A 72089-nucleotide genomic window follows, 5' to 3' on the forward strand; every position below is an offset into this window, starting at 1 on the left:
TAGGGTTATAAAGGAAGTTTGTATGTGGTTACCGAATGTTGTTCGGAGTCCCGGATGAGATCCCGGACGTCACGAGGAGTTTCGGAATGGTCCGGAGGTAAAGATTTGTATATGGGAAGTCCTATTTTGGCCACCGGAAAATGTTCGGGATTTTTCGGTATTGTACCGGGAAGGTTCTAGAAGGTTCCGGAGTGGGGCCCACCTGCATGGGGGGACCCACATGAACGTGGGTAGTGGGGGCAAGGCCCCACACCCCTGGTCAAGGCGCACCAAGATCCCCCCTTAGAAGGAATAAGATCATATCCCGAAGGGATAAGATCAAGATCCCTAAAAAGGGGGATAACAATCGGTGGGGAAGGAAATAATGAGATTTCTTTCCTCCCACCTTGGCCAACGCCCCAATGGACTTGGAGGGCAAGAAACCAGCCCCTCCACCCCTATATATAGTGGGGAGGCGCATGGGAGCTATACATGAAGTTCTGGCGCAGCCCTCCCCCTCTCCCAAGTACTCCTCTTCTCCCGTGGTGCTTGGCGAAGCCCTGCAGGATTGCCACGCTCCTCCACCACCACCACGCCGTTGTGCTGCTGCTGGATGGAGTCTTCCTCAACCTCTCCCTCTCTCCTTGCTGGATCAAGGCGTGGGATACGTCACCGGGCTGTACGTGTGTTGAACGCGGAGGTGCCGTGCGTTCGGCACTTGATCATCGGTGATTTGAATCACGACGAGTACGACTTCATCAACCCCGTTCACTTGAACGCTTCCGCTTAGCGATCTACAAGGGTATGTAGATGCACTCTCCTTCTACTCGTAGCTGGTTTCTCCATAGATAGATCTTGGTGACACGTAGGAAAATTTTGAATTTCTGCTACGTTACCCAACAGTGGCATCATGAGCTAGGTCTATTGCGTAGATTCTTTGCACGAGTAGAACACAAAGTAGTTGTGGGCGTTGATGTTGTTCAATATGCTTACCGTTACTAGTCCAATCTTGTTTCGACGGTATTGTGGGATGAAGCGGCCCGGACCGACCTTACACGTACTCTTACGTGAGACAGGTTCCACCGATTGACATGCACTTGGTGCATAAGGTGGCTAGCGGGTGCCAGTCTCTCCCACTTTAGTCGGAACGGATTCGATGAAAAGGGTCCTTATGAAGGGTAAATAGCAATTGGCATATCACGTTGTGGTCTTGCGTAGGTAAGAAACGTTCTTGCTAGAAACCCATAGCAGCCACGTAAAACATGCAACAATAATTAGAGGACGTCTAACTTGTTTTTGCAGGGTATGCTATGTGATGTGATATGGCCAAGAAGAATGTGATGAATGATATGTGATGTATGAGATTGATCATGTTCTTGTAATAGGATTCACGACTTGCATGTCGATGAGTATGACAACCGGCAGGAGCCATAGGAGTTGTCTTTATTTATTGTATGACCTGCGTGTCATTGAAGAACGCCATGTAAACTACTTTACTTTATTGCTAAACGCGTTAGTCATAGAAGTAGAAGTAGTCGTTGGCGTGACAACTTCATGAAGACACGATGATGGAGATCATGATGATGGAGATCATGGTGTCGTGCCGGTGACGATGATGATCATGGAGCCCCGAAGATGAAGATCAAAAGGAGCAAAATGATATTGGCCATATCATGTCACTATTTGATTGCATGAGATGTTTATCATGTTTATGCATCTTGTTTGCTTAGGACGACGGTAGTAAATAAGATGATCCCTTACAAAATTTCAAGAAGTGTTCTCCCCTAACTGTGCACCGTTGCTACAGTTCGTCGCTTCTAAGCACCACGTGATGATCGGGTGTGATGGATTCTTACGTTCACATACAACGGGTGTAAGACAGTTTTACACAGCGAAAACACTTAGGGTTAACTTGACGAGCCTAGCATGTGCAGACATGGCCTCGGAACACGGAGACTGAAAGGTCGAGCATGAGTCGTATGGTAGATACGATCAACATGAAGATGTTCACCGATGATGACTAGTCCGTCTCACGTGATGATCGGACACGGCCTAGTTGACTCGGATCATGTGATCACTTAGATGACCAGAGGGATGTCTATCTAAGTGGGAGTTCATAAGATGAACTTAATTATCCTGAACATAGTCAAAAAAACCTTTTGCAAATTATGTCGTAAGCTCGCGCTTTAGTTCCACTGTTTAGATATGTTCCTAGAGAAAATATAGTTGAAAGTTGATAGTAGCGATTATGCGATCAGTAGAAAGCTTATGTCCTTAATGCACCGCTCAGTGTGCTGAACCCCAACGTCGTTTGTCGATGTTGCGAACATCGGACATACACGTTTTGATAACTACGTGATAGTTCAATTAAATGGTTTAAGTAGAGGCACCAAAGACGTTTTCGAAACTTCGCGGAACATATGAGATGTTTCAAGGGCTGAAATTGGGATTTCAGGCTCGTACCCACGTCAAGAGGTATAAGACCTCCGACGATTTTCTTAGCCTGCAAACTAAGGGAGAAAAGCTCAATCGTTGAGCTTGTGCTCAGATTGTCTGAGCACAACAATCACTTGAATCGAGTGGGAGTTGATCCTCCAGATGAGATAGTGATGTTTCCCCAAAGTCATTGCCACCAAGCTGCTAGAGCTTCGTGATTAACTATAACATATCAGGGATAGATATGATGATCCTTGAAATATTCATGATGTTTGACACCGCGAAAGTAGAAATCAAGAAGGAGCATCAATTGTTGATGGTTGGTGAAACCACTAGTTTCAAGAAGGGCAAGGGAACAAAGGGATACTTCATGAAACGGCAATTCAGCTGCTGCTCTAGTGAAGAAACCCAAGGTTGAACCCAAACCTGAGACTAAGTGCTTCTGTAATAAGGGGAACAACCACTGGAGCAGCATTACCCTAGATACTTGGTAGATGAGAAGGCTGGCAAGGTCGATAGAAGTATATTGGATATACATTATGTTAATGTGTACTTTACTAGTACTCCTAGTAGCACCAGGGTATTGGATACCGGTTCGGTTGCTAAGTGTTAGTAACTCGAAATAAAAGCTACGGAATAAACGGAGACTAGCTAAAGGTGAGCTGGCGATATATGTTGGAAGTGTTTCCAAGGTTGATATGATCAAGCATCGCACGCTCCCTCTACCACCGAGATTGGTGTTTGCGTTGAGCATAGACATGATTGGATTATGTCTATCGCAATACGGTTATTCATTTAAGGAGAATAATGGTTACTCTATTTTTGAATAATACCTTCAATGGTCTTGCACCTAAAGGAATGGTTTATTGAATCTCGGTCGTAGTGATACACATTTTCATGCCAAAAGATATAAGATAGTAATGATAGTACCACTTACTTGTGGCACTGCCATGTAAGTCATAATGGTATAAAACGCATGAAGAAGCTCCATGTTGATGGATCTTTGGACTCACTCGTTTTTGAAAAGTTTGAGACATGCGAACCATGTCTATTGGTGTATATGCATGAAGAAACTCCATGCAAATGGATCATTCGGACTCACTTGATTTTGAATCACTTGAGATATGCAAATCATACCACATGGGCAAGATGACTGAAAAGCCTCATTTTCAGTAAGATGGAACAAGATAGCAACTTGTTGGAAGTAACACATTTTGATGTGTGCAGTCGAATGAGTGCTGAGGCATGCAGTGAATATCATTATGTTCTTACTTCACAGATGATTCGAGTAAATGTTGAGAATATTTACTTGATGAAACACAAGTCTGAATTATTGAATGGTTCAAGTAATTTCAGAGTAAAGTTGAAGATCATCGTGACAAGAGGATAAAATGTCTATGATAAGATCATAGAGATGAGTATCTGAGTTACGAGTTTCGGCACACAATTAAGACATTGTGGAAATTGTTTCGCAATTAATACCGCCTGGAACACCATAGTGTGATGGTGTGTCCGAACATCATAACTGCACCCTATTGGATATGATGCATACCATGATGTCTCTTATCGTATTACCACTATCGTTCATGGGTTAGGCATTAGAGACAACCACATTCACTTTAAATAGGGCACCACGTAATTCCGTTGAGATGACACCGTATGAATTATGGTTTAGAGAAACCTAAGTTGTCGTTTCTTAAAAGTTTGGGGCTACGACGCTTATGTGAAAAAGTTTCAGGCTGATAAGCTAGAACCCAAAGCGGATAAATGCATCTTCATAGGACACCCAAAACAATTGGGTATACCTCCTGTCTTAGATCCAAAAGCAATAAAGGATTGTTTCTTGAATCAGGTCCTTTCTCGAGGAAAGGTTTCTCTCGAAAGAATTGAGTGGGAGGATGGTGGAGACTTGATGAGGTTATTGAACCATCACTTCAACCAGTGTGTAGCAGGGCACAGGAAGTTGTTCCCGTGGCACCTACACCAATTGAAGTGGAAGTTTATGATAGTGATCATGAAACTTCAGATCAAGTCACTCCCAAACCTCGTAGGATGACAAGGATGCGTACTACTTGAGAGTGGTACGTAATCCTATCTTGGAAGTCATGTTGCTAGACAACAATGAGCCTACGAGCTATGGAGAAGCGATGGTGGGCCCGGATTCTGATAAATGGCTTGAGGCCATAAAATCCGAGAGATGATCCATGAATGAAAACAAAGTGAAGACTTTGGCAGAACGGCTCGATGGTCGTAAGGCAAATGAGTACGGATGGATTTTAAAAGGAAGACAGACAATGATGGTAAGAATTACCATTAAGAAAGCTCGACTTGTCGTTAAGATGTTTTTCGACAAGTTCAAGGAGTTGACTACGATGAGATTTTCTCACTCGTAGCGATGCTAAGAGTCTATTGGAATTATATTAGCGATTACTGCATTATTTATGAAATCTTGCAGATAGGATGTCAAAACATTGTTTCCTCGACGATTTTCTTGAGGAAAGGTTGTATGTGATACAACCGGAAGGTTTTGTCAATCCCGAAAGATGCTAATAAGTATGCAAAGCTCCAGCAATCCTTCTAAGGACTGGAGTGAGCATCTCGGAGTTGGAATGTATGCTTTGATGATGATCAAAGATTTTGGGTTTGTACAAAGTTTATGAGAAACTTGTATTTCCAAAGAAGTGAGTGGGAGCACTATAGAATTTCTGATGAGTATATGTTGTTGACATATTGTTGATCAGAAATGACGTAGAATTTCTGGAAAGCATATAGGGTTATTTTGAAAGTGTTTTTCAATGGAAAGCCTGGATTAAGCTACTTGAACATTGAGCATCAAGATCTATAAGGATAGATCAAAATGCTTAATAATACTTTCAAATGAGCACATACCTTGACATGATCTTGAAGGTGTTCAAGATGGACTAGTTAAAGAAGGAGTTCTTGCCTGAGTTGTAAGGTACGAAGTTAAGACTTAAAGCTCGACCTCGGCAGAATAGAGAGAAAGGACGAAGGTCGTCCCCTATGCTTAAGACATAGGCTCTACAGTATGCCATGCTGAGTACCGCACCTGAAGTGTGCCTTGCCATGAGTCAGTCAAGGGGTACAAGAGTGATCCATGAATGGATCACAGACAACGGTCAAAGTTATCCTTGGTAACTAGTGGACTAAGGAATTTTCTCGATTATGGAGGTGGTAAAAGAGTTCGTCGTAAAGGTTACGTCGATGCAAGCTTAACACCTATCCGGATAGCTCTAAGAAGAGATACCGGATACGTATTATGGGGCAACAATTTAGAATAGCTCCAAGTAGAACAGTTATTTGGAATAGCTCCAAATAGAGCGTGGTAGCTACATCTAGGAGATGACATAGAGATTTGTAAAGCACACACGGATCTGAAAGGTTCGGACCCGTTGACTAAAACCGCTCTCACAAGCAACATGATCAAACCTAAAACTCTTGGGTATTAGTCACATGGCGATGTGACCTGTGAGTGTTAATCACATGGCGATGTGAACTAGATTATTGACTCTAGTGCAAGTGAGAGACTGTTGGAAATATGCCCTAGAGGCAATAATAAAAGTGTTATTATTATATTTCCTTGTTCATGATAATTGCCTTTTATTCATGCTATAACTGTATTATCCGGAAATCGTAATACACGTGTGAATACATAGACCACAATATGTCCCTAGTGAGCCTCTAGTTGACTAGCTCGTTGTGATCAACAGATAGTCATGGTTTCCTGGCTACGGACATTGGATGTCGTTGATAAGGGGATCACATCATTAGGAGAATGATGTGATGGACAAGACCCAATCCTAAGCCTAGCACAAAGATCGTGTAGTTCGTTTGCTAGAGCTTTGCCAATGTCAAGTATCTCTTCCTTTGACCATGAGAGCGTGTAACTCCTGGATACCGTAGGAGTGCTTTGGGTGTATCAAACGTCACAACGTAACTAGGTGACTATAAAGGTGCACTACAGGTATCTCCGAAAGTATCTATTGTTTTATGCGGATCGAGACTGGGATTTGTCACTCCGTGTAAACGGAGAGGTATCTCTGGGCCCACTCGGTAGGACATCATCATATGCGCAATGTGACCAAGGAGTTGATCACGGGATGATGTGTTACGGAACGAGTAAAGTGACTTGCCGGTAACGAGATTGAACAAGGTATTGGATACCGACGATCGAATCTCGGGCAAGTAACATACCGATAGACAAAGGGAATTGAATACGGGATTGATTAAGTCCTTGACATCGTGGATCATCCGATGAGATCATCGTGGAACATGTGGGAGCCATCATGGGTATCCAGATCCCGCTGTTGGTTATTGACCGGAGAACGTCTCGGTCATGTCTGCATGTCTCCCGAACCCGTAGGGTCTACACACTTAAGGTTCGATGACGCTAGGGTTATAAAGGAAGTTTGTATGTGGTTACCGAATGTTGTTCGGAGTCCCGGATGAGATCCCGGACGTCACGAGGAGTTCCGGAATGGTCCGGAGGTAAAGATTTATATATGGGAAGTCCTATTTTGGCCACCGGAAAATGTTCGGGATTTTTCGGTATTGTACCGGGAAGGTTCTAGAAGGTTCCGGAGTGGGGCCCACCTGCATGGGGGGACCCACATGAACGTGGGTAGTGGGGGCAAGGCCCCACACCCCTGGTCAAGGCGCACCAAGATTCCCCCTTAGAAGGAATAAGATCATATCCCGAAGGGATAAGATCAAGATCCCTAAAAAGGGGGGATAACAATCGGTGGGGAAGGAAATAATGAGATTTCTTTCCTCCCACCTTGGCCAACGCCCCAATGGACTTGGAGGGCAAGAAACCAGCCCCTCCACCCCTATATATAGTGGGGAGGCGCATGGGAGCTATACATGAAGTTCTGGCGCAGCCCTCCCCCTCTCCCAAGTACTCCTCTTCTCTCGTGGTGCTTGGCGAAGCCCTGCAGGATTGCCACGCTCCTCCACCACCACCACGCCGTTGTGTTGCTGCTGGATGGAGTCTTCCTCAACCTCTCCCTCTCTCCTTGCTGGATCAAGGCGTGGGATACGTCACCGGGCTGTACGTATGTTGAACGCGGAGGTGCCGTGCGTTCGGCACTTGATCATCGGTGATTTGAATCACGACGAGTACGACTTCATCAACCCCGTTCACTTGAACGCTTCCGCTTAGCGATCTACAAGGGTATGTAGATGCACTCTCCTTCTACTCGTAGCTGGTTTCTCCATAGATAGATCTTGGTGACACGTAGGAAAATTTTGAATTTCTGCTACGTTACCCAACACTTTACACCAATATGACCTAAATGGCAATGCCACAAATAAGTTGCACTATCATTATTAACTTTGCATCTTTTGGCTTCAATATTATGAATATGTGTATCACTACGATCAAGATTGAATAAACCATTCACCTTGGGTGTATGACCATTGAAGGTTTTATTCATGTAAATAGAACAACAATTATTCTCTGACTTTAAATGAATAACCGTATTGTAATAAACATGATCAAATCATATTCATGCTTAACACAAACACCAAATAACATTTATTTAGGTTCAACACTAATCCCGAAAGTATAGGGAGTGTGCAATGATGATCATATCAATCTTGGAACCACTTCCAACACACATCGTCACCTCACCCTTAACTAGTCTTTGTTCATTCTGCAACTCCCATTTCGAGTTACTAATCTCAGCAACTGAACTAGTATCAAATACTGAGGGGTTGCTATAAACACTAGTAAAGTACACATCAATAACATGTATATCAAATATACCTTTGTTCACTTTGCCATCCTTCTTATCTGCCAAATACTTGGGGCAGTTCTGCTTCCAGTGACCAGTCCCTTTGCAGTAGAAGCACTTAGTCTCAGGCTTAGGTCTAGACTTGGACTTCTTCACTTTGAGCAGCAACTTGCTTGCCATTCTTCTTGAAGTTCCCCTTCTTCCCTTTGCCCTTTTCTTGAAACTAGTGGTCTTGTCAACCATCAACACTTGATGCTTTTCTTTATTTCTACCTTCATTGATTTCAACATCACGAAGAGCTTGGGAATCGTTTCCATTATTCCTTGCATATTATAGTTCATCACGAAGTTCCAGTAACTTGGTGATAGTGACTAGAGAACTCTGTCAATCACTATCTTATCTGGAAGATTAGCTCCCACTTGATTCAAGTGATTGTAGTACTCAGACATTCTGAGCACATGCTCACCAGCTGAGCTATTCTCCTCCATCTTGTAGGCAAAGTGCTTGTCAAAGGTCTCATACCTTTCGACATGGGCATGAGTCTGAAATACTAATTTCAACTCTTGGAACATCTCATATTCTCCGTGGCGTTCAAAATGTCTTTGAAGCCCCGATTCTAAGCCGTAAAGCATGGTGCACTAAACTATCAAGTAGTCATCATATCGAGCTCGCCAAACGTTCATAATGTCTGCATCTGCTCCTGCAATTGGTCTATCACCTAGCGGTGCATCAAGGACATAATTCTTCTGTGCAGCAATGAGGATAATCCTCAGATCACGAATCCAATCCTCATCATTGCTACTAACATCTTTCAACTTAGTTTTTCTCTAGGAACATATCAAAATAAACGGGGAGCTACATCGCGAGCTATTGATCTACAACATAGTTATGCAAATACTATCAGGACTAAGTTCATGATAAATTAAAGTTCAATTAATCATATTACTTAAGAACTGCCACTTAGATAGACATCCCTCTAGTCATCTAAATGATCACGTGATCCAAATCAATTAAACCATGTCCGGTCATCACGTGAGATGGAGTACTTTTCAATGGTGAACATCTCTATGTTGATCATATCTACTATATGATTCACGCTCGACCTTTCGGTCTCCATTGTTCCGAGGCCATATCTGCATATGCTAGGCTCGTCAAGTTTAACCCGAGTATTCCGCGTGTGCAAAACTGGCTTGGAGCCGTTGTATGTGAACATAGAGCTTATCACACCCGATCATCACGTGGTGTCTCGGCATGACGAACTGTCGCAACGGTGCATACTCAGGGAGAACACTTATACCTTGAAATTAGTGAGAGATCATCTTATAATGCTACCGCCTAACTAAGCAAAATAAGATGCATAAAGGATAAACATCACATGCAATCAAAATATGTGACATGATATGGCCATGATCATCTTGCGCCCTTGATCTCCATCTCCAAATTACCGTCATGATCTCTATCGTCACTAGCATGACACCATGATCTCCATCATCTTGATCTCTATCAATGTGTCGTCACATGGTCGTCTCGCCAACTATTGCTTTTGCAACTATTGCTATCGCATAGCGATAAAGTAAAGCAATTACATGGCACTTGCATCTTATGCAATAAAGAGACAACCATAGGGCTTCTGCCAGTTGCCGATAACTTTAAAAAAACATGATCATCTCATACAACAATGTATATCTCATCACATCTTGACCATATCACATCACAACATGCCCTGCAAAAACAAGTTAGACGTCCTCTACTTTGTTGTTGCAAGTTTTACGTGGCTGCTACGGCTGAGCAAGAACCGTTCTTACCTACGCATCAAAAACCACAAGGCGGTATAGTGATTGCTTTTTGATCTTCAGAAAGAACCCTGTTCATTGAATCCGATTCAACTAAAGCTGGAGAAACAGACACCCACTAGCCACCTGTGTGCGAAGCACGTCGGTAGAACCAGTCTCACGTAAGCGTACGTGTAATGTCAGTCTGGGCCGCTTCATCTAACAATGCCGCTGAATCAAGAATCAACTAGTGACGGCAAGCAATATGTATATACCCACGCCCACAACTCCTTTGTGTTCTACTCGTGCATATAACATCTACGCATAAACCTGGCTCTGGTACCACTATTGGGGAACGCGGTAATTTCAAAAAAAATCCTACGCACATGCAAGATCATGGTGATGCATAACAACGAGAGGGGAGAGTATCATCTACGTACCCTCGTAGACCGTAAGCGGAAATGTTACGAGAACGCGGTTGATGTAGTCGTACGTCTTCACGATCCGACCGATCCAAGTACCGAACGTACGGCACCTCCGAGTTCAGCACACGTTCAGCCCGGCGACGTCCCACGAACTCCGATCCAGTAGAGCTTCGAAGGAGAGTTCCGTCAGCACGACGGTGTGATGACAGTGATGATGATGCTACCGACATAGGGCTTCGCCTAAGCACCGCTACGATATGACCGAGGTGGATTATGGTGGAGGAGGGCACCGCACACGGCTAAAAGATCAACTGATCAACTTGTGTGTCTTGGGGTGTCCCCCTGCCCCCGTATATAAAGGAGCAAGGGGGAGGCCGGACGGCCTCTCTAGGCACGCCAAAGGGGGGAGGAATCCTCCTCCTAGCAGGAGTAGTATTCCTCCTTTCCTAATCCTACTAGGAGGGGAAAGGAAGGAGAGGTGGAGGAGAAGGAAATATGGAGTGCAACCCCTCCCTAGTCCAATTCGGACTAGGCCCATGGGGGACACGCAGCCAGCCCTCGTGGCTTCTCCTCTTTTTCCCTTGAAGCCCACTAAGGCCCATATGTACTCCTGTATTCCCGTAAATCCCCCGGTACTCCAAAAAATACCCGAATCACTCGCAACCTTTCCGATTTCCAAATATAGTCTTCCAATGTATCGATATTTATGACTCGATCATTTCGAGACTTCTCGTCATGTCCCTAATCTCATCCAGGACTCCGAACAACCCTCGGTCATCAAATCACATAACTCATAATACAAATCATCAGAGAATGTTAAGCGTGCAGACCCTACAGGTTCGAGAACTATGTAGACATGACCGAGACACGTCTCCGGTCAATAACCAATAGCGGAACCTGGATGCTCATATTGGCTCCTACATATTCTACGAAGATCTTTATCGGTCAAACCGCATAACAACATACGTTGTTCCCTTTCTCATCGGTATGTTACTTGCCCGAGATTAGATCGTCGGTATCTCAATAACTAGTTCAATCTCGTTACCGGCAAGTCTCTTTACTCATTCTGTAATGCATCATCTCGCAACTAACTCATTAGTTGCATTGCTTACAAGGCTTATAGTGATGTGCATTACCGAGAGGGCCCAGAGATACCTCTCCGACAATCGGAGTGACAAATCCTAATCTCGATCTATGCCAACTCAACAAGTACCATCGGAGACACCTGTAGAGCACCTTTATAATCACCCAATTACGTTGTGACGTTTGGTAGAACACAAAGTGTTCCTCCGGTAATCGGGAGTTGCATAATTTCATAGTCATAGGAACATGTATAAGTCATGAAGAAAGCAATAGCAGTAAACTAAAATGATCAAGTGCTAAGCTAACGGAATGGGTCAAGTCAATCACATCATTCTCCTAATGATGTGATCCCATTTATCAAATGACAACTCATGTCTATGGTTAGGAAACATAACCATCTTTGATCAACGAGCTAGTCAAGTAAATGCATACTAGTGACACTTAGTTTGTCTATGTATTCACACATGTACTAAGTTTCCGGTTACAATTCTAGCATGAATAATAAACATTTATCATGATATAAGGAAATAAATAATAACTTTATTATTACCTCTAGGGCATATTTCCTTCACTTTTCATGTGCTTCTTGATGCTCACTTTGTGTTTCAATTCTTTACTTTTATGTGAGCATCATTGAAATCATCATGCCTAGCTGAAACAACATTAAAGAAAATCGCTTGTTGGGAGACAACCCAACACCTTTACCTACTGTTTTAGTGTGTTCACATGATTATTCTACTATAGTAATCATGGTTTTTAGCTTTTGTTTCAATAAAGTGCCAAGTAAGACCTTTGGGATGGCTTACGGTGATAGTTGATTTGATCTTTTTGAAAAACAGAAACTTTTGTGCTCAGGAAAACAATTCTCATTTTTAGCAAAAGTGTGATAAAATACTGATTATTTTTGCAGAATATTAATAAACAAATTTCTTAGGACCTCCTAATTTCTCAGGATTTTTGGAGTTACAGAAGTATTCGAGAGTTACAGATTACTACATACTGTTCTGTTTTTGACAGATTCTGTTTTCGATGCATAGTTTGCTTGTTTTCTAGTTTCTATGGCTTATATTGCTTAATATAAATTGTAGAAATGATATGGTACAGTATGCATCATGTGATTAAAATTATGAATCTTGTCTTGACAGTACCTAAGTGGTGATTTGCTTTCTTATACTAACGGAGCTCATGAGTTCTCTGTTAAGTTTTATGTTGTGAAGTTTTCAAGTTTTGGGTAAAGTTTTGATGGACTACGGAATAAAGTGTGGAAAGAGCCTAAGCTTTGGGATGCCCAAGACACCCCAAGATAATATTCAAGGACAACCAAGAGCCTAAGCTTGGGGATTCCCCCGAAGGCATCCCCTCTTTCGTCTTCGTTCATCAGTAACCTTACTTGAGGCTATATTTTTATTCACCACATGATATGAGTTTTGCTTGGAGTGTCATTTTATTTTATTAGGATTTGCTTGCTGTTTGAATAAGGTACTTGAGATCTGAATTTATTTATGAGAAGGAGTCTTCACATAGTTACATAATTATTCAACTACTCATTGATCTTCACTTATACCTTTTGGAGTAGTTTGTCATTTGCTCTAGTGCTTCACTTATATATTTTTAGAGCATGGTGGTAGTTTTATTTTGAAGAAATTGATGAACTCTCGTATTTCACTTATATTATTTTGAGAGTCTTTAGAGCAGCATGGTAATTTGCTTTGGTTATAAAATTAGTCCTAATACGATAGGCATCCAAGAGGGATATAATAAAAACTTTCATATAAAGTGCATTGAATACTATGAGAAGTTTGAATCCTTATGATTGTTTTGAGATATGAATGTGGTGATTTTAGAGTCATGCTAGTGAGTAGTTGTGAATTTTATAAATACTTGTGTTAAGGTTTGTGAGTCCCGTAGCATGCACGTATGGTGAACCTTTATGTAACGAAGTTGGAGGATGAGATGTTTTTTGATTGTCTTCCTTATGAGTGGCGGTCGGGGACGAGTGATGGTCTTTTCCTACCAATCTATCCCCCTAGGAGCATGCGTGTAGTACTTTGTTTCGATGACTAATAGATTTTTGCAATAAGTATGTGAGTTCTTTATGACTAATGTTGAGTGCATGGATTATACACACTCTCACCCTTCCACCATTGCTAGCCTCTCTAGTGCCGCGCAACTTTCGCCGGTACCATACATCCACCATATACCTTCCTCAAAACAGCCACCATACCTACCTATTATGGCATTTCCATTGCCATTCCGAGATATATTGCCATGCTACTTTCTAGTGTTCCATTTATTATGACACGCTTCATCATTGTCATATTGCTTTGCATGATCATGTAGTTGACAACATATTTGTGGCAAAGCCACCATCCATCATTTTTTATGCATGTCGCTCTTGATTCATTGCACATCCCGGTACACCGCCGGAGGCATTCACATAGAGTCATATTTTTGTTCTAGTATCGAGTTGTAATTCTTGAGTTGTAAGTAAATAGAAGTGTGATTATTTTTCATTATTAGAGTGTTGTCCCATGTGAGGAAAAAGAAGAGAAAGGCCAAAAAAGAGAAGGCCAAAAAAAAGCGAAAAAATGAGAGAAAAAGAGAGAAGGGACAATGTTACTATCCGTTTTGCCACACTTGTGCTTCAAAGTAGCACCATGATCTTCATGATAGAGAGTCTCCTATGTTATCACTTTCATATACTAGTGGGAACTTTTCATTATAGAACTTGGCCTGTATATTCCAACGATGGGCTTACTCAAATTGCCCTAGGTCTTCATGAGCAAGCGGGTTGGATGCACACCCACTTGGTTTATTTTTGAGCTTTCATACACTTATAGCTCTAGTGCATCCGTTGCATGGCAATCCCTACTCACTCACATTGATATCTATTGATGGGCATCTCCATAGCCAGTTGGGATGCCTAGTTTATGTGAGACTATCTCCTTCTTTTTGTCTTCTCCACAACCACCTTCTATTCCACCTATAGTGCTATGTCCATGGCTCACGCTCATGTATTGCGTGAAAGTTGAAAAGGTTTGAGAACATCAAAAGTATGAAACAATTGCTTGGCTTATCATCGGGATTGCGCATGATTTGAGTATTTTGTGTGATGAAGATGGAGCATAGCCAGACTATATGATTTTGTAGGGATAAGCTTTCTTTGGCCATGTTATTTTGAGAAGACATAATTGCCTTGTTAGTATGATTGAAGTATTATTGTTTTTATGTCAATATTAATTTTTTTTTGAATCTTATGGATCTGAACATTCATGCCGCAATAAAGAAAAATTACATGGATGAATATGTTAGGTAGCATTCCACATCAAAAATTCTGTTTTTATCATTTACCTACTCGAGGACGAGCATGAATTAGGCTTGGGGATGCTTGATACGTCTCCAGCGTATCTATAATTTTTTATTGTTCCATGCTATTATATTATCTATCTTGGATGTTTTATATGCTATTTTATATGATTTTTGGGACTAACCTATTAACCTAGAGCCCAGTGCTAGTTTATATTTTTTTTTCCTTTTTTGAATTTCGCAGGAAAGGAATATCAAACGGAGTCCAATTGAGCTGAAGCTTTTCGATGATTGTTTTTGGACCAAAAGAAGCCCACGGAGTACCGGATTTGGGCCAGAAGAGTCCCGAGTCCTCCACAAGGGTGGAGGGCGCCGCCACCCCCTTAGGGTGCGCCCTCCGACCTTGTCGTTGACTCGTGGACCCCCCTAACTGGTTCTCCACGCCAACACCTCTTATATATCCCAAACCTCCAGAACAGAACTGAGATCGGGAGTTCCGCCGCTGCCGCAAGCCTCTGTAGCCACCAAAAACCAATCAGGACCCTGTTCTGGCACCCTGCCGGAGGGGGGAATCATCACCAGTGGCCATCTTCATCATCCCGACGCTCTCCGTGACGAGGAGGGAGTAGTTCACCCTCGGGGCTGAGGGTATGTACTAGTAGCTATGTGTTTGATCTCGCTCTCTCGTGTTCTTGATTCGGCACGATCTTGATGTACCGCGAGCTTTGCTATTATAGTTGGATCTTATGATGCTTCTCCCCCTCTACCTTCTTGTAATGGATTGAGTTTTCCCTTTTGAAGTTATCTTATCGGATTGAGTCTTTAAGGATTTGAGAACACTTGATGTATGTCTTGCATGTGCTTATCTATGGTGACAATGGGATATTCACGTGATCCACTTGATGTATGTTTTCGTGATCAACTTGCGGGTTCTGTGACCTTGTGAACTTATGCATAGGGGTTGGCACATGTTTTCGTCTTGACTCTCCAGTAGAAACTTTGGGGCACTCTTTGAAGTTCTTTGTGTTGGTTCGAATAGATGAATCTGAGATTGTGTGATGCATATCGTATAATCAAACCCGCGGATACTTGTGGTGACATTGGAGTATCTAGGTGACATTAGGGTTTTGGTTGATGTGTGTCCTAAGGTGTTATTTTAGTACGAACTCTAGGGTTGTTTGTGACACTTATAGGAATAGCCCAATAGATCGATCGGAAAGAATAACTTTGACGTGGTTTCGTACCCTACAATAATCTCTTCATTTTTTCTCCGCTAATAGTGACTTTGGAGTGACTCTTTGTTGCACGTTGAGGGATTGTTATATGATCTAATTATGTTATCATTGTTGAGAGAACTTCCACTAGTGAAAGTATGAACCCTAGGCCTTGTTTCTAAGCATTGCAATACCATTTTCGCTCACTTTTGTTACTTGCTACCTTGCTATTTTTATATTTTAAGATTACAAAAACCTATATCTACCATCCATATTGCACTTGTATCACCATCTCTTCGCCGAACTAGTGCACCTATACAATTTACCATTGTATTGGGTGTGTTGGGGACACAAGAGACTCTTTGTTATTTGGTTGCAGGGTTGTTTGAGAGAGAACATCTTCATCCTACGCCTCACACAGATTGATAAACCTTAGGTCATCCACTTGAGGGAAATTTGCTACTGTCCTACAAAACTCTGCGCTTGGAGGCCCAACACGAGTCTACAAGAAGAAGGTTGCATAGTAGACATCACATCACATCATAAACAATCACATTCAATTTACCAAAAGTAACCCAAAAGATAAAGATAAAACATGCTGCCACATTCAGTTCATCACATCATCACACCATCACATCACACCGGAGTCAGGGCCTTCGCGAGGGCAGCATGCTGCCCCCTGATCATGTAGTCGTCCCCGTGAATCGCTACATCCTCTGCATGAGACACAAGGTGATCGAAGTGGCCATCCTTTGGCTTTGGCTTGGTGGTGCAGTAGGGGCAGTGCCACTTCTTGATCTTGCGGTTGTAGAAGGAAGCGGCTCCCTTGGCCTTGATCTTCTCCACCTCCTTCGCTATGAAGGACGTGATGTTGCCCTTGTACACATCTTGTCCAGAATCATACTGCACACATGAATGAATTACATTAATACTCCCCCCGTTCCCAAATATAAGTCTTTTTAGAAATTTCAATAAGTGACTACATACAGAGCAAAATGAGTGAATCCATACTTTAAAATATGTCTACATACATTCGTATGTTGTAATCCATTTGAAATGTCTAAAAAGACTTATATTTAGGAACAGAGGGAGTACATTATAGATTCATATACACCATGTCAAAGGAACTAAATGAACAATCTAAATTTCAAGTATGCTTACCTCATATTCTTCGTCGTCACTATACTCTGGATCGTATAGGTCGAACCTAGTAAGGGCCAGCTTCCTCTTTTTCCCCAACCATCATCCTCCTGAATATACAATTACATCCATGACTAGTAAATATAGAAGCCAATTGAAAATCTCGATATGCACACATGACACATTGGTCATAGGGCTAATATACTAGGGAAACCAATATACTATGATCCTATTTGCATTTTCCATTATCATGCACACACATTGAATAACAGAGCTAATATAACTACATATTGTGGACAAATTTATATACTAGTGAATCAAATAACTTCTTAATCAATGGATTCCATTTGGGCATATGACATTCAAAACCCCAATCTGCATAGCATTCAAAAACAAATCTAACAGGGACCCAATCTAATAAGCATGCATGTCTCTAGCATTAAAAACCCCAATCTATGTAGCATTAAAAACAAATCTAATAACCATACATCTGTGTAGCATTGAAGCACAGAGATCCCTATCTCTCATACAAATCTATCTAGCATTTTTGCAACGAATGTAATCCAAAAAACCCTAGTACAAAAACCCCCATCCCCCCATATAGAAAACCCCGGCCCATCCATCAAACCAACTACTCTAACCATCTGTACTACCGTATGAATCACAATCTAACCAATGCAACTAACTCTACAAGATAATATGCTAAATATTGCAACTAACAAGCAAGTGCAAATACCTCCTGCTCCTCGCCAGGCTGCGCATCGAGGTCTCGGGATGGACTGCGTCGCTCGACGCCGTCACCTTCTGCTCCGGCAGCGTTGAGGCGGAGCCCGCCACCTCCTTCTCCACATCCGCAGCGGTTGCGAGTTTCCCCGCACCGCCATGGACACCACCAATGTCCTTCATTTCATCTGTGGTCACCGCACCCTGCAGCTCCACTACATCTCCGGTTGCTACGACGGCGTCGCCACGAGCTTCCGTCATCGGACAGATGGAGGCGATGAAGGTGAGGAAGAGGATGCGGCGGGGGAGAGCGAGACAGTGCGGTGGAGGCAGTGGAGGAGAGCGAGACGATGCCGGTGGGGGAGAGGAAGACGATGCGATAGGAAGGGGATTTGGGGGGAAATGGTAGGGGCGATGGGCCGGGAGGTGGTTTCCCCTCTTTATACGATGGGACATTTCGGGCATGTCCCATGGACATGTGCTACCCCATGACCGCGGTCAGTTGCATGCGCCCACATATATGAATACCACTGTACGATCAGCATACGAGACCACTATACGGGTAAACGGTCAAAGGTGGACTGGGCCCTACACGGCCCCACTCGTCAGAGTTAACGATCAAAGGCATTGACCCAAGGGCAACATCCGTTGTAACCTGTTCTGAGGGTTTCGGGCAAGGGAGTGGGGAAAAGTGAGCAAAAGTTAAGAGCGTGGGGATGAATGAGTACAACTAACGAACCAGGGGCACAGAAATAAAAAAAAACCATCGTACAACCCAACAGGTGTTTACCCAGGTTCAAGCCCTCTCTAGAAGGTAAAATGCTACGTCATGCTTTTAATATATTGATTGTGATGGGGGTACAGAGTACAATATGATCTACGTCGAGATCGTATGAAAGAGTTCTAAGGTCTAAACCTCTAAAAAGCTTGTAATCGTGTCTCTGTAGGCTAAACCCCACGGCTTATACAGGCACCAGAGGTATCTAGGGTTTACACATGGTCGATTACAATCTAGGGATAAGCATGTCGATCATTCAAATATGTCTTGAAGTGTACGTTAAGTCTTCGGGGATCTTCATCTTGATTACATTGAGGACCAAGGCCTGCATGGTCCATTCATCGGTTATCGTGGGTCCTTGGCCCGACCCATAAGTGGCGAGCCGACATGGTAAGCACCCCTAGTCCAGGACACCGGCACGCGGTCCGGATGTATGCGGGCGTTTTGAGGGTCGGCGTTGGAGATGTACTAAAGAAGCATGATTCCACTTGGGCAGAAGCAACCCAATGACCAGATGCATTAGTTAAAGGCATTATCGCAACCATGAAGACCTAGCTTATATCAAGACACCTGTTACTACGAGTAGTGGGTGTGCATTATTGTTGAACTTTAATCACATGTAACATATAAAGCAAAGGAGATAACAGACTCTATATAAGCATTGATGTAGGGTGGAACCCTATGGGCCAATCTTTCATGATTTGGAGGGGATCCCATGAAGAACACGAGGAGTAACACGAGGGGAAACGAGAGGAGATACTCAAATCAACGAGAATCGATCACACATGTGCTAGATCCATGAACACAAAGAAGTCACAAAGATCCAAAGACAACAAAGAGAGGATACAAGTAGCTAGTTCTTCTCTAAGAGGAGGCCTTGAATCCACTAGGTGATCTTCTCCTAGATGGAGGTCTTGAGTCCACTTGGGGGATCTTCTCCTAGATGGAGGACTTGGCCTCCAACGAAGTAGGTATCAAGTGGATGAGCAAAGCTCTGTCTCTCATATGAGCTAAACCAATGCTAACCCTCAAATGGTGGAGGTGGAGGAGTATATATAGTCTAGGGTCACAAGGGGGGTAAGTGAGGGGCGAAGGGATACATGGGCCTTGGGCCCGATCTCTGTGCACAGACAGGTACCGGACGTCCGGTGGGTTCCGGTCGTCCGGTGGCTCACGGCCGTCCGGAAGTCTTCGGACATCCGTCATTTCCTCTCTGGACATGTGGCACCGGATATCCGGACGCTGTCGATCGTTCGGTGGCTGACGAGTGTCGGATGTCCGACGTCTGGCGGTCGTCCGAGCGCTGTAGGGTGCCTCGGCTATAGTTGTTCTGGCTGGTGGAATCTCCAAGCGTCGGACGTTCGGAGATTGTCAGTCGTCCGGAGGTCGTTGGATGTCCGAGAGCTCTAGCTTTCTGGTAGCTCTTCCTCTTGTTCCTCGCGCTTGGTGTCATCGCCGTCTTGTCTAATGCTCCTAGCTGTTTCATGGCCTTCCTCTTGGTTCCTGGTCATGCATAGCACATACGTTTGAGGTAGTAGCCATGTATCACATGTGGAAAGTGACGGTTCGGAGAGGAGCGAGTTCACATTGTGTCCAATGGCGTATGGTCGAGGTCTCATGGTATGTCCTCTTGGGGCTTGGGGAGTAGTCGTAGTGTACATGAGGATGATCGTAGGATGCTCCGCATCAGATAACAAATTCTATATAAGCATCCGTTCATCACTTGCTTACGGGTTTGAAACCTTGTAAACACAAATCTCAACACAAGAACATTCCCTCCAGAGAACATGATTAGGTTTTTTTACTTCATCATAATAAGGGGCCTGAACTTGTATACTTCATTGTGCTGCCCAAGACTACGTGGACGAGAGGACACAACCGAGTCAGCGAGCTAATCTCAACCGTAGACGGTGCGCGATCTGATAGTGCGGAAGACCACCGATAGAGACTTCCACCGATCGACCGACGCTTAGCGTTGGAAAAAAACCCGAACAACTTTGAACCTGAAGCGACTTTGAGTTAGTAGTCAGTCGCCAGTGAGTCAGTCCACCGCGGCCGACACGCCCACTCCAACCCCCACACCCACCGATTCCCTTCTACCTCCCGTGTCACACACTAAACCAAACCACCGATCATTTCCACCCGACGCTTCCACCGCCCGAATCCAGCTAGCCAGCCAGCCAGGCGAAGCTGCGAGGATGTACCGAGATCCCAATCCCTTCGACGAGGGCGCCGACGACAGCGCCTTCTCCGTAATCCCCCATTTCTCCCCCTCTAGCTTAGCATGGCCTGCTAGATAGATCTCGGGCGGGATCTCCCCGCCGAGCTCCGGCGTTTGAATTTTAGCGTGTTCTGACGAGCTGTGCATCTGGTGGTTCGTGCGCAGAATGGGGGAGGACGCGGTGGTGCCGCTGGTGGTGGTGGCGGCAAGTCGCAGTTCCAGTTTCGCCCGACGGAGCCCGTCGGATTCGGCGCCGGTGGCAACGGGGACGCCGCCGTCGACATCCCCCTTGACAACATGAACGTAAGAGGGGATCTCCCGTTTGCTGCTGCCGAGGGAGTGACTGAGCGTGCTCTCTGCTCTACGCTAATATGATTGCTTTGCAGGGTTCGAATGGCAAGCAAAGTGAGCTCTCGCAGTGGCAGGCAGATCTCAAGAGGCGAGAGGCGGTAAGCTTCTTATGCTGCTGCTGTCTTGGATTCATACTGTTGATTTGATACATTACTATGATGTTAAATTGTTGCCATTTTTTCTCTCCTGTTCGTTGTTCTCAATTTTGAATTTCTTTTGTGGGTGAAGGACATAAAGAGGAGGGAGGAAGCTCTCAAGAGTGGTACGCTTCTACATGCATTGGGTCTACATCAGTGGATAAATTATGCCTCATGAAACTGTGAATTGAATCTTGTGTTATCATGTAGCTGGGGTGCCCATGGAGGACAAGAACTGGCCGCCATTCTTCCCAATCATCCACCACGACATTGCCAATGAAATACCAGCCAACGCGCAGCGGTTGCAGTATCTTGCTTTTGCTAGCTGGCTCGGTAACTACGCACACACTCATGAGATACCAGTTTTAAGAGGCATCATTGTATGTACTTACTGACGATATTTGGGGTTGCAATAATCTACAGGCATCGTGCTTTGCCTCGTTTGGAATTTCATTGCTGTCACAGTCTGTTGGATCAGAGGGGGGGGTGAGCTAAGTACCTTCTTCTAGTTAGTTTTCATGTTCTAAGTACACCTGCCTGTACACCTGCACATATGTATTGCAGTTTGGGTACCAACGAGTGCTAGTCTTATTGTGCTATTATGTCTTGTAATGCAGCAGACCACTAAATCTTTGGATTTTCTTATGCTTGCAGACTCTAAACTGTTTTTCCTGGCTACTATCTACGGTATGCTTGGAGTACCTTTGTCCTACTTGATGTGGTATAGGCCTCTGTACCGTGCAATGAGGTATGCACCTAATAGTCAATGCTTTCTGGCTTCCTGTTATGTGTGTGATCTGCACCAGTTCATGCCATACTTCTGATTCAATTTTGTATCAGCCTAACATGCATAACATTCCTAATTAACAACAAAAGGAAATTTCTACTAGATGTTTGACTTAACTGAATTCCAATCTCTGCAATGTACTTCTCCTAGCACTAGTAGTGGCTTTATGTTTAATATTCGGTCAACTTGCTGAACAGAACTGACAGCGCATTCAGCTTTGGGTGGTTTTTCCTTTGTTACATGGTAAGGTCTTGATGAACTTGTGGTTTCTGCTTTCTTCATCTGATATGCTATTTATGTTAGCAACCTGATTGAATTATGTTTTCTTTGTTTTGTTGTAGCTCCACATTGGCTTTTGTATAATTGCTGCCATTGCTCCGCCGATCGTATTTCGTGGGAAGTCATTAACGTAAGATAACTTACCACACTATGTATTGCTTCATACAATTACTGCCTAGAGTTTTAATACGATAGATAGCCACTGTACAGTGTCTCAATGCGTGAGGCTGTTGATTTTTTTTATGTGGCTCTAAACAAAGTATGCTTTATCTGTCATCAGGGGTATACTGGCTGCAATCGATACCTTCTCTGATCATGCATTAGTTGGGGTGAGTTGTTTAGATGCTATTCATCCTTCTGCAGCTCATATACTTCCTATATGGAATGAACAGCTGGACAAGTTTCTATTTCTATAAAGTATGTCGATACAATTTTGTATGTTCAGTGTATATAACATTTAAGGCCAACGATCTTTCTTTCAGATACTTTACTTTGTTGGATTTGCCTTGTTTTCACTAGAGACAGTTGTGAGCATTTGGGTTCTTCAGGTCTGTGACTAATCTGCTATCTCCCTCTGCCCCTTGCCTCCTATTCTGCCTTTATTACGTTCCTCGTTCTTTGGTTTCGCACAACCCTCGCTCATCTTTGGGTACTATATCTAAATGGATAAGGAAGTAAATAGGTATTCATTTACTTGGATCACACAGTTTGAATTAGTAATTGGAGATGCTAGTAACTTATCTAAAACTAGAAGTACTCTGTATGTTATTTGTTTAATTACTCCTGCCCTCTAGCTATCTATAAGTATAACTCTATACATAAATTTCAACAACAGTGATCTCTTAAAATTAGGATAATATGGAATCCATCCAGTTGTGATACTAGTGTTTACTGCTGGAAGAAAGTTATACTAACCATCAGTCAAGCACAGTTTTTCAGTAAACTTACCTTTGTTTTTCTATGTTCATCGGTCTTCCTTATATTTGTTTCAACAGAAAAATATGTGTAATGTATAATTTAATTTACAAGTAAAGCAAATCCAGGAAGGTTGAGCGAGCATGTCACATTTTATGAATATTATTTTTCCTTTATGCTGTCACCTATGCATATAGAACTATTGTGTTTGCCAAGTTCCTTACAGCGCAAAATACCAGCAGCTTGGCACTTACTTGATCTTGCTCTAATTTTGGTGCATGCAGAGAGTATACATGTATTTCAGAGGGCACAAGTGAAGCGGGCAACGGAAGAAAATACAGAAGTCCACCGGTGTCATCGGAGCGTGCTGCGGTTCTGTGCATACATATGAGTACATGCCATTCTTTGTATGTTATGGTAGTTATGGGAATAATTTGCCTCAGAAATTCAGAAGTTTGTTTATTTGTTGCAAGAGAGTAGAAGTGTAACAAACGTTGTATTAGTGTTATCTCTTGAACTGTCTGTTGTTTAAAACCTTGGATCTTACCTATATAAACTGCATGTTGTTTGAAGCCTAGCATTTTTGTTTGCTAGTTTGTTTGCATATTTGATTCGTCTGCTGGTAAGCTGCTTTCTTCTGCGAGGGCCATGGTAGGTGGAACCTAAAGACAGCAAAACCATATGAGGTTCTCATCTGTGCCTTGTGAAGTGATGTCGAAGGAATCTTCTAGCCTTCATTGCAGATTCCAATTCTTATAAAGAAAAACGCAAGACTTGACATCCTTACATTTTTTTTTGAACCATGATGTCCTTCTAGCCTTCGCTGAATCCTACCATGTACTATGAAATGAAACATGAGAATGTATAACAGAAGTTTGGTTGCGCTTGCGCCATAACAAGAAGTTTTAAAAAATCACTTCATGGACAGAAAATATTGCATGTGGTTGGACTTCATAGATTTTATTTTCTAAAACTCTACAAAGTACTCATACGAATCAAATAAGATGCATGACAAAAGGTCCTAAGGAATGGACTGCTGAAATCTGAGATGGGCTCTAGGCCCATATTGCAATTTCTGAAAAATCTCTAAGGGCCCATGTGGGTTATATGGCACTAGGTGTGGTGGGAAGTTTAGTCCCACCCCGGAAGTGGAAGGAGAGTTGGAGTGGTTTATAAGGGTTTCTCTTCTACATGCTATTGGAGCTTGAGAAGAGAAGAGGCCCTCGCGCACTCCTCCTCCTCCGCCGCCCGTCGCGCCGCGCCGCGCCGCGCCGCGCCGCGCCGCGGGTTGCGGGATTGAGCCGAGCCGAGCTCACACCTACCCTTCTGGTTCCTGTACGGGGTACGGGGTGGGCAGCGATTACGCGACTGCTCGCTTCCGATCGTCTACTTCCTCTACGTCCGCGCCGCCTTCATCATCACCATGTCCACCGACGCCGACTGTGCCGCCGGCGAGAAAGCTGAAGCCGACAAGAAGGCCGCCGAGGATGCCGCTGCTGCCACCAAAGCCGCGGCCTCTGCGTGGCCTACTGGAGGGTATAACTCGTTTATCCCGCTCCTGATTATTTTCATATTAGCAGTACTAGCAGTATGTGTAGATTTGTCTACTGTTTGCTTAGTACGTGCATGTTTAGACCAGAGTCAGTACATCATCAACTTAGTCAATGCCACGCTAGTGATTTACTCATGGATTAATTTAATCGAGAAATTGCCTATTTACTCAACATGAACTCCTCCAAAGTTTAACGTAATTCCTTTAATCAAAGAACAGGTCCTTGATCTTCTCGTTTCCAGATATTTACGCTTGTTACGTTGCTTGATTCTGTACTAATATACAGTGGAAAATGATATAGATTCTGGTAATCCACAACGGTGCCCAGGGTCAGATGCTTTGAATGAACAGTAAATTCAGGAAAAATAGCAAAAAGTAATAATTAAAATTCTGTTTTTTTTTATCCATTCTTTTTTATGGTGTTGTCATCCATCCTAGGAGCGTGCAATTTTTTTTGCTAAAATGACATTTGAGGAGCTCGTGCAAAAAAACAAAATCAGGTTTAAACAATGCAGTTTTTCAAGTTTCTTCGAGGGTCAATTTTTGCTTCTTTTTTTCCATGACTTCCTCGAATATCCTAACACAATGAAAATTCGCACGTGCCTTGTGCACTCCAGCATCTTGAATGTAAAAAAAAAATCTAATTTCTTTTTGCTATTTTTCACAAATTCATTGTTCATGTGCTGGTGTAGATGAGCCTAGGCTCAGAATAGCCGCTCCCGATTCCTTCGTCTTACTCTGCCCATGGCTGTGTCTCTATTCTCCTCTGATCAACGATGAGTTATGATTCTGTAACGAGTCAAAAGGAATTCTACTTGGAGGGTGCATGTGAAAACTGTGTCTTCAATTTAATGCGTATATGCTATGGAATGTCTCGTACGGCCACTGGCCATCCAATGACTTGGGGATGCTGACATGGCACATACCCGTGGCCACACGCTGACACATGGACCGCCTTTGAAAAAAGATAAACGTACATATGGTTACAGCTTGGTGAAGTAGGCATCAGCCATATCCTCTCCAACTCTCGGCGATCAATTTCCAGCCTCCATTACCTCATCTGCATCCAGCCATCCTTGCGCTGCCACGTGGCAGAACCATATCTAGATCCATGGAACCACCACCAAGCTTTCCTCCAAGCGTCTCTGGCCATCATAATTCAAGCACCAACTGGTTAGGACAGACAAAACAGGCACAAGTATACCGCAGGACATTATATCGTAAATGGCGTATACGGAATTTCAAATGCTCTCCGCTCGTGTATTTGGCAGCGAACAGACAAGCAACAGACAGATTAATTTTCAGCAAAGATCACTAGTAAGTTGATTAACTAACCGATACAGGTTTAAAAAAAATAAATCACCGGGAAGTGGGCATGATCACAGAAAGGAATCACAAGCTTTTCGTAGTAAGAAAGCTCAGCGTCCAGGGAAAGAATACAGGCAAAACACGATTGTTTCATTTTCAGATCACTATAAGCTGGCCCTGATATCACCAGAATTCCAGAAAAGAAAAAGAGAAAAAAGGGGAAATAGGGACACCACATCATCACCATCTCATTTCCCTCCTTATGTTTTCTTAGCTCTTATCTCCACAGTTCTTTCATCAAGCTCTCTCTTCTCCCCAAGTCTCAGTTACAACTTACAAGGCTTGAAGGGGAGAAGAGCAGCTCCAAGAGGTCGGGCAGCAAACATGGCATTCTGCAGCCCACACAGCACCACATCCCTGCGCTCCCCATGCACCACCATCCCAAACTCTGGCTTCAGGCAGAACCAAGTCATCCTCTTCACGACCAGAAGCAGCAGGAGGAGTAACACGAGGCATGGGGCAAGGACCTTCCAGGTCTCATGCGCAGTTGAGCAGCCAATAGTGATTGGCCTGGCAGCAGACTCGGGATGTGGGAAATCCACCTTCATGCGCCGGCTCACAAGCGTGTTTGGAGGTGCTGCAGAGCCACCCAAGGGCGGCAACCCAGACTCCAACACGCTCATCAGCGACACGACGACGGTCATATGCCTTGATGACTACCATTCCTTGGACAGAACCGGGAGGAAGGAGAAAGGTGTGACCGCCCTGGACCCCAAGGCAAACGACTTTGATCTCATGTATGAGCAGGTGAAGGCAATCAAGGAAGGCAAGGCTATTGAGAAGCCAATCTACAACCACGTCACTGGCCTCCTCGACCCGGCGGAGCTCATCCAGCCCCCCAAGATCTTCGTCATCGAGGGTTTGCACCCAATGTGAGTTCACATTCTACCCCCATGCTTCTCCTGTCTGTTTCAGTATTTGGTGTCTGTTTTTTCTTTCTTTTTTCCTCATATTCCAGTAGCTGTTGGGTAAGTGGTCATCATAAAACCTTTTGAATCACAGCAGCAACTTCTGTTAAGTTTCCACAAAATATTCGATTCCCTGATGCTTAACAGTTAGCAGTATTTCCCTGACTAAAATAAACATGATCATTTTGCAAGCTGTAACAAACAGAAATTTTTAAACCAGGTACGATGAACGTGTGAGAGAGCTCCTTGATTTCAGCATCTACTTAGACATCAGCAATGAGGTTAAGTTCGCATGGAAAATTCAGGTGAGCTGAACAGCAAGGTTTAGATGTTTCAATGGATTTTGTTGCCGTTATCTAACTTTAAAAAAACAATCACTGGCACTTTTGCAGAGAGACATGGCAGAGCGTGGGCACAGTCTTGAAAGCATCAAGGCTAGCATCGAAGCCAGGAAACCTGATTTTGATGCCTTTATTGGTACTGCCTTTTTACCAACTAATCACAGCAAGTGTTTTCCATAAACCAAAAATAATAAAAGATGGTATGTAACCTGACCACTTGGTATGACAGATCCGCAGAAGCAATACGCTGATGCTGTGATTGAAGTTCTGCCAACCCAGCTGATTCCTGATGACAACGAAGGAAAGGTGCTGCGAGTTAAATTGATCATGAAAGAAGGCATTAAGTTCTTCAACCCGGTTTACCTCTTCGATGAAGGATCAACCATCAACTGGATCCCTTGTGGAAGAAAGCTTACATGCTCTTATCCTGGCATCAAATTTTCCTATGGCCCAGACACTTACTTTGGCCAAGAGGTACTCATCTTGGCTTATTTACCCTTTTGTGTCAAACGAGTAATGCTAACTGCTGTTACTTGGAAATAAATCAAAAGAAACCTAGCAAGTAGTCCAAAGTAGGACAAAGTAAGAGAGCTCCAAAACCATTCTTAGACTAGAGATCGACTATTCACTGAGTAGAACAATTCTAGCTGTCAAACAGGTCCTGCCTCAGACAATGCTGTACAATCTTAGTGTTTGCTTGTTTATTTCAGGTATCGGTGCTGGAGATGGATGGGCAATTTGACAGACTAGATGAACTCATCTATGTTGAGAGCCACCTAAGCAACCTCTCAACCAAGTTCTACGGGGAGGTGACACAGCAAATGCTAAAGCATGCAGACTTCCCAGGCAGCAACAATGGAACAGGTCTCTTCCAGACCATTGTAGGACTGAAGATTAGAGATCTCTATGAACAGATCATCGCTGAGAGGGCCAGCGTTCCTGCTGAAGCAGCAAAAGTTTGATGAGCCCCAAATTCAAGTTCACGAATCATTTCATCACCAACTCAATGAGAATGAGCATCCTCGCATTTCTTGTACCTAGTTTGAATATATTACAGCTAGAAGACGGTAGAAAGTTCACTGCAGAACTCATGAAAACCTGCATTTTGAACTTCTCGAAAATCCTCTCCATGATGAGGGTCTCTTATGTCTCTTCTTAACAAATTTCGATGTACATCTTCTCCCATGTTTCAATGCAGAAAATACATGTGCTTGCTAGAATCAAAAGCGGCTGCTTTTATCTAGTGTGTCCTTTTTTTGGCTGTTACTGCTGATCACGACTAACATTCATAAAAGGCCATTTAAGAAATTTGAAAAAATGGTGGTGGATTTGTAGACAGAATTGTGAAAAATTATGAGAACATGTGGACTATTCGGTACATTGTTCTAGCAAATCACCCTGTGTGTGGAACTGTATATCTGACGCTGATAACACAGTAGTCGTTAATCATCCACTAACAAACGTATCATCCATGATAACAGAAATGGTTATGAAATTAAGGCATAACAATCATGTCATTATTATGGAAAAGGCACATTGTGCTACTTTCAAGAAAGAATTCATAAACCCTACTGTGTGGAACTGCTGATGTGAAACTGAGAATAATTAGAAGTAGAGGATCATTAATCAATGTGTAATGACTAATGACAAGATAATGGTTAAGAACCTAAGCTATGTCAGTTATGATCTTATAAAAGGTACATGCTGCTACTCACTTTCTCAGCCAAAATTCATCGAAATAGACTTTCAGTCAAGTATATATAACTAACAAAAAACCATGAAGGGAGCTTCAGAACAGAAAATGGCCAGCTTCATGTAACTAGTAACTAGATTAAAGAGCAGTTTTCGATGCAAACCATATAAATTTTAGCGGTACAGTACAACAATTGGCAAGCTAAGGTAAATTTTCATCATATGATGCTCAGTGTGTAAGTGCGAGAAGTTACAGGCCACACAGTCTTAAGAGAGATGCACATAGATATCTCCAAACAACAGGAGAGCACAAGCACAAATATTCACATCAAATAGCATGATTAATCCGTACAATGCGAGCATTTCCATATGAGATGCTACAAAGTAACAATAGGCTCAGTATTGACATTACAATAAGCAACTGAATGTAGACATCTGTTCCAGGTAGAAACAGTGACTTATTTTGCTACGATCATCAAAAGAAAAGACGTGGATGAACCGATATCGGTGATGCCAATGGTCGGCACGCCATCGTCTCCCTCGAGTTCAGTCCAAGCCCTTCAACGTTGGGTGATGCCTCCCACCCTGGTGGTAGTGGCCTCCTCCAGGCACGGGAGTTGGGCACGCCAACATAAACTCGGTTCTCCTCCACTCCGCAGTTCCCCACGTCCACGCAAGCCACCGTGCTCCTCCCGGCAATGTCCACGAACAAGGTGTAAGCCCCAATGTTGTCCACTTCCTCCCACATCATGCGCGCCCAATCAAGCGCATACACACCGATCTTGTTCACCCTGGGCGCACGGAACACCAGGGGGGCCAAGTTTGCTTCAAACATGAAGAGCACCAGCAGCAGCCGATCCCCGGCAGCAACCAAATGCGGCCCGAATTGCAATCTGTCGAATCTGGTGGCGTCCGGAAGGCCGGTGGTTGGCAGCAGTCGGGCTGCCTGGTTCGAAGGGGCGCCACCAAGGTGGAACTCCAGTATCTGCGCGCGGTCGGTCAGACCCAGGACGCGCCCGCGGAATTCGATGACGGTCGTGACGATGGAGGCGGCGCGGGGGAGGGCGTGCTTGGTCCAGTCGGGGCGGGCGTTGATGTTGTTGGGGCTTGGATGCTCGGGGAAGGGGAGCGAGAAGAAGGCGTGCATGGAGTGGAAGAGCAGGAGGTGGGAGGGCGTGAGCGCTGCGTAGTGATAGGGGAAGTGCGGGGAAGGGAGCTGGAGCGCGCGGCGCTCGACGCCGGTGAGGGCGTCGACGAGGTGTAGGCTGTTGAAGGAGCCCCGGCGGAGGAGGATTAGGTGGCCGCGTGAGGCGGAGAGGAGCGTGGCGCCCTCCGCCAGGGCGGGGATGGGGTACGAGAGGGATTGGGGGACGACGAGCGGGGAGAAGGGCACCAGTCGGAAGTCGGGGCAGAGGAGGAGGAGCGGCGGGATGCGGGGGCGGATGAGATCGGCGGCGGAGGCGCGGAGCAGGTGTCGCCAGGGGCGGCACGTCCCCGCGAAGGCGTAGAGCGAGCGGATGCAGGGAAGGAGGCGGCGGAGCACCTCCGCCAGCGGCAGCTCCGGCAGGTCGGCCCAGTCGCGGTACGGGTCCGGGCTCGGCGCGGCTGGCGGCATCGGAAGTGTGGGGCGGTCGGCGGCGGGGGATGGGCAAGTTCGAGTGTTTCGCGGCGGCAGCGGGGGCAGCATGGTTGGTAGGCTCCGCCGTGCCGGTGAGCATCAACCAGACCTTAGCCCAACTCTAACCGATCCACTAAAATTTAGTGGAGTAAAAGGCTTTTAGTGGAGTATACTAAGTTTTGGCTGGACCTAGTTGATTCCTTAAATATAACAAAGTAATTTTTTGTTTTTCTAAACCTTGCAATTCTAGTATAAATTGCAACTAAACATAAATTTGAATGTTCAACCAAATTACGAATATAGTTTACAAACAGAATTTAAACACGCCGAATGGTTCAAATGTAGCAAATAGCATTTCATAGAACAATTAGGACTCGCTTAGACGTTGCCAATGATGGCCAACAAGATCTTGTTGGAGTTGGGTATGAACTTGATGGTTCTCGATCTTGCGATACTCCTCAAAGAATGTCAAAATCATGTTTGTATCATACTCTGACTCAACCAATATCGAAAATTCCCAGGCATCTCTCTCTTTCGTCTTCAATGATCATGTGATGAAATATGATGAACAAGTCATGATTTGTCATAGAACATGTAGCGACCCAATCTCAGACGGTCAAGTCTCTGTGTTCAGTGTCATCCCTGGATCGGTAATGCTGACACACATAATACTCGAAGGATTTGTAACAGAGTAGCAATCACACACTTATTACATCGAATGTCTCAAAGGATAACTTATTACAATAAATATGGCTTAAGACCATCTAAAAACGATAACAGTGGAAGGCTTGGAAGCAAAGTGAGTCCATCAACTCCAACGGCATAGCCGAGTGCATGACAAACGACCTACGGCATCTTACTCCTCGTCTGAAAAGTCTGCAATATGATACGTTGCAGCCCGAAAACGGGTCAGCACATGAAATATGCTGGCAAAATAACACAGTAGAGCAATGAACAGGTAAAGGCTATCACTACATGCATATTTGGCTGGTGGAGGCTCTATGATTATAATGTTTTGCGAAAAGCCAATTTTTTCCTACAACAAATGAATATATTTTATTTAACTATCATGATAGTTGAAACATCGAGAATGGTAACCCCATCTCAATCCCAATTAAAAGTAATTATCAACCCAACAAATTAATTTAGAGTGATGAGATCCATATGATAATCCAAGAACCAGATACTCAAGTTGTTCATGACCGGGGACACGGCTAATCATGATTAGTTTGTACACTCTGCATTGCGCACTTTTCCCCACAAGACTCGATCTCGTCCGTTGGATTTCTCGCACTACATGGTGTTTGAGAAACGGATGACCGAGACACAGTTTTTCAGAAGCATTAATTCTAACCCCGGGTAGACAGTACCAACCTACATCCCCTACATCTGCTAGCCTACCACTGGAAGAGGTCATGCAACTTACTCCACTATGCTAGAGCCCATAATAGCTTGTGGCTGCACACGGAAGTTTCTAGCATGAATAATCTTATGATCCTTTTGAGCCTGGGTGGTGGACCATAGGAGGATCACACGGTGTAACCCCAGGATCTCCTAGGAAAACACTGGTATAACCCCAGGTGCCCTAAACCAACAATTCACCCAGATGTATATTCAAGTTGCCACCTTAAGTTGAACCATTAATTAACAAACTCACATCTGTCATGGATACTCTCAAACCCAAACCGCGTCTACGAGCATAGCATAGCGATATAAGCAATAACGTAGAAGTAACTCCCAAGGGTTTGATAAAGAAACAGGTAATAGGTTCTACCTCATCAACTACTTCCCAATGCCCACATGTTAATCACATCCTAATCATGCAGTGTTTGAGGATTGCAACTAATGCATAAAAACTGGGTATATGATCAATGTGTTACTTGTCTTGCTGACGATCCGCAAAACCTAGTGACTCGTAGTAGCACGTTTCACACTCCGGGTATTCTGTCGCAAACAAACAATAGCATACATAAGCAATCAAGCAAAGATGCATGGGGAAAACTCAAATAAGAAGATCTAACCCTAAAGTTCAACTGAAGAACTCCTGTTTGCATAAAGAATCAAAATCAAACGGAGCAATGAAACTCAAACTGCGAAAGAAACAAGATCCGATTACTAATCTGGACTAAAGTCAAATTTTATAGTACCAAAATCTTATTCAAGTTGTTTAAACAGAACGAGGGCTTCGAGACGAAGAACTAGGCGCTTGTTTCACCTGATTTGGATAAACAAGCGAAAAGATATACTAGATCGAAGATTAGGGCAGAAATCGCAATCGAAAATAATCACGAAAAACCCTGGAAAAAGAAAAACTGACGAACAGGCTAACGAACGAACGTTCGCTGTCTGCGGCTAATGGATGAACGGAGTTCATTAAAATGAACGTACGGACGAACGTTCGTTAAATAAATAAACCGACGAAAAACCGATCTAATAAATTAAACCAGAAACTAAAAAAACCGGATCTAGATCTAGGGTTTACCGAAATAAACCGACAAAAAAACGACGGCGCCGGCTAAATCCGGCGAACAGCGGGCGGCTCCGGCGGCTTGCGCGGCGACGACCCGGCGGCACGCTAGGGCGGCGGCGGCGCTAGGGTTCGGGAGGCGCGGGCGGGCTGGCGGCTCGGGATGGGATGCGAGCGGCGGCTCGGGCGCCTTATAAAGGGGGCCGGCCTGGGGAGTCCGGGACGGTTACGGCCTGTAGGTCGGTTTGACTTTTTTTTTAAATAAGTCCTGACGCGGAAAACAAACGAAGGAAATACTAAACTGATTCCAAAAATCCTAAAATAAATTTTCACGGTCCTCTAATAATATTGCAGACAAAGTGAACATTTATTTGGGACTCTAATGCAATTCTTGAAAAATGCATATTTTTCCTAATTCAAATAAATCGCAATAAAATCCAAATAAAATCTATTATTTAATTTTAGTATTTTTCCTCCAATATTTCATTTATTTTGGAGAAGTCATATTATCTCCTCTCATATATTTTAATATGAAATATTTTCGGAGAGAAAAATTATTAAAACCAAATGATCCTTGCCTCGATATTCGATAAAATTCAAATATGAAAACGGTGAAATCCCCAACTCTCTCCGTGGGTCCATGAGTTGCTTAAAATTTCGAGGATCGCAACACGAAAATGCAATAAAAATATGATATGCATGTATGACCTATGTATAACATTCCAAATTGAAAATTTGGGATGTTACAAACCTACCCCCTTAAGATGAATCTCGTCCTTGAGATTCGGGTTGGCTAGAAAATAGGTATGGGTGGTCCTTGCGTAGATCATCATCTCTTTCTCAGGTGGCTTCCTCCTCGGTATGGTGACTCCACTGAACTTTGCAAAACTTAATAACCTTGCTGCGAGTAACTCGGCTAGCAAACTCGAGAGTCTTGATAGGTTTCTCCTCATATGTCAAATCACTATCCAACTGAATTGCTTCCAGGGGCACTGTATCTCTCAGAGGAATATCGTCCATCTCTGCATGGCACTTCTTCAACTGGGAAACGTGAAACACATCATGAACTCCTGACAGTCCTTCGAGTAACTCCAACTTGTAGGCAACCTCTCCCATGCGTTTCAAAACATGGTACGGTCCTACAAATCTCGGGGCTAACTTTCACTTGACTCCAAAACGTTTAACTTCTCGCATGGGTGACATTCGCAGATATGCTCTCTCTCCGATTTCATAGGCTACCTCCTTGCGTTTCGAGTCTGCGTAACTCTTCTGTCGGGACTGAGCTACCTTAAGTCTATCTCGAATCAGCTTAACCTTCTCTTCAGACTCCTTAATCAAATCTGGTCCAAACAACGGGCGGTCTCCAACTTCATCCCACATCAACGGTGTCCTGCACCTCTGTCCATACAGGGCTTTGAATGGTGCCATCTTCAAACTGGCCTGGTAGCTGTGTTGTTGTATGAGAACTCCGCGTAGGGCAGGTTGTCATCCCAACTAGATCCATAATCTAGTGCACAAGCTCTCAACATGTCCTCCAGAATCTGATTGACTCTCTCACTCTGTCCATCTGTCTGCGGATGAAAAGCTATATTGAACTCTAGCCTGGTACCCAAAGTCTGGTGCAACTGGTGCCAAAACTTTGAGGTAAACTGTGTTCCTCTATCTGATACGATGGTCCTCGGAACTCCATGCAGACATACGATCCTGGTCGTTTATATCTTGGCCAACTTCGCACTTGTATAGGTGGTCTTCGCTGGGATAAAGTGAGCCACTTTAGTCAAACGATCCACTACTACCCAGATAGAATCATATCCCGATCGGGTCCTGGGTAATCTAGTGATAAAATCCATGCCAAGTTTGTCCCACTTCTATTCGGGTATCAGCATAGGCTGCAGTAGTCCTGCTGGCTTCTGATGTTCTACCTTCACTCTCTGACATACATCACATACGGCTACATACTCGGCAATGTCCTTCTTCATCCAGGTCCACCAGAAACGCTCCTTCAAATCCAAACACATCTTGGTGTTTCCGGGGTGTATCGAGTATGGCGAGTCATGGGCTTCCTGAAGTATCAACTTCCTGATCTCTGCATTGTTGGGCACATAAACACGATCCTCAAACCACAAAGTGCCGTGCTCGTCCTAAAAAAAACCTTTGGCTTTTCCTTCACCCATCTTCTCCTTTATTTCAGCAATTTCTTTGTCATCTTTCTGAGCTTCTCTGATCTTTTCCAACAATGTTGACTGAACCTCCAATGCTGCAATGAAACCTCTAGGGACTATCTCCAAATGTAGCTCCCTGAGACCTTCTGCTAACTCCCTTGGCAGTCCTCCTGTTACTACGGTATTGGCATAACCCTTCCGACTCAAGGCGTCTGCTACGACATTGGCCTTGCCTGGGAGATAGTGCAACTTCATATCATAATCCTTTATGAGTTCCAACCATCTCCTTTGCCTGAGGTTCAGCTCCTTCTAGGTAAAAATGTACTTCAAACTCTTGTGATTCGTGTACACATCACAACGGTTTCCAATAAGAAAATGTCTCTAGGTCTTGAGCGCATGCACTACGTCTGCTAACTCCAAATCATGCGTTTTAACTCATGTGGTCGAAGTTGTTGTGAAGCATATGAAACAACTCTTCCGTCTTGCATAAGTACTCCTCCAAGTCCTAAGCGTGAGGCGTTGCAATACACTTGGAAATCCTTGCGTATATCTGGCAGAATCAGCACTGGGGCTGTAGTCAAACGTTTCTTCAACTCCTGGAAACTTGCTTCACATTCCTCTGTCCAATGGAACTTGGTATCCTTCTTCAACAATGCCGTCATAGGCTTCACAATCTTGGAGAAATTCTCAATAAATCTCCGATAGTATCCCGCGAGTCCAAGAAAACTGCGGATCTCTCCAACTGAGGTGGGTGCCAACCACTCGGTGATTGACTGAACTTTTGTAGGATCCACTACTATACCTTATCCTGATATAACATGTCCAAGAAATCCAACTTCCTTCAACCAGAACTCACATTTGCCAAACTTGGCATATAACTGATGTTCCCTGAGCTTCTCGAGAACTAAACGCAAATGTCCCTTGTGTTCCTCTTCATTCTTCAAATATACCAAGATATCATCAATGAACACCACGACAAACTTATCCAAGAACTCCATGAACACCTTGTTCATCATACTCATGAAGTAGGCAGGGGCGTTAGTCAGTCCAAATGACATAACCGTATACTCATATAACCCATACCTTGTGGTGAATGTTGTTTTTGGTATATCCTTTTCTCAAATCTTCAGCTGGTGATATCCTGATCACAAATCGATCTTCGAAAACACTTTAGCTCCTTGCAGCTGGTCAAACAAATCATTGATCATCGGCAGCGGGTACTTGTTCTTGATTGTCACTTCATTCAATGCGCGACAATCAACAACCATTCTCAGTGATCCATCTTTCTTCTCAACCAAGAGCACTGGTGCTCCCCATGGTGATGAACTTCGTTGGATGTAACCTTTCTCCAACAACTCCTTAATCTGCTTCTTGATCTCTTCCAGATCATTTGCGGGCATCTGGTACGGTCTCTTCAATATTGGTCCATTGCCTGACAACAGCTCTATCAAAAACTCAATATCTCGATCTGGCGGCATGCCTGGTAACTCCTGTGGAAATACATCAGGGTAATCCTTCACTACCGGCACTTCCTCCTGAACAACTCCTGAGAGAGAATTTACTTGAGTCCTCCTAGGCACATGCCTAGATACATACTTGATCCTTTTTTCCCTCCGGGGTGGTGAGTAGAATTGATCTGCTAGCACAGTCAATGTTTCCTACATACTTCGACAACCAATCCATTCCTAGTATCACATCCAATCCTTGTGACTCCAAAATTACTAGGTCTGAGGGAAAACATGGCTACCAATGGTTAAGGGTATCCGATCGCACCATCAGCTGGCCATATACTCTGCCCCAGGTGAGCTCACTAGCAAGGGTGTCCTAAGGGCTAAGGTGAGTAACTTAAACTTGTCCACAAATCCTCTTGAAATGTATGAATGCGATGCACCAGTATAAAAAAGAACGAGAGCGGTAAATGAGTTAACCAAAAACTTACCGATAACCGCATCTGGCTGCTCTTCAACCTCCTCCACGTTCACGTGATTCACTTGTCCCCTGTTGAAAGGGTTGGGCTTCTTCCCAGCGCTTCCATTGCCATTTCCGTTCTTCAACTCCGGACAATCATTGGCGTAGTTCCCAGTCTCCCCGCACTTGAAACAGGTAACGTGACTTTGATCCTTCTTGGCAGGTGTGGCTGGGTTAGAGCGGTTCTGGTTACTGCCTGCTCCATTCCCGTTTCCATTCTTGGGGCCGCAATGGTTGTGCGAACTACCTCCATTGTGAGTGTGGCCTCCATGGTTATGGGTCAATCCTCCCGAGTTCGGGGTGAAACGAGGCTTCTGCTGAGCTCTCGAATTGTACTTTCCTTGTCCATACTTCCTCTTGCGACTCTCAATCTGCTACTGCATCCCTTCAATCATAAGATCATTGTCTACCAGCTCCTAGTAGTTGTTAAATGTTGCCACCATCAACTGCATGCTCATCTAATCATTAAGCCCTTCCATAAACTTCTCTTGCTTCGTGGCATCTGTGGCCACATCATCAGGGGCATAACGAGATAGATTACTAAACTCATCTACGTACTGAGCCACAGTACGATGTCCCTGGCGCAAGTTGCGGAACTCACGCTTCTTAATGCTCATAGCTCCAGTTGAGACATGGGCTGTGCGGAAAGCTTGCTAAAACTGCTCCAAGTAACATTGGCTATGGGAAAAGTGGCTGTGTAATTCTCCCACCATGCGGCTGCTGGTCCATCCAATTGGTGTGCGGAAAAACGCACCTTCTCAGCATTTGTGCAACCAGCAGTGGTTAGCTCCCTTCCAATCCTACGTAGCCAATCGTCCGCAACTATGGGCTCGGTGCTACTGGAAAACACCGGTGGCTGAAGCCTCAGAAAACGGGCTAAGTTGTCAACTGGAGCTGGTGGTGGTGGGTTGTTGTTATTGTTGTTGTTGTTGCCCTGATTCTAAACTAGTAACTGCATCAGTGTATTCTGCTGCTGGATCAACTGGTGAGCTCCGGTGGGAAAACAAAACCAGGGTCATGTCTCGGAGGCATCTGATGGGTTTTAGAGGGGAGAGATTAGAATAGAATGAGATCTAAGGAGAAAGCACTACCCATATGCACATAAGACAAACACAATCATATCATATCACTCAATCAATCATGCAAGGGCATACAATCGACCTAACTATCGTTACAGTGCTTGGACTATTCTATATACATGGGGAAATACTACTAATCATATGGTGGCCTACTGGAAATTTTGATCGGCGGAAGACTCAATGATATCTGCTCCAGCTTCATCTTCATAATCATCATCACTATCGTCGGGGTCGGAGTCGATGTCGTCGATGATGATGTAGTCTTCAGAACAAATCTCCTTGGGTTCATCGTCTTCTCCTCCTGGAGCGGGGTCTCCCATGAAAACTCCTAGCTTCCTTGTCATGTCGTCATTCCTCTCCACAAGTATCATCATTTCCTCATCATATCCATCGTATGTAGACTTAAGCTCCTCTTCTAGCTCTGATATCCTGGTCATCGCCTTCTTCAAATCTATCATGCTTGCACACATCTGGTTCTCCTGGCGACGAATATGATGGTTTAACTCCTGGATGAATGCTGCAATGGACCTATCCTTCCTGGTGCTGATCATCTCCCATTGCTCATCTCGGCGCCCACATATCTGGTAGATAGTGTCCTTAAGCTCCTTGTGGTAAACTTGGCGATGCGTCCTATGGTGATGTGGGCTGCCATGCTTTTGCCTAGACTCCAGGTTGGTGCGTCAAAGGAAAACTCTATGGGTTTAGTGACTGGTGTGAATGTCCTTCCTGGGATTTGAACTCGAATCAACCCTGGTAAAGTGGCAGTGTACATCCCGGTGAATCTTGGTATTTCGATGTTCAGGTACCTAGTGACTTCCTTCATATGTCGTCCAAACGAGGTGTCTTCATCCGGCTGTGTAAACTTTTTCCTTGAGTCCACCATCCTAAAGAGTAGAAAATGGAGAGGAGTCATAAATGAGTATAGAAGAGTGACATATGGGTCATCTTAGTGGCCGTGTCCTACATTCAGCGTGTGCTCTGATACCATCTTGTAGCGACCCGATCTCAGATGGTCAAGTCTTTGTGTTCAGTGTCATCCCTGGATCAGTAATGCTGACACACACAGTACTCGAAGAATTTATAACAGAGTAGAAATCACACACTTATTACATCGAATGTCTCAAAAGAGAACCTATTACAATAAATATGGCTTAAGGCCATCTAAAAACGATAACAACAGAAGGCTTGGAAGAAAAAGTGAGTCCATCAACTCCAACAACATAGCTGAATGCATGATAAACGACCTACGACATCTTACTCCTCGTCTAAAAAGTCTGCAACATGATACGTTGCAGCCCGAAAACGGGTCATCACATGGAATATGCTGGCAAAATAACACAGCAGAGCAATGAATAGGTAAAGGCTATCACTACATGCATATTTGGCTGGTGGAGGCTCTATGGTTATAATGTTTTACGAAAAGCCAATTTTTCCCTACAACAAAGGAATATATTTTATTTAACTATTATGGTAGTTGAAACATCGAGAATGGTAACCCCATCTCAATCCCAATTAAAAGTAATTATCAACCCAACAAATTAATTTAGAGTGATGAGATCCATATGATAATCCAAGAACCAGATACTCAAGTTGTCCATGACCGGGGACACAGCTAATCATGATTAGTTCGTACACTCTGCAGAGGTTTGCACACTTTTCCCCACAAGACTTGATCTTCTCCGTTGGATTTCTCGCACTACATGGTGTTTGAGAAACGGATGACCGAGACACAGTTTTTCAGAAGCATTAACTCTAACCCCGGGTAGACAGTACCAACCTACATCCCCTACATCTGCTAGCCTACCACTGGAAGAGGTCATGCAACTTACTCCACTATGCTAGAACCCATAATAGCTTGTGGCTGCACACGAAAGTTTCTAGCATGAATAATCTTATGATCCCTTTGATCCTGGGTGGCGGACCATATGAGGATCACACGGTATAACCCCGGGATCTCCTAGGACAACACTGGTATCACCCCAGGTGCCCTAAACCAACAATCCACCTAGATGTATATTAAAGTTGCCACCTTAAGTTGAACCATTAATTAACAAACTCACATCTGTCATGGATACTCTCAAACCCAAACCACGTCTACGAGCATAGCATTGCGATATAAGCATAACGTAGAAGTAACTCCCAAGGGTTTGATAAAGAAACATATAATATGTTCTACCTCGTCAACTACTTCCCAATACCCGCATGTTGATCACATCCTAATCATGCAGTGTCTGAGGATTGCAACTAATGTATAAAAACTAGGTATGAAAGAGTATGATCAATGTGTTACTTGCCTTGCTGACGATCCGCAAAACCTAGTGACTCGCAGTAGCACGCTTCACACTCCGGATATTCTATCGCAAACAAACAATAGCATACATAAGCAATCAATCAAAGATGCATGGGGAAAACTCAAATAAGAATATCTAACCCGAAAGTTCAACTGAAGAACTCTGGTTTGTAAAAAGAATCAAATCAAACGGAGCAACGAAACTCAAACTACAAAAGAAACGAGATCCGATTACTAATCTGGACTAAAGTCAAATTTTACAATACCAAAATCTTGTTCAAGTTGGTTTAACAGAACAAGGGCTTCGAGACGAAGAACTAGGCGCTTGTTTCACCTGATTTGGATAAACGAGCGAAAAGATATACTAGATCGAAGATTAGGGCAGAAATCGCAATCGAAAATAATCGCGAAAAAACCTGGAAAAAGAAAAACTGACGAACAGGCTAACGAACGAACTTTCGCTATCTGCGACTAACGCATGAACGGCGTTCGTTAAAACGAACGTACGGACAAACGTCCGTTAAAGAAATAAACCGATCTAATAAATTAAACCGGAAACTAAAAAAACCGGATCTAGATCTAGGGTTTACCGAAATAAACCGACGAAAAAAACGGTGGCGGTTAACTCCGGCGAACGGCGGACGGCTCCGGCGGCTTGTGCGGCGGCGGCGGCGCTAGGGTTCGGGAGGCGCGGGCGGGCTGGCGGCTTGGTGTGTGCTGCGGGGGGCGGCTCGGGCGCCTTATAAAGGGGGGGGGGGCTGGGGAGTCCGGGCCGGTTACGGCCCATAGGTCGGTTTGACTTTTTTTTTTTAAAAATAAGTCCTGACGCGGGAAACAAACGAAAGAAATAGTAAACGGACTCCAAAAATCCTGAAATAAATTTTCACGGTCCTCTAATAATATTGTGGACAAAGTGAACATTTATTTGGGACTCTAGTGCAATTTTTAAAAACGCATGTTTTTCCTAATTCAAATAAATCGCAATAAAATCCAAATAAAATATATTATTTGATTTTAGTATTTTTCCTCCAATATTTCATTTATTTTGGAGAAGTCATATTATCTCCTCTCATATATTTTTAATATGAAATATTTTCGGATAAAAAAAATATTAAAACCAAATGATCCTTGCCTCAATATTTGATAAAATTCAAATATGAAAACGGTGAAATCCGCAACTCTCTCCGTGGGTCCTTGAGTTGCTTAGAATTTCGAGGATCGCAACACAAAAATGCAATAAAAATATGTTATGCATTAATGACCTATGTATAACATTCCAAATTGAAAATTTGAGATGTTACAGAACCTTAGAGTTCCAGTACTCGGCAGGGCCACGAACAATTGCAAAGCGCTTTTGAAGCACACCGAAGGCTCTTTCCACATCTTCGCTTGCAGCTTTTTGACATTGGGTGAGTGTTTTTGTTACCTTTTGGACATGGAATTGTTTTGACCAAGGTGGCCCATGATGGATAGATGCCATCCGCGATATAGTAACCCATCGAGTAGTTGTGCCCGTTGACCGAGTAGTTGCAAGGGGGAGCTTCACCTTGTATAAGCCTGTACAACAGAGGTAGTCTCGATAGCACATTCAAGTCATTATGAGATTCAGGCAGACCAAAGAATGAATACCATATCCAAATATCCTTCGATGCAACTGCCTCAAGAATGATAGTTGGATTGTTGACTTGGTATTTGTACTGACCCTTCCAACCTGTAGGACAATTCTTCCATCTCTAGTGCATACAGTTAAGTGATCCAAGCATCCTTGGCCATCCTCTTGCTTCACTCTCAGTCATCGTCTCTGGGTGTCTTCCTCGGTTGGTGCTCTCAAGTGCTCCGGGACAAAGACAACGATCATTGCTTTGGTGAACCTTCAAACAACCTCCAAGATTGTGTCTTCGCCAATGCGTACACAGTCATCAATTGCATCGACAGAACACCCATATGCCAAGACTCGAACTGCCGCAATGCATTTCATCAGAGGGCTTGCACTGATCTCTCCGGATGCATTTCTCCGGAGCTTGAACCACTCATCATATCTCTCAATGGATTTTACAATGGTCAAAAAAGACTTGTGTGCATCCGAAAGCATCGAGGAAAGTACTTCTCCAGATAGGTTGGATCTGGATCAAAGTAATCTTTCATGATCTTGGCATGACCCTCCGCTCTATCACGGTTGATGTGTATGCTACCAAATTGTGATCCTCTCCTTGGCCGCCAAACATAATCATTCAAAATCATACATAAAACAATGTCAAAGTCACCGTAGTCTTCTTCCTCCTCTTCGAATGACACACAAGTCCTCCAACACCATCTCCTTCAACATCTTCATCTACAATCCAAATGGTTCAGTTCAATCCAAACGACTCGGTTCAAAGAGAAACAAACAAAAAAATCACCTAGGCAATTCTTCGAACACTTGGGGTGCGGTGGTGGTGCAAAAGCCGGCCGATGTGGTTTAGAACGAACTGGCGAGCAGCGGGTGATTGATAACCCACAAGTATAGGGGATCACAATAGTTTTCAAGGGTAGAGTATTCAACCCAAATTTATTGATTCGACACAAGAGGAGCCAAAGAATATCTGCAAGTATTAGCAGTTGAGTTGTCAATTCAACCATACCTGGAGAACTAAATATCTGTAGTAGAGTGATCAGTAGCACAGTAATATGATAGTTTGATAGCGTAATAATGATAGCAACAGTAATGGTAACAGTAGCAATAGCAGTTTTGTAGCAATTGTAACATCATCAGTAGTAGTAACTTAGTAAAGATCAATATATGAAAAGCATATGCATTGGATCAGTGATGGATAATTGTGTTGGATGACATTCATCATATAACAGTCACAACCTAGAGCGACACAGAACTAGCTCCAATTCATCAATGTAATGTAGGCATGTATTCCGTATATAGTCATACGTGCTTATAATAAGACTTGTATGACATCTTTTGTCCTACCCTCCCGTGGCAATGGGGTCCATAAGGAAACTAAGGGATATTAAGGCCTCCTTTTAATAGAGAGCCGGAACAAAGCATTAACACATAGTGAATACATGAACTCCTCAAACTACGGTAATCACCGAAAAGAATACCAATTATTTTCACCTTGGGGTATGCGGATCATAACACGTAATAGGTGCGCATAACTTGCAAGATAGGATCAAGAACTCAAATATATTCATGAAGACATAAAGGGTTCAAATCTGAAATCATGGCACTTGGCCCTAGTGAAAACCATTAAGCATACCAAAGTCATAGCAACATCAATATCAGAACATAGTGGATACTAGGGATCAAGCCCTAACAAATTGACTCGATTACATGATAAATCTCATCCAACCCCATCACTGTCCAGCAAGCCGACGAAGGAATTACTCACTCCTGGTGGTGAGCATCATGAAATTGGTGGTGAAGAAGGGTTGGTGATGCTGATGGCGACTAATCCCCCTCTCCGGAGCCCTGAACGGACTCCCGATCTGGCCTCCCAATGAAGAACAAGAGGTGGCGGCGGCTCCATATCATAAAATGCGATGAAACTTCTTCTCCTATTTTTCCGGCGGCACCGGTGGGAGGCGCACCAGCGAAGATGCAGCGGCGACACAGATGTGAGAGAGAGGCACAACGTTTTACTCTGCTGCCAACCGATGGAGTAAAAATTCGGAAATTTTTGGGACCGGAGTAAAAATATACTCCACTAACCGCGGATGGGGAATCGGCTAGGTGTAAGTTAGTGGAGTAAAATAGAAATTTTACTCCACTAACCGGCTATAGGGGATCGGTTAGAATATATCATGCCGACCTACAAAACAACCGCAAGTTTATGATTTGGCAAGATTAAAGCGGCTGAATAGACACCGTAAACGCGTCTGACCCATGAATAATTTTCAAGGGCGGGGTAAATTGCCCCTTTCGACTCGCGAAAACCCAGCCCCCCCACCCCATTGGTGCTTTGTATCTCGTGAAACCTGTTGGCGAGAGGGACATTTCAACGTGCATTCCCCACCCCCATCATGCAGTCGCTCGACACCGTCGCCGCCCGCCCGCCACCTACGATTCCGGCCATTTTCTGCCGATGGAATCACATCGCTGGGCCGTACTAGACCTGGGTCCACCGCACTATTTCGTTGGCGCCTCGGATCCGCCGAGGCGAGCCGCCCCTGGGTCGCCACCACGCCAGATCGGCCGTAGCCGGTGAGCCCCATTTTCTGCCCCTTCTAGATTGACCGTAGTAGATAAATTTACACTCATGCAAGCTCGGGTGCGATTTTGCAGATGGATTTGAGCCCTTGCAAGGAATTTTTGCTCAAGGATTCGTCCTCGTCCGATGACTTGGACATAGAGTCGATGCTCGAGCGCCATCAGCAGCATATGGTGGTGGCGGTCCTAGCCGTGAAGGAGCGCGAGGATCGGAACAACAAGAGACGACGAGGATTGACCGCCGACCATCTTTGCATCCCTCGCAACCGCCATATCGGGAACACAATTTTGATGCAAGACTACTTCGCGGACAATCCTACCTATCCACCACACCTCTTCCGGAGAAGGTATCGAATGCGCTGATCCCTCTTTGTCAAAATAGTGCAAGCTTGGGAGGCCAATTCTCAGGTTTTATTGAGCACCATTGGGAACACAATGTCGGTTTTTATTGAGCACCATTGGGAACACAATGTCGATAGCCGCCTTCTCGGGAATACAATGTCGATAGCCGTGTGAAGCCAGCTAGAGACCCTGACCACATACAAGCATTCCTTCAGACATACCAGCAAATTGAAGATGCAAACACCCACTATCAGCTTTAGGAGGATCTCATTGGGCACCATTGGCAAAGGCATGGGCAGTAATACCGAACAATTTTACATTCATTTCATTCAATTCATGTGTGAATTGTATCATTGTTGAATTCGGGACAGTTCTTGTATTGAATTATTAGTTTAATTTGGTGATTTGAATAATTATTGTAATTTGGATTCATAATATTCTCATTTTTACCTTATATTGAATTCATAATTATGTGCAATATGTAAGATATGTGTCAAATTCAGAAAAAAACACGTGTTTTGCGGGCTGCGGCCGAACAGACCCCGCATAGAGGAACTGTAAAACAGAATGTGTCAAATTCAGAAAAAAAACCACGTGTTTTGCGGGCTGCGGCCGAACAGACCCCGCATAGAGGAACTGTAAAACAGAAATATTCTTCTGTTTTACAGTTCCTCTATGCGGGGTCTGTTCGGCCACAGCCCGCGCCAGCCCGCAAAACATGTTTTTTCATGAACTATAAATGCACTATAAGGGTACACGATATAAGGGGTTTGCTAGAGATGCTTAGAAGATAGATGATCATGGTTGGTAGGATCCACCGTGCGAGTGCTTAGAGGATAGATGATGTAAAATACATCACCAAAAATTGGTTGGAGTAAAATTTACATCATCAAAAAGTGTTTTTACATATAAAAACAATCAACTCAAACAACGGTGACTTCAGCCTCATTCGTACTCTGGAGGATAAGAGTAATAATCGGGTCAGCCTACCACGGATGCAGACGTTCAATGACTGCATCGCCGACCTCGTGCTCCGGGAATTGGAGTAGATTGGTGCCAGGTTCACCTGGACCAATAAGCAGGCGAATCCGGCTCGGTAGGTGCTGGATCTCGTCTTTGTCTCTCCAGAGTGGGAGTTGCGATGCCCCTAGCATCCCTTTGAGTCATCACTAGGATTGGCTCGGACCATGTTCCACTTCTCCTTTCCTCCAAGAATGACCAAACCCCCAGCTGTCGCACGTCCGCTTTGAATCATATTGGTTAAACCAGCCAGGGTTTACGGACACGGTTCGAGAGTGATGGACCGCGGCTAGAGCAGCCCCTCACTGGTCCATTTCCATCATTGATTCTTGGCAGTTCTATGCCAAGCAAGATTGCCAATTCATGAAGTGTTGGGGTGCTAACATTGCCAGGAATCTGCGGGATCATCAAAAAGCACTCCTAGCTTACATCTAGGCACTAGACATCTGGGCGGATTCATTGGACCTTTCTCCTGATGAGTGGTTGCTTAGGTATGGTCTCGAGGATCAACTCATGGCAATATTCGCTGATGAGGAGGCATACTGGCATCAATGGGGTACCCAATGGTGGGTCCTCCAACTGCCTACTTTCAGGCAGTTGCTAATGGCCGTAGGCGACGCAACACCATACCTCTCCTTTGGGATGGGGACAACCTCCTACAACATCCTTCCAACATTTGGTCTCATGTTGATGAGTTCTATAAGGCCCTCTCTTGCCCCTTCCCTTGGGGAGGCGTCGCCCTTCCCCTGGCTTCTGGGAGGGTCCTCAGTTAGTCTCGAAGGTAGAAAATGCAGCACTCACAACCCCCTTCTCGGAAGAGGAGGTCTCGGCTGCCATCAAAGGCATGAACTCGTCCTCTGCTCCGGGCCCCGATGGCATGCCGGTAAAGTTCTTCCAGGTTTTCTGGAACACCATCAAAGGCGAGGTGATGGTGATGTTCACGGAGTTTTACGTAGGCACATTGGATCTTAACTGACTCAACTGCGAGATTATTACATTACTTCCCAAGATCCCTGGGCCTTGGACATCCGCCAGTTCCGCTCGACCATGGTTATCAACGTGATCTTTTGCATCCTTCCATAGGGGTACGCCAATAGGCTGGCTCCCCTGTGAATCGTATCACTCATCCCAATTAGTCAACCTTCACCCTAGGGAAGTACATACTAAACAAGGTCTTGGTGTTTCATGAGATCCTCCACAAGGTCCGATCCAAACATCAGAAGGTGATCTTCCTAAAGATTGAGTTCCATAAACCTTATGATATGGTGCATTGGTCCTTCCTTCGGAAGTTCTACTCTGCAAGGGCTTCAATGATCGGGGGTGACTAGGGTGATGCAGATGGTGTCCCATGGCCGGACCGCAGTGAACATCAATGGGGAGATAGGCCCCTTCTTCCCTACCCTGTGTTGGGTATGACAAGGGGACCCTTTGTTCCCCTTTCCGTTCAACATGGTGGTCGATGCTCTGGCAACCATCTTGGATAAAGCCAAAGCTGCGGGCCATATCACTAGGGTTGTACCCCATTTGGTGGGAGGGGAGGGGTATCCCTCCTTTAATACATGGACAACACCATTATCATGGTGGAGGGCTCCACGCTTGACATCGCGAACCTGAAGTTCCTCCTCCTATGCTTTCAGCAGATGTAGGGCCTCACAAATCAACTTCAGCAAGAGTGAGGTCATGACCTTGGTGTATTCACCTGCCGAATCTTAGGACATTGCCGACCGCTTGAATTGCACCCTGGGGTCCTTCCCGACGACTTACCTCGGGATCCCTATTAGCGATTCTTGACTTACTATGGCAGACCTTTGACCATATGTGGCCAAGATCCAACACGTGGTGGAGTCTTGGAGTGGTAGATGGCTCTCCAAGGCGGCTAGGACAATGCTCATTGATACGTCTCCAACGTATCTATAATTTTTGATTTCTCCATGCTATTATATTATCTATTTTGGATGTTAATGGGCTTTATTTTACACTTTTATATCATTTTTGGGACTAACCTACTAACCGAAGGCCCAACCCAAATTGTTATTTTTTGCCTATTTTAGGGTTTCGAAGAAAAGGAATATCAAATGGAGTCCAAACGGAATGGAACCTTCGGGAACGTGATTTTCTCAACAAACGTGATCCAGGAGACTTGGAGTGGCCGTCAAGAAACAAGGGAGGAAAGCACGAGGTAGGAGGGCGCGCCTATCCCCCTGGGCGCGCCCTCCACCCTCATGGGCCCTCCATTGCTCCACCGACATACTTCTTCGTCCTATATATATATATATCCACGTACCCCCCAAACATCTACGAGCACCATGAAAACCTAATTCCACTGCCGCAACCTTCTGTACTTGAGAGATCCCATCTCGGGGCCTTTTCCGGAGCTCCGCCGGAGGGGGCATTGATCACGGAGGGCCTCTACATCAACTCCATGGCCTCTCCGGTGATGTGTGACTAGTTTACTTCAGACCTACGAGTCCATAGTTATTAGCTAGATGGCTTCTTCTCTCTTTTTGGATCTCAATACAAAGTTCTCCTCAATTTTCTTGGAGATCTATTCGATGTAATCTTCTTTTGCGGTGTGTTTGTCCAGATCCGATGAATTGTGGGTTTATGATCCAGATTATCTATGAACAATATTTGATTCTCCTCTGAATTATTTTATGTATGATTGGTTTATCTTTGCACGTCTCTTCTAATTATCAGTTTGGTTTGGCCTACTAGATTGATCTTTCTTGCAATGGGAGAAGTGCTTAGCTTTGGGTTCAATCTTGCAGTGTTCGATCCCAGTGACAGAAAGGGAACCGATATGTATTGTATTGTTGCCATCGAGGATAAAAAGATGGGGTTTATATCATATTGCATGAGTTTATCCCTCTACATCATGTCACCTTCCTTAAAGCATTACTCTGTTCTCTTGAACTTAATACTCTAGATGCATGCTGGATAGTGGTCGATGTGTGGAGTAATAGTAGTAGATGCAGAATTGTTTCGGTCTACTTGTCTCAGATGTGATGACTATATACATGATCATACCTAGATATTCTCATAACTATGCTCAATTCTATCAATTGCTCGAAAGTAATTCGTTTACCCACCGTAATACTTATGTTCTTGAGAGAAGCCACTAGTGAAACCTATGGCCCCCAGGTCTATCTTCCATCATATTAATCTTCCAATACTTAGTTATTTCCTTTGCTGTTTATTTTACTTTACATCTTTATTTCTCTTTATCATAAAAATACCAAAAATATTATCTTATCATATCTATCAGATCTCACTCTCATAAGTGACCGAGAAGGGCTTGACAACCACTTTATCACGTTGGTTGCGAGGTTCTTATTTGTTTGTGTAGGTGCGTGGGACTTGAGCGTGATCTCCTACTGGATTGATACCTTGGTTCTCAAAAACTGAGGGAAATACTTATGCTGCTTTACTGCATCACCCTTTCCTCTTCAAGGGAAAACCAACGCAGTGCTCAAGAGGTAGCACTCATCAATTCATCCCTGTCGAGTCTCCTCATGTTTTTCATGATGTTTTATAGTCTGCATGAGACCTTGCATCAAGAGATAATGAAATACTAGTCCATATTTTTCTGGGCGGGCAATGGGGACAAGTAGAAGTATCATATGGTGCGGTGGACTGACATTTGCAGACCCAAGGATCAGGGTGGGTTAAGGATAATGTCATCCAAGCGCATGAATATTGCTTTGCTGACTCGTTGGCTGTGGCGGATCGCCCAGAGGGAGAGTTTTCTGTGGCTGGATATTATTCGAGCCAAATACCTTCATGGAAAACCTCTCGCTTTCGGCCAGAGAGTGGGTGGGTCCTAGTTCTGGCAATCGACAATCCAGCTGCTCCTGGTCCTCCGCATTGGCTCTTCGTTCGCAGTTGGTTTTGGGTCATCGACCTTATTTTGGTTCGACCATTGGGCCGATAATAGCCCCTTCGCTTCTAGGTTTACATGGCTCTTCTCCATTGCATGGAGCCCCATATTTCCGTGGCGGCGGCCCTTATTGACTTAGGACGCCTCGCGTTCCGGAGGGCCTTTGGCCCCTGGATCACGATGATTGGGTGGCATTTCTAGAGTGTGTCGCTCTCCATCCGCCAAACACTGACCTTGATTAGGACCGTATGTCCTGGCGCCTTGAATCATCTAGCTGCTTTTCAACCAAGTCACTCTACCAGGCCATTGCCACGACCCCGGGACCGGAGCCGTTGAACCTCGGCTACCTCTCAAAATCAGGACCTTCCTTTGGCATTGGATCCGCGGCCGTATGCCCTCAGGCATGGAGGTTCTTAAACTCAGTGGCCCCAGCAATGGATTGTGCCTAATATACGAGACTGTAGAAGATTCCAATCACATCTTCTTAGTCTGCGTTATGATACGTCTCCAACGTATCTATATATTTTTATTGTTCCATGCTGTTATATTATCATTCTTGGATGTTTTACAATCATTTTATAGCAACTTTATATCATTTTTTGGGACTAACCTATTGACATAGTGCCCAGTGCCACTTGTTGTTTTTTGCTTGTTTTTTTACTTCACAAAAAAACAATACCAAACGGAGTCCAAACGCAGCGAAACTTTTTGGAGATTTTTTCTAGACCAGAAGACACCTGTTGGGCCAAAGAAGTACCAGAGGGGGGCTCCTAGGGGAGCACAACCCACCAGGGCGCGCCTGGGGGCCCAGGCGCGCCCAGGTGGGTTGTGCCCACCTCGGTGGCCTCCCACACCGCCTCTTTGCTCTATAAATACCCCAATATTCCAGAAACCCTAGGGGAGTCGACGAAAATCAATTCCAGCCGCCGCAAGTTCCAGAACCACCAGATCCAATCTAGACACCATCACAGAGGGGTTCATCATCCTCATTGGTGCCTCTCCAATGATGCGTGAGTAGTTCATTGTAGACCTACGGGTCCATAGTTAGTAGCTAGATGGCTTCCTCTCTCTCTCTTTTGATTCTCAATACAATAGTCTCTTGGAGATCTATTTGATGTAACTCTTTTTGTGGTGTGTTTGTTGAGATCCGATGAACTTTGAGTTTATGATCAGATCTATATTTTTATCCATGAAAGTTATTCGAGTTTCTTTGATCTCTTATATGCATGATTACTTATAGCCTCGTATTTCTTCTTCGAATCTTTGGTTTAGTTAGGCCAACCAGATCAATTTTTCTTGCCATGGGAAGAGGTGCTTTGTGATGGGTTCGATCTTACGGTGCTTGATCCCAGTGACAGAAGGGGAAACGACACATATGTATCATTGCCATTAAGGATAACAAGATGGGGTCTATTTCTACATAAATAGATCTTGTCTACATCATGCCATCGTTCTTATTGCATTACTATATTTCTCCATGAACTTAATACACTAGATGGATGTTGGATAGCGGTCGATGTGTGGAGTAATAGTAGTAGATGCAGGCAGGAGTCAGTCTACTAATCTTGGACGTGATGCCTATGTAATGATCATTGCCTGGATATCGTCATGATTATTTGAAGTTCTATCAATTGCCTACAGTAATTTGTTTACCCACCGTGTGCTATTTTCTCGAGAGAAGCCACTAGTGAAATCTACGGCCCTCGGGTCTCTTATTTATCATATTTTCCTTCGAGATATATTTTTATTTGCTTTTATTTTCAGATCTATGAATCCAAAAACCTAACAATACCTTGCTTCACTTTATTTTGTTTTGCGTTTATTCGAGATCTATTTATCCAATCTATCATATTTTTATCCTGTCAACTCGACAATTTTTGGCACCGTTACCCGAAAGGGATTAGCAACCCCTTTAACACGTCGGGTTGCAAGTATTTGTTCTTTGTGTGCAGGTACCGTTTGTGAAGTGTTGCATGATTCTCCTACTGGTTCGATAACCTCGGTCTCATCACTGAGGGAAATACCTACCGTTGCTGTGCCGCATCATCCCTTCCTCTTTGGGGAAATACCGACGTAGTTCTAGACGCAATCAAAAGGAATTTCTAATCAACATATACCAGGTTCCTAATCAGAAATCTCAACTCCTTACAATTTACATTATTTGCCATTTGCCTCTTGTTTTCATCTCCCCTACTTCACAAAAAATTGCCGTTTTATTCGCACTCTTTTTCGTTCGCCGTTTTCTCGCCAGATCTGTTTTTGTGTGCAATTTTGTTTGCCACCTTTTGTCGTTATGGATAGTTCTTCCTCTATTTCGTGCAACCCCGAGAATGAGGTTCTTAACTTTAATCAAAGGGGAGGGGAGAATTTGAAAGATGCTTGATACGTCTCCAACGTATCTATAATTTTTGATTGTTCCATGCTATTATATTATCTGTTTTGGATGTTTTATATGCATTAATATGCTATTTTATATGATTTTTGGGACTAACCTATTAACCTAGAGCCCAGTGCCAGTTTCTATTTTTTCCCCTTGTTTTAGAGTTTTGCAGAAAAGGAATACCAAACGGACTCCAAATGGAATAAAACTTTCACCATGATTTTTCTTGGACCAGAATACACCTAGGAGACTTGGAGTACAAGTCGGAGGAGCCTCGAGGCGGACACAAGGGTGGAGGGCACGCCAAGGGGGGTGGGGCGCGCCCCCCGACCTTGTGGGCCCCTCCGTAGCTCCCCTGACCTAATGCTTTCACCTATATACACTCTTATACCCCAAAAACATCTAGGGGAGCCACGAAACCACTTTTCCACCGCCGCAACCTTCTGTACCCGTGAGATCCCATCTTGGGGCCTTTTCCAGCATCCTGCCGGAGGGGGAATCGATCATGGAGGGCTTCTACATCAACACCATTGCCTCTCCGATGAAGCGTGAGTAGTTTACTTCAGACCTACGGGTCCATAGCTAGTAGGTAGATGGCTTCTTCTCTCTCTTTGATTCTCAATACAAAGTTCTCGTCGATGTTCTTGGAGATCTATTCGATGAAATACTCTTGTGCGGTGTCTTTGCCGAGATCCGATGATTTGTGGATTTATGATCAACTTATCTATGAATATTGTTTGAATCTCCTCTGAATTCTTTTATGCATGATTTGATATCTTTGCAAGTCTCTTCGAACTATCGATTTGGTTTTGCCAACTAGATTGGTTTTTCTTGCAATGGGAGAAGTGCTTAGCTTTAGGTTCAATCTTTTGGTGTCCTTTCCCAGTGACAGTAGGGGCAGTAGGGCACGTATTGTATTGTTGCCATCGAGGATAACAAGATGGAGTTTTCATCATATTGCTTGAGTTAATCCCGCCACATCATGTCATCTTGCTTAACGTGTTACTCTGTTCTTATGAACTTAATACTCTAGATGCAGGCAGGAGTCGGTCGATGTGTGGAGTAATAGTAGTAGATGCAGAATCGTTTCGATCTACTTGACACGGACATGATGCCTATATTCATGATCATTGCCTTAGATATCATCGTAACTTTGCGCTTTTCTATCAATTGCTCGGTAGTAATTTGTTCAACCATTGTAATAATTTCTATCTTGAGAGAAGCCACTAGTGAAACCTATGGCCCCCAGGTCTATTTTCTATCATATAAGTTTCCGATCTACAATTCTAGTTTACTATTTACTTTCCTTTGCAATCTTTACTTTATGTTCCATAAACCAAAAATATTACTTTACCATTTATCCATCTCTATCAGATCTCACTTTGTGAAAAACCGTGAAGGGATTGACAACCCCTTTGTCGCGTTGGTTGCAAGTTGGTGTTTGTTTGTGTAGGTATTCGGTGGCTTGTTGCGTAGTCTCCTACTGGATTAATACCTTGATTCTCAAAACTGAGGGAAATACTTACGCTCCTTTACTGCATCACCCTTTCCTCTTCAAGGGAAAAACCAACGCAAGCTCAAGAGGTAGCAAGAAGGATTTCTAGCGCCGTTGCCGGGGAGATCTACACCAAGTCAAGACATACCAAGTGCCCATCATAAACTCTCATCTCTCGCATTACATTATTCGCCATTCGCCTCTCGTTTTCCTCTCCCCACTTCTAAAACGATTTTTGAAAAGATTCGCCTTTTCTTTGCCTCTCTTCCGTCCGTCTTCTTCGCTTGCTTTTTGTGTGCTCGTGTGTTGGATTGCTTGCTTTATCACGATGGCTCAAGATAATACCAAATTGTGTTACTTTTCCAATACCAACAACAAAGATTTTATTATTACTCCGATTGCTCCCGATGCTAATGCGGAATATTGTGAGATTAATATTGCTTTGCTGAATCTTGTTACGAAAGATCAATTTTCCGGCCTTCCCAATGAAGATGCCGCATCCCATCTTAATAATTTCATTGATTTGTGTGATATGCAAAAGAAAAAAGATGTGGATAATGATATTGTTAAATTGAAGTTATTTTCGTTCTCGCTTAGGGATCGCGCTAAAACCTGGTTTTCATTTTTGCCTAAAAATAGTATTGATTCATGGAATAAGTGCAAAGATGCTTTTATTTCCAAGTATTTTCCTCCCGCTAAGATCATCTCCCTTAGGAACGATATTATGAATTTTAACCAACTTGATCATGAACATGTTCCACAATCTTGGGATAGGATGAAATTGATGATTAGAAATTGCCCTACTCATGGTTTGAATTTGTGGATGATTATACAAAACTTTTATGCCGAATTGAATTTTGCTTCTCGAAATATTTTTGATTCGGCCGCTGATACGTCTCCAACGTATCTACTTTTCCAAACACGTTTGCCCTTGTTTTGGACTCTAACTTGCATGATTTGAATGGAACTAACCCGGACTGGCGCTGTTTTCAACAGAATTGCCATGGTGTTATTTTTGTGCAGAAATAAAAGTTCTCGGAATGACCTGAAAATCCACGGAGACATGTTTTGGAATTAATAAAAAATACTGGCGAAAGAATCATCATCAGGGGGCCCACACCCTGTCCATGAGGGTGTAGGGTGCGCCCTTGCCTCGTGGGCCCCCTGAGACTCCACAAACCTCAACCCCAACTCCATATATTCACTTTTGGGGAGAAAAATCAAAGAAAAGGATTCATCACATTTTATGATACAGAGCCGCCGCCAAGCCCTAATCTTCCTCGGGAGGGCTAATCTGGAGTCCGTTTGGGGCTCCGGAGAGGGGAATCCGTCGCCATCGTCATCATCAACCTTCCTCCATCACCAATTTCATGACGCTCTCCGCCGTGCGTGAGTAATCCCATCGTAGGCTTGCTAGACAGTGATGGGTTGGATGAGATTTACCATCTAATCGAGTTAGTTTTGTTAGGGTTTAATCCCTAGTATCCATTATGTTCTAAGATTGATGTTGCTATGACTTTGCTATGCTTAATGCTTGTCACTAGGGCCCGACTGCCATGATTTAAGATCTGAACCTATTATGTTTTCATGAATATATGTGAGTTCTTGATCCTATCTTGCAAGTCAATAGTCACCTACTATGTGTTATGATCCGACAACCCCGAAGTGACAATAAGCGGGACCACTCCCAGTGATGACTGTAGTTTGAGGAGTTCATGTACTCGCTAAGTGTTAATGCTTTGGTCCGGTACTCTATTAAAAGGAGGCCCTAATATCCCTTAGTTTCCAATAGGACCCCGCTGCTATGGGAGGGTAGGACAAAATATGTCATGCAAGTTCTTTTCCATAAGCATGTATGACTATATTCAGAATACATGCCTACATTACATTGATGAACTGGAGCTAGTTCTGTATCACCCTATGTTATAACTGTTGCATGAGGAATCGCATCCGACATAATTATCCATCATCGGTCCATTGCCTACGAGCTTTTCACATATTGATATTTGCTTAGTTACTTTTCCGTTGCCACTATTACGATTGCTACAAAAACTACTACTGTTACTTTTGCCACCGCTACCGTTACTTCCATACTACTTTGCTACAGATATTAAGTCTTTCAGGTGTGGTTGAATTTACAACTCAATAGATAATACTTGAGAATATTCTTTGGCTCTCCTTGTGTCGAATCAATAAATTTGGGTTGAATACTCTACCCTCGAAAACTGTTGCGATCCCCTATACTTGTGGGTTATCAAGACTATTTTCTGGCGCCGTTGCTGGGGAGCATAGCTTATTCTTTGAGTCACTTGGGATTTATATCTATTGATCACTATGAGGAACTTGAAAGATGAAAGAACCAAGATTTTCCCCTCAACTACGAGGGGAGGTAAGGAACTGCCATCTAGCTCTGCACTTGATTCACCTTCTGTTATGAGTAAATTTGCGACACCTACACCTGTTATTGATTCTGATATGTCGCATGTTATTGATGATGCCACTTCTTCTATACATGATGCTTATGATGAAACTACTTCTATGCTTGATAATATTGTGCCTTTAGGTGAATTTCTTGATGAACAACTTGCTAGGGTTAGAGAAAATGAAATTATTGAAACAGATAATATTGATGAAAGTGATGATGCAGATTCTCCCCTAGATATGAATTGCTTGATGTGCCTGAGGGTTATGTTATGGATGAAGAAACTGCTAGAGACCTTTTTGCTTGCAAAGATAGATATGATCTTAAGAAACTGTTAGCTAAGCTGAAAGAAAAGTCTTTGAATGCTAGAATGAAATATGACCCTTCTTTTGCTACTTTATCTATCTGTATTTCTGATAAGGATTAAGATTTCTCTGTCGATCCTGAGTTAATTACTTTGGTTGAATCTGATCCTTTTTATGGCTATGAATCCGAAAATGTTGTGGCACATCTTACTAAATTGAATGATATAGCCACTGTATTCACTCACGAGGAAAAAATTTGTTACTACTATATCCTTAAGTTATTTCCGTTCTCATTAAATGGTGATGCTAAAACATGGTTTAATTCTCTTGATCCTGGTTGTGTGCATAGTCCCCAGTATATGATTTATTACTTCTCTGCTAAATATTTCGCTACTCATAAGAAACAAGCTGTCTTAAGGGAAATATATAATTTTGTGCAAATTGAAGAAGAGAGTCTCCCACAAGCTTGGGGGAGGCTTCTCTGATTACTTAATGCTTTTCCTGATCATCCTCTCAAGAAAAATGAAATACTTGATATCTTTTTATAAAGGACTAATCGATGCTTCCAGAGACCACCTGGATAGTTGTGCTGGTTGTGTTTTCAGGGAAAGAACTATTGAGCAAGCTGAATTGCTATTGAATAATATATTGAGTAAGGATAATGATTGGACACTTCCTGAACCAACTCCTAAGCCAACTCCAAAGAAAAGGGGTATTCTATTTCTCAGTCCTGAAGATATGCAAGAGGCAAAGAAATCTATGAAAGAAAAGGGTATTAAAGCTGAAGATGTTAAGAATTTACCACCTATTGAAGAAATACATGGTCTTAATAACCTGACATAGGTAGTAAAGGTAAATTCTCTCTATAGATTTGATGAAGGTGATATTCCTCGTAATAAGTCTGCTAGCCAATGCTTGGATGACTTTGATAATTTTATTGTTAAATAAGAAAACTTCAATGCTTATGTTGGTAGACAATTGAAACATAATGCTTATATGGTTGAAGACTTGAGTGACTATATGCCTAGAGTTAAAGGTGACATTAAACTTATTAGTAAACATGCTTCTATGGTTACCACTCAGGTAGAACAAGTTCTTAGAGCACAAGATGATTTGCTTAATTAATTAAATAATAAGAAAATGATAATGTTGTTAGAGTTATGAATAGAGGGGGTAAAATGACTCAGGAACCTTTGTATCCTGAGGGCCACCCTAAGAGAATTGATCAAGATTCTCAGAGAACTAATGTTGAACCTAGTCCTTCTAGAAGAAGAAAAACAAAAATGATAGGACTTTGCATGCTTCTAGTGAACCTGTTGTTGACACATCTGAGAATCCCAATGATATTTCTATTTCTGATGTTGAAACACAACCTGGTAATGAACATGAACCTAATGTTAATGATGATGCTCATATTGATGCTCAACCTAGCAATAATAGTGATGTAGAGATTGAACCCGTCGTTGATCTTAATAACCCACAATCAAAGAATCAACGTTATGATAAGAGAGACTTCATTGCTAGGAAGCACGGTAAAGAAAGAGAACCATGGGTTTAGAAACCCATGCCTTTTCCTCCTAAACCATCCAAGAAAAAGGATGATGAGGATTTTGAGTGCTTTGCTGAAATGATTAGACCTATCTTTTTGGGTATGCATTTGACTGATATGCTTAAAATGAATCCTTATGCTAAGTATATGAAAGATATTTTTACAAATAATAGAAAGATACCAAAAGCTGAAATTTCCACCATGCTTGCCAATTATACTTTTAAAGGTGGAATACCTAAGAAACTAGGAGATCCATGAGTACCAACTATACCATGCTCCATTAAAAGAAATTATGTTAAAACTGCTTTATGTGATCTTGGAGCCGGTGTTAGTGTTATGCCTCTCTCTTTATATCGTAGACTTGATTTGAATAAGTTGACACCTACTGAAATATCTTTGCAAATGGCCGATAAATCAACTGCTATACCTGTCGGAATTTGTGAGGATGTGCCTGTTGTGGTTGCAAACGTTACTATTTTAACGGACTTTGTTATTCTTGATATTCCCGAGGACGATAGTATGTCTATTATCCTTGCTAGACCCTTGTTGAATAATGCAGGGGCTGTTATTGATTGCAACAAAGGCAATGCTACTTTTCATGTTAATGGTAATGAGCATATGGTACACTTTCTGAGAAAACAACCTCAAGTCCACAGTATCAATTCTATTGGAAAATTTCAATGATTACTATTGGAGGTTTTGAATTCCCTCTTCCTACTGTCAAGAAGAAATATGCTATTCTTATTGTTGGGGACATGCATATCCCCGTTGAGGTAACCTAGTGTTATTCAAAAATTCTCCGATTTCATGCGATTCGGAAAGAGTTTGTTAACAAGACTTGATCAACCTTGTTAGTGGATTCCTTTTGATGAGCACGAGATGGATGAAGTTGGAAAGCACAACTCTCTGTACCACCCTTTTACTTTTTGTTATTTAGATTAAATAAAGCAAGTGTAGTATTTTCTGTCTATTTTCTGAATTATCCTTGCAATAAAAATACCCCGAAAATAAAAGTTCTACAAATGTCTTGAAAATGAAATATGATTTTTTGTAGAATATTTAAGAATTTCTGGCACTGAGAACACACCAGGGGGCCCCACGATTTGGCCACGAGGGCACAGGGCGCGCCCCCTGCCTCGTGAGCCCCACGTGGACCCCCTCCACTTATTTCATCACCCACTCACTTCGTCCTCCTCCAGAAAAAATCCTCCCATAGCTCAAGCTCGTGTTCTAGCTCATATTGTTGCCATTTTCGATCTCTTTGCTCAAAGCTCCATTCACAAAACTGTTTGGGGAGATTGTTCTTCGGTATGTGACTCCTCCAATGGTCCAATTAGTTTTTGTTCTAGTTCTTTATTTATTGCAATTTTTTGCTGCCAAGGTGACCATGTTCTTGAGCTTGCATGTCAAATTGATATGGTCAAAAGTAGTTTCAATGCATGATATGGCCTCTAGGCACCTGTGGGAGTAGTTGCTATCAATCTTGCTGAGTTTGGTTCACTTTTATTTTGAGTCACTAAAATTTCAGAATTTTTTCAGAGAAAGAAAAATGCATAGGAAAATGTACCAAGGCGGTTCCTCAAGGAAGTAAGGACCAAGACTCGCAATACGTGAGCCGGACGATGAACCACGGAGGGAAGCTCAAGTGTGTCCTTGTGAATGGCCGTCAGAGGAGTTCACAGTCCAGGCAGGCATCAAGGATGAATTTGACGCGTATGTGTGTAATGCTGATCTTGAGGACTTTGTGTTAGATAAGTGCCTACAGTGCCACTACCTAACTGATTCCTTTGTGAGGAGGTTTAAATTTACATCCTTGCACAATTCTCACACTGTTTTATTTGATCTTTATTATAAATCATATACCATGGACTTAGAAGATTTTAATACTGCTTGTAAACTCCCGCAGTGGGGCAATGTTAGTGAACCTCACAAATCTGAATATAAAGACTTTCTTGCTAGTATCACTATGGGGGAATCTAGAGATATCACACAAGCTACCATAGGGAGCATTCATTTCCCTTCCATACACTATTTTGCTCTCTTTATAGGTAGATGCATTAACGGTAAAGATGAGGCTTGTCACATGTGCGTTCCAGATCTTTGTGTCCTCAAGAGTGCGGTATTAGGCGATAAACAATATAACTTGGGGGCCATTGTGGCATGAAGGTTGCATCTTAATGGTACAAGTGGAGATTTGTTTGGTGGACTTTATGCAACTCGTGTAGCTAATTATCTTGGTATACCCATACATGGAAATGATATGGAGTTGCCTCCTGCTTATTTAGATTATAGTGCTATAGTTCGCCATCAGTTTCTTGAGAGGAATGAACAGTTCCTCCAGTACCGACTACTCTTTGACAAACAGCGCACTGTCCATGTTGCCCTCCCTGCTCCTACTTTCTTTAACTTTCAGACAAAAAGGAGATATGTTATAACCAGAGAGGAGGCGAACAAGCATGAGAGGAGGACGAAGGTAGCTCGCCTCCAAGCTGCAGCTCTTCAGGCAGTAGCTTCTGCATCTCAGTACAACCCCAGCTACGACTTTGGATATCCACCAGGCCAGCAGTGGCCATAGACCAACTTAGGCCAAAAGCCTAAGCTTGGGGGAGTACGTATTTCTCACCGACATTACATTCATGTTCACACACTCATGCCAGTTGTCGGTGCTCATACTTTTTCATTATACTATCCATGCTAGTTTATTTTATTTTCTAAGTCTTCTTCTTGTGTGTTTGAAAAACCTTAAGAAAAACCAAAAAAATTAGTTGTAGCTTTTAGCTAGTTTACTTTCCATGCCTGTAGTAGTAGTAATTAAAAGAAAACCCCAAAATATTTCTCATTCTTCTTTTGCTTGTTGGGATCTTTCCCGTGTAAACAATTTTATTTCTTTTCTTATTCTTTGGGGGTCGAGAGGAGAAGACCATGATGAAAATGTTGAGTGGCTCTCATATGCATTATTATGGATTTAACCAAGAGCCCATATTACCTTGTCTTCTCCCTTGTATTAAATGCTTGCAGATTCCAGTTTAGTCCAATGCACATGCACTATTATTATTATCCACACCGTTCGGTCGTGCGAGTGAAAGGCAATAATGACGATATATGATGGACTAATTGAGATGAGAGAAGCTGGTATGAACTCGACCTATCTTGTTTTGTAAATATGATTAGTTCATCGTTCCTGATTTAGCCTATTATAAAGGAAACATGTTTGCAGTGACAATTAGAGATTATAGTTGCCCATGCCATGCTTAATTAGCTAGGAGTTTATAATGGTTTACCTTGCGTGCCAACATGCTATTAAAATGGTTGTGATGTGGTATGGTAGGGTGGTATCGTCCTTTGAACGATCTGAGTGGCTTGACTTGGCACATGTTCACGCATGTAGTTGAAACAAAATCAACATAGCCTCCATGATATTTATGTTCATGGTGATTTATATCCTACTCATGCTTGCACTCATTGTTGATTAATCTTAATGCATGTTCATGACTATTGTCGCTCTCTAGTTGGTCGCTTCCCAGTCTCTTTCTAGCCTTTACTTGTACTAAGCGGGAATACTGTTTGTGCATCCACTTCCATAAACCCCAAAGTTATCCCATATGAGTCCACCATACCTTCCTATATGTGGTATTTACCTGCCGTTCCAAGTAAATTTGTATGTGCCAAACTCTAAAATTCAAATGAAATTCTGTTTTGTATGCTCGAATAGCTAATGTATCAACTAGGGCTGTCTATATCTTCCATGCTAGGTGGGTTATTCTCACGATTAGTGGACTCCACTCATCACTCACGAGAAAATGGCTGGTAACCGGGATGCCCAGTCCCATGCTCAAATCAAAATAATTTCAAACAAAACTCCCCTAGGATTGTTGTTAGTTGGAGGCACCCGTTGTTTCGGACAAGCCATGGATTGATGTTTGTTGGTGGTGGGGGAGTATAAACTTTACCATTCTATTTGGAACCACCTATAATGTGTGTAGCATGGAAGATATCGAGATCTCTTGGTTGTTATGTTGACAATGAAAGTATGCCACTCAAAATATATTTTTATCTCTGTTTCAAAACTCGAGCTCTAGCACCTCTGCAAATCCCTGCCTCCCTCTGCGAAGGGCCTATCTATTTACTTTTATGTTGAGTCATCATCCTCTTATTAAAAAGCACTAGTTGTAGAGCACCGATGTCATTCGCATGCATTGCTATTAATATACATTGAGTATGACTGTGCCTGGATCTCTTTTACCATGAATTACAATGTCTAGTTAGTCCTTGATCTTCACGGGTGCTCTGCATTTATGTTTTGCGGTCTCAGAAAGGACTAGCAAGATACCATCTTGTTATATCATGTTATGATTGTTTTGAGAAAGTTTTGTCATCCAATATTTATTATTATTGCTCGCTAGTCGATTATGCCATTGATATGAGTAAACATGAGATCTAAATGTTATTGTGAATATGGTTAGTTCATAATCCTTGCTGAAAACTTGAATGCTCGCTTTACATATTTGCAACAACAAGATCAAACAGAGTTTGTAAAAGTTTTTCTTTATCACTTTAAGTTTGTCAACTGAATTGCTTGAGGACAAGCAAAGGTTTAAGCTTGGGGGAGTTGATTTGTCTCCAACATATCTACTTTTCCAAACAGTTTTGCCCTTGTTTTGGACCCTAATTTGCATGATTTGAATGGAACTAACCCGGACTGACGCTGTTTTCAGCAGAATTGCCATGGTGTTATTTTTGTGCAAAAATAAAAGTTCTCAGAATGACCTAAAAATCCATGGAGACACGTTTTGGAATTAATAAAAAATACTGGCGAAAGAATGAGCATCAGGGGCCCACACCCTAACCACGAGGGTGCAGGGCACGCCCCCTGCCTCATGGGCCCCCCTGGGACTCCACAGACCTCAACCCCAACTCCATATATTCACTTTCGGTGAGAAAAAATTAGAGAGAAGGATTCATCGCGTTTTACAATACGGAGCCGCTGCCAAGCCCTAATCTTCCTCGGGAGGGCTGATCTGGAGTCCGTTCGGGGCTCCGGAGAGGGGAATCCTTCGCCATCGTCATCATCAACCTTCCTCCATCACCAATTTCATGATGCTCTCCACCGTGCGTGAGTAATTCCACGGTAGGCTTGCTGGACGGTGATGGGTTGGATGAGATTTACCATGTAATCAAGTTAGTTTTGTTAGGGTTTGATCCCTAGTATTCATTATGTTCTAAGATTGATGTTTCTATGACTTTGCTATGCTTAATGCTTGTCACTAGGGCCCGAGTGCCATGATTTCAGATCTGAACCTATTATGTTTTCATGAATATATGTGAGTTCTTGATCCTATCTTGCAAGTCAATAGTCACCTACTATGTGTTATGATCCGACAACCCCGAAGTGACAATAATCGGGACCACTCTCGGTGATGACCGTAGTTTGAGGAGTTCATGTATTCACTAAGTGTTAATGCATTGGTCTTGTACTCTATTAAAAGGAGGCCTTAATATCCCTTAGTTTCCAATAGGACCCCGCTGCCACGGGAGGGTAGGACAAAAGATGTCATGCAAGTTCTTTTCCATAAGCACGTATGACTATATTCGGAATACATGCCTACATTACATTGATGAACTGGAGCTAGTTCTGTATCACCCTATGTTATAACTGTGCATGAGGAATCGCATCCGACATAATTATCCATCATTGATCCATTGCCTACAAGCTTTTCACATATTGATCTTTGCTTAGTTACTTTTCTATTGCCACTGTTACGATTGCTACAAAAACTACTACTGTTACTTTTGCCACCGTTATCGTTACTTCCATACTACTTTGCTACTGAATACTTTGCTGCAGATATTAAGTCTTTCAGGTGTGGTTGAATTGACAACTCAACTACTAATACTTGAGAATATTCTTTGGCTCCCCTTTTGTCGAATCAATAAATTTGGGTTGAATACTCTACCCTTGAAAACTGTTGCGATCCCCTATACTTGTGGGTCATCAGCCGCTGGAGGCACTTTTATGGAAATCACTTTAGAAGAAGCTACTAAACTCCTAGATAATATTATGGTTAACTATTCTCAATGGCATACCGAAAGATCTTCCATTAGTAAAAAAGTGCATGCAATTGAAGAAATAAATGTTTTGAGTGGAAAGATGGGTGAGCTTATGAAGTTGTTTGCTAGGAAGAGTGCTCCTATTGATCCTAATTATATGCCTTTGTCTACTTTGATTGAAAACAGTAATTAATCTATGGATGTTAATTTTGTTGGTAAGAACAATTCTGGTAATAACACATATAGAGGTAATTTTGATCCTAGGCCGTTTCCTAGCAATTCCTCTAATAATTATGGTAATTCCTACAACAATTCTTATGGAAATTATAATAAGATGCCCTCTGAATTTGAGAATAGGGTTAAAGAATTTATTATTTCGCAAAAGAATTCTAATGCTTTGATTGAAGAAAAATGCTTAAGATTGATAATTTGGCTAGGAATGTGGATAGAATTTCTCTTGATGTTGATTCCTTGAAACTTAGATCTATTCCACCTAAGCATGATATCAATGATTCTCTCAAAACCATGAGAATTTCCATTGATGAATGCAAAGAAAGAACCGCTAAGATGCGTGCTAAGAAAGATTGGTTTATAAAAGCATGTTTTTCTAGTTCCCATGAAAATAATGATGAAGATCTAAAATTGATTGATGTGACTCCTACTTAATCTTTGTTTTCCAATATAAATCTTGATAAATATGGGACTGGAGATGAGTCAACTTTAGTTAGAAGGCGTCCCTATGATTCGGAGTTTTTTGATCTTAATGCAAAAATTGATAAAAGTGGGATTGAAGAGGTCAAAACTTTAGAAAGCAATGAACCCACTATCTTCGATTTCGAGGACTTTAATTATGATAATTGCTCTTTGATATATCGTATTTCCTTGTTGCAATCCATGTTGAATTCTCCTCATGCTTATAATCAAAACAAAGCTTTTACTAAACATATCGTTGATGCTATGATGCAATCTTATGAAGAAAAGCTTAATTTGGAAGTTTCTATTCCTAGAAAACTTTATGATGAGTGGGAACCTACTATTAAGATTAAGATTAAAGATTATGAATGCTATGCTTTGTGTTATTTGTGTGCTAGTGTTTCCACGATTCCGAAAACTTTATGTGATGTGTTAGGTTTCCGTGAATTTGATGATTGTTCCTTAAATTTGCATCTTGCGGATTCCACTATTAAGAAACCTATGGGAATAATTAATGATGTTCTTATTGTTTCAAATAGGAATTATGTGCCTGTAGATTTCATTGTTCTTGATATAGATTGCAATCGTACATGTCCTATTATTCTTGGTAGACCTTTACTTAGAACGATTGGTTCAATTATTGATATGAAAGAAGGAAACATCAGATTTCAATTTCCATTAAGGAAAGGCATGGAACACTTTCCAAGAAATTAAATTAAATTTCCTTATGAATCTATTGTGAGAGCCACTTATGGATTGCATGCCAAAGATGATAATACTTAGATCTATTCGTGTTGTTATGCCTAGCTAGGAGCATTAAACAATAGCGCTTGTTGGGAGGCAACCCAATTTTATTTTTGTTCTTGCTTTTAGGTCCTGTTTTGCTTTGAATAAATAATCTAGCATCTTGTTAGATGTGGTATTGTGCTTTAATTAGTGCTTGTGCCAAGTAAGACCTTTGGGATAGCTTACGGTGATAGTTAATTTGATCCTGCTGAAAACACAAACTTTTGTGCCCAGGAGATTAGTTTTAATTTTGAACAGAAGCGCGATATAATACTAACTATTTTTGCAAAGAATTAATAAACAATATTTATAGGACTTCCTGATTTCTCAGAATTTTTGGAGTTATAGAAGTATTTTAAATCTCCATATTGTTACAGGCTGTTCTGTTTTTGTCAGATTCTATTTTTGGCATGTTGTTTGCTTATTTTGGTGCATCTATGGCTAGTATCGGGGGGTATGAACCATGGAAAAGTTGGAATACAGTAGATATTACACCAATATAAATAAAGAATGAGTTCACATCAGTAGAAAAAGTGGTGATTTATTTTCTTATACTAACTGAGCTTACGAGATTTTCTGTTGGAGTTTTGTGTTGTGAAGTTTTCAAGTTTTGGGTAAGGATTTGATGGACTATGGAATAAGGAGTGGCAAGAGCCTAAGCTTGGGGATGCCCAAGGCACCCCAAGGTAATATTCAAGAATGTCAAAAAGCCTAAGCTTGGGGATGCCCCGGTAAGGCATCCCCTCTTTCGTCTTCATCTATCGGTAACTTCACTTGAGGCTATATTTTTATTCACCACATGATATGTGTTTTTCTTGGAGCGTCTTGTCTGATTTGAGTCTTTGCTTTTTAGTTTGCCACAATCATCCTTGTTGTACACATATTTTGAGAGAGACACACATGAATCATGATTTATTAGAATGCTCTATGTGCTTCACTTATATCTTTTGAGCTAGGCAAAATTTGCTCTAGTGCTTCACTTATATGTTTTAGAGCACGACAGTGGTTTTATTTTATAGAAATTGATGAACTCCCGTACTTCACTTATATTATTTTGAGAGTCTCTAAACAGCATGGTAATTTTCTTTGGTTATAAAATTAGTACTAATATGATAGACATCCAAGAGGGATATAATAAAAACTTTCATATAAAGTGCATTGAATACTATTCAAAGTTTAATTCCTTATGATTGTTTTGAGATATGAAGATGGCGATATTAGAGTCATTCTAGTAAGTAGTTGTGAATTTGAGAAATACTTGTGTTAAAGTTTGTAAGTCCTGTAGCATGCACTTATGGTGAACCGTTATGTGATGAAGTCGGAGCATGATTTATTTCTTGATTGTCTTCCTTATGAGTGGCGGTCAGGGATGAGCGATGGTCTTTTCCTACCAATCTATCCCCCTAGGAGCATGCGCGTAATACTTTGTTTCAATGAATAATAGATTTTTGCAGTAAGTATATGAGTTCTTTATGACTAATGTTGAGTCCATGGATTATACGCACTCTCACCGCTCCGCCATTACTAGCCGCTCTAGTACCGCACAACTTTCGCCGGTACCATAAACCCACCACATATCCTTCCTCAAAACAACCACCATACCTACCTATTATGGCATTTCCATAGCCATTCCGAGATATATAGCCATGCAACTTTCCACCGTTCCGTTTATTATGACATGCTCCATCATTGTCATATTGCTTTGCATGATCATGTAGTTGACATCGTATTTGTGGCAAAGCCACCGTTCATCAATTTTTATACATGTCGCGCTTGATTCATTGCACATCCCGGTACACCGCCGGAGGCATTCACATAGAGTCATATTTTGTTCTAAGTATCGAGTTGTAATTGTTGAGTTGTAAGTAAATAAAAGTGTGATGATCTTCATTATTAGAGCATTGTCCCATGTGAGGAAAGGATGATGGAGACTATGATTCCCCCACAAGTCGGGATGAGACTTCAGACGAAAAATAAAATAAAATAAAGAGTCCAAAAAAGAGAGAAGGCCCAAACAAAAAAATGAGTGAAAAAGAGAGAAGGGACAATGTTACTATCCTTTTTGCCACACTTGTGCTTCAAAGTATGAAAGATCGTGGATGTCGCCTAGAGGGGGGGGGTGACGAGGCGCTTTAAAATAAATACGGTTTAGGCTTTAAAAATGTGGAAAAAACCTAGTGGTTAATTTGACAAGAACAAAACCTAAAACAACTAGGCTCACCTATGTATACCAACAACTTATGCTAAGCAAGATAATCAACTATGTGATAGCAAGAGATATGACAAAGAACGATATGGCTATCACAAAGTAAAGTGCATAAGTAAAGGGCTCGGGTAAGAGATAATCGAGGCACGCGGAGATGACGATGTACCCTGAAGTTCACACACTTGCGGATGCTAATCTCCGTTTGGAGCGGTGTGGAGGCACAATGCTCCCCAAGAAGCCACTAGGGCCACTGTAATCTCCTCACACCCTCGCACAATGCAAGATGTCGTGATTTCACTAAGGGACCCTTGAGGGTGGTCACCAAACCCGTACAAATGGAAACCCTTGTGGGCGGTCACCGAACCCGTACACTTTGGCAACCCTTGGGGGCGGTCACCGGTACCCGTCAAATTGCTCAGGGCGATCTCCAAAACCTAGTTGTATACCCCGACGCTTTCCTAGAGCTTTACACCATAGTGATTGAGCTCCGAACACCACCAACCGTCTAGGGCGCCCAAGCACCCAAGAGGAATAAGCTCATGGGCACCAAGCACCCAAGAGTAATAAGCTTCTCAACTTGTAACTTCCATGTATCACCATGGAGAACTCAAACTGATGCACCAAATGCAATGGCAAGGGCACACGGAGTGCCCAAGTCCTTCTCTCCTAAATCCCACCAAAGCAACTAATGCAAGGGAGGAAAATGGGAGGAAGAACAAGAAGGAGAACACCAAGAACTCCAAGATCTAGATCCAAGGGGTTCCCCTCACATAGAGGAGAAAGTGATTGGTGGAAATGTGGATCTAGATCTCCTCTCTCTTTTCCCCCCCAAAACTAGCAAGAATCCATGGGGAGATTGAGAGATAGCAAGGTCGAAGAAGGTCAACAATGGGGGAAGAACATGAGATCAAAGGATAAGGTTCAATGGGGAAGAAGACCCCCTTTTATAGGAGGGGAAAAATCCAACCGTTATCCTCACAGCCCGCACCGAGCGGTAGTACCGCTCCGGGTGGTAGTAGCCAAACGAAACACTACTGCAATGGGGCAACAGGGCGACACTACTGCCGGAGCGGTACTACCGCCTACCCTTGCGGTACTACCGCCTGCCCTTGCGGTACTACCGCAGGGGTAGTATTCAATGGCCACCCAGGTGCAGCACACGACAGTATACACAGTGAGGTAGCGGTACTACCGCTGGGGATAGTGATACTACCGCGCGTCCAAGGATGTAAAAAAATTATTGCCGCGCCTACATCTGCTGGAGCTAGCTTCGAGTAGAAAGCCGATACGGTACTACCGCTCACAGGGAGCATACTACCGCGTAAGGGCGGATGTAAAAAATTACATCCGCGCCTACTTCCGCATGCATTAGCATCAGCGCTGGAGGCAGCGGTACTACCGCTCACCAGGAGCGGTACTACCACTGGCCCCTGTGGTACTACCGCTCCCTTGAGCAGTACTACGGCACACCACAGAGGCTTTAGCACTTGGCTACCTTCATAACGCAGCTAAAGACATTAGAAGGATACAATAGAACTAGAACTGCCATAACTTTTGCAAAAGTGCTCCGAAATGAGCAAACTCAAGCTTGTTGGAAACAAGACGACGAGTAGCATCTAGTAAGAAGAGGTAGGGGAGGTATGCCTAACTAATAGAGGAGAGAAACCTCCAACAGAGAAGAACCGGCATAACCTCCAACATTGAAAACATCATAGAAGATGCATGTAAACTCTGTTTTCGATGAACTCGAGCTTGTCATCAAGATGAACAAAAGCTCTAAGACTCACAAAGAGAACCAAACAAGAACCAAGAAATATGATGCAAGGATGCAATGGTTTGAGCTCTCTATGAATGATACGATGAAGCTACTCATCGAGAGCCCCCCTTGATAGTACGACAATCGATCCTATAACCCGGTCTCCCAACTACCACCATGAGACTGGTAAAATAGAAAATCTATCAAGGGCAAACCTTTGCCTTGCACATGGTCCACTTGAGCTAGATGATGACGATATTGACTCCCTCAAGTTGGACCACCTTTCTTGATTGCGTTGGCTCGATGAAGACTAGTTGACTGCTCCCCCATACTCCACTATGGGTGAGCCACTCTTTCAAACATCTTCACAAGTCCATTGTCACCACAATGGACGGCAAGCTTCAAGCATTTGATCTCTTCATGATGCTCCAATTGAACTTACACACTGCAACCTAACCCCACAAAGAACTCTCACGAATACCATGGGTTAGTACACAAAGCATAATTGACAATGCTTACCATACCAAGGGATCACTTGATCCCTCTCGATACATCATCTACGCTTTGTGTGTTGATCAACTTGATTCACTATTTGACATAGTCTTGATCAACCTCTCACATGACCAATCTTTAGGTAATTCCTTGAATAGCACCTTGGTCAGCACAAACTCTCCTTGAAACCAACAAGTGGACTCCAAGAAAAGCCTATGGACAAATCCTTCGAATATAACTCAAGGAAACCATTAGTCCATAGAGATTATCATCAATTACCAAAACCACACATGGGGGCACCGCATGTCCTTTCAAAGTAGCACCATGATCTTCATGATAGAGAGTCTCCTATGATATCACTTTCATATACTTGTGGAAATTTTTCATTATAGAACTTGGCTTGTATATTCCAATGATGGGCTTCCTCAAATTGTCCTAGGTCTTCGTGAGCAAGTGAGTTCGATGCACACCCACTTAGTTTCTTTTTGAGCTTTCATAAACTTATAGCTCTAGTGTTGGAAATATGCCCTAGAGGCAATAATAAAAGTGTTATTATTATATTTCTTTGTTCATGATAATAGTCTTTTATTCATGCTATAACTGCATTATCCGGAAATCGTAATACACGTGTGAATACATAGACCACAATATGTCCCTAGTAAGCCTCTAGTTGACTAGCTCGTTGTGATCAACAGATAGTCATGGTTTCCTGGCTATGGACATTGGATGTCGTTGATAATGGGATCACATCATTAGGAGAATGATGTGATGGACAAGACCCAATCCTAAGCATAGCACAAAGGTCGGTTAGTTCGTTTGCTAGAGCTTTTCCAATGTCAAGTATCTCTACCTTCGACCATGAGATCGTGTAACTCCTGGATACCGTAGGAATGCTTTGGGTGTATCAAACGTCACAACGTAACTGGGTGACTATAAAGGTGCACTACAGGTATCTCCGAAAGTGTCTATTGGGTTGACACGGATCGAGACTGGGATTTGTCACTCCGTATGACGGAGAGGTATCTCTGGGCCCACTCGGTAATGCATCATCATAATGAGATCAAGGTGACCAAGGTGTTGGCCACGGGATCATGCATTACGGTACGAGTAAAGTGACTTGCCGGTAACGAGACTGAACAAGGTATTGGGATACCGACGATCGAGTCTCGGGCAAGTAACGTACCGATTGACAAAGGGAATTGTATACGGGGTTTGATCGAATCCTCGACATCGTGGTTCATCCGATGACTTCATCGAGGAGCATGTGGGAGCCAACATGGGTATCCAGATCCCGCTGTTGGTTATTGACCGGAGAGTCTCGGTCATGTCTGCATGTCTCCCGAACCCGTAGGGTCTACACACTTAAGGTTCGGTGACGCTAGGGTTATCAGGAAGACAAGTATGTGATTACCGAATGTTGTTCGGAGTCCCGGATGAGATCCCGGACGTCACGAGGAGTTCCGGAATGGTCCGGAGGTAAAGTTTTATATATGGGAAGTTGTTAAACGGGCACCGGAAAGTTTCGGGGTCATACCGGTATTGTACCGGGACCACCGGTAAGGTTCCGGGGGTCCACCGGGAGGGACCACCCCTCCCGGGGGGGCCATTTGGGCTGCGTAGGGATAGCAGCCAGCCCCTAGTGGGCTTGGCGCCCCCCCTTGGGCCCATGCGCCTAGGGTTGGGGGGGAAACCCTAAAGGGGGCGCACCCCCCTTGCTTGGGGGGCAAGCCCCCCACCCCTTGGCCGCCGCCCCCCCTAGGGTTTTCCCTAGAGGGC

The 72089-nt window shown here is 43.1% G+C and overlaps 3 protein-coding genes across 3 annotated transcripts; 2 read left to right on the top strand and 1 right to left on the bottom strand.

Annotated features, from left to right (window-relative positions):
* The first annotated feature begins 20662 nt into the window (after positions 1-20662).
* Positions 20663-23879, top strand: LOC119317518 (secretory carrier-associated membrane protein 5-like). Its single transcript, XM_037591989.1, has 12 exons — positions 20663-20861; positions 20996-21133; positions 21217-21279; positions 21410-21443; positions 21529-21651; positions 21742-21804; positions 21973-22066; positions 22303-22348; positions 22447-22514; positions 22665-22713; positions 22867-22932; positions 23584-23879. The coding sequence occupies exons 1-12, from the start codon at positions 20808-20810 to the stop codon at positions 23614-23616; spliced, it is 831 nt and encodes a 276-aa protein (XP_037447886.1). The 5' UTR covers positions 20663-20807; the 3' UTR covers positions 23617-23879.
* A 2569-nt stretch (positions 23880-26448) lies between these two features.
* LOC119317519 (phosphoribulokinase, chloroplastic-like) lies at positions 26449-28711 on the top strand. Its single transcript, XM_037591990.1, has 5 exons — positions 26449-27091; positions 27348-27432; positions 27520-27604; positions 27698-27942; positions 28179-28711. The coding sequence occupies exons 1-5, from the start codon at positions 26544-26546 to the stop codon at positions 28428-28430; spliced, it is 1215 nt and encodes a 404-aa protein (XP_037447887.1). The 5' UTR covers positions 26449-26543; the 3' UTR covers positions 28431-28711.
* A 711-nt stretch (positions 28712-29422) lies between these two features.
* Positions 29423-30891, bottom strand: LOC119317520. The gene has a single exon (XM_037591991.1). It carries the CDS (start codon positions 30845-30847, stop codon positions 29636-29638), a length of 1212 nt encoding a protein of 403 aa, XP_037447888.1. The 5' UTR covers positions 30848-30891; the 3' UTR covers positions 29423-29635.
* Between the last annotated feature and the right edge of the window lie 41198 nt (positions 30892-72089).

This window comes from Triticum dicoccoides, chromosome 6A, assembly GCF_002162155.2.
Source record: "Triticum dicoccoides isolate Atlit2015 ecotype Zavitan chromosome 6A, WEW_v2.0, whole genome shotgun sequence".
Lineage (NCBI taxonomy): Eukaryota > Viridiplantae > Streptophyta > Magnoliopsida > Poales > Poaceae > Triticum > Triticum dicoccoides.

Excerpts from the sequence above, each read along its gene's own strand:
- LOC119317519 (XM_037591990.1), top strand. The coding sequence starts at position 26,544 with ATGGCATTCTGCAGCCCACACAGCACCACATCCCTGCGCTCCCCATGC. Across the intron at positions 27,092-27,347 it reads ATCGAGGGTTTGCACCCAAT|GTACGATGAACGTGTGAGAG; the intron begins GTGAGTTCACAT and ends TTTTTAAACCAG. Across the intron at positions 27,433-27,519 it reads AGTTCGCATGGAAAATTCAG|AGAGACATGGCAGAGCGTGG; the intron begins GTGAGCTGAACA and ends GCACTTTTGCAG.
- LOC119317520 (XM_037591991.1), bottom strand. The coding sequence starts at position 30,847 with ATGCTGCCCCCGCTGCCGCCGCGAAACACTCGAACTTGCCCATCCCCC.
- LOC119317518 (XM_037591989.1), top strand. The coding sequence starts at position 20,808 with ATGTACCGAGATCCCAATCCCTTCGACGAGGGCGCCGACGACAGCGCC. Across the intron at positions 21,444-21,528 it reads GGAGGAAGCTCTCAAGAGTG|CTGGGGTGCCCATGGAGGAC; the intron begins GTACGCTTCTAC and ends GTTATCATGTAG. Across the intron at positions 21,652-21,741 it reads TGCTTTTGCTAGCTGGCTCG|GCATCGTGCTTTGCCTCGTT; the intron begins GTAACTACGCAC and ends AATAATCTACAG.